This window comes from Platichthys flesus, chromosome 1 (genome assembly GCF_949316205.1).
Source record: "Platichthys flesus chromosome 1, fPlaFle2.1, whole genome shotgun sequence".
NCBI classification, from domain to species: Eukaryota; Metazoa; Chordata; class Actinopteri; order Pleuronectiformes; family Pleuronectidae; genus Platichthys; species Platichthys flesus.
Window position 1 is genome coordinate 4,005,250 of NC_084945.1, and position 72,089 is coordinate 4,077,338.

Below are 72,089 nucleotides of genomic sequence, written 5' to 3' on the forward strand. Positions count from 1 at the left end.
TTTTGTGGAACTGATGAGAAATGAGATTAAGTATTTGATTATATGTGAAACTAAGATGTTCCACATTACTTATTTTATCACAAGCGACAGTGACATCTTCTGTGACATCATTTCTTTCCTCTTGAGTGGCCATAACGTTTCGTGGTAAAAGAAGCCTACGAGACACAGATACTGGTTTGTTCACAGTGGGGCATCAGCCACTGGGTTCGAACCCACGGCCTTCTCACTCAGAGCCCCCCCCCACATATCCACTGCACACTGCAGCCTAAATCCATTAGGCTTCAACCGAGCTGCATAAAGTGTCATTTCAAGAGGAAGTATTACATTTATTAATCAAGTGTTTTGTATGAGCCCTGGGAATCCTCCTCCTCACTCATTTAGCTTCCCCGGGGCCTGTGCGTCATTCACCTCCTCCCCCCCCCCCAATTTGAGTTCAAGGTTCTGTCATGCAAAGCACATTTTGCCAAATCAAATTTGAATGGATTGGAGGGATGACAACCATTCCCAGTGAATGGATTTGCAAGGGACTTAGTTCCTTCTTGGCACGGGGCCGCGCTCAGAGAAACAGCCACGAGACAGGATGCCTGTGCAGCTGCCACCGCACATCTCCGCCGCATCTCACTGGAAATATTTCTGTATTCCTGCCGTGCATTTCATACATAACGTGATTGGCTGCATCCAGTGGAGATCTGGCAGGCGTGCTCCTAATCTGGTTACTTCCACATCTGGATTAAATTAACTGCGGAGCCGAGAAAGATGTTGGATGATAGTTTGCTTTACACATTCTTTTATAATCCATGCAGATGCTTGTTTATCTGACATCTCAGGAGTGGAGGTTGTTTGCTCGGGGAGGGGGGAGGGGGGGGGGGGTCATTACAATAGAGCTCACTCTGAACATCAAAGGTAAAAAAACGGTTTATCACAGAAAAGAGCTGCAGCGAGAGGAGGGGCCTCCACAACCACATCTCCCACAGTCCTACCCAGACCGGCCTGTGTTTGCCTCTGAACCCAGTCGTGTCTGAGACAACCAGTTACTTTCCAGTTGTGCCTGACTGGTGCTTTTCGGGTTTCGGAGCGAGCTGACAGCTTCACTACCGCTCCGCAGCACAACATGGCAGGAATATGTTGGCCCGACTTAACTGTCACATTTAGGTCCCAGAAGCATCTGATGGGCCCGCGGCTCTCGCCTCCTCTTCCTGGTTCCTGCCTCCTCTGGGTTCTTGTTAAATGCGGCTCGTGGAGGTGCCCTACAAACGGCTGCCGGGGAGGACGATGCCTTATTGATGCCCTCTGCTGGCGCCTTGTTGCTGCTAATTGATGATATTAATGATGCTGTGATTTACTGAGATGAATTAAAACGGGTCAATTGAAAACAAGGGAAGCTTCTAATTCACGGATATCCTCAACTTTTGATCACCGTAGATATATTTACATGACTTAAAGGGAATTTTCTTTTCAAAATAGCATATACTGGACATCTAGAGGCTATTTATTAAGAAGTGAAGTTGTTCGTTACATGGATTTTATGGATTATCCTCTGTGGCAATATCACAAACTGGAAGTCTGGACAGAAAGGAAGGAATGTCCCTTTAATAAAGGTTCAACTCGCTCAATCACAAACATACTACTGCAAAAGATCTGCAGCTTTGCAATGTTCTCTGGGAGCCGAGCTACCGAACGTGCCGTGGGACTGCAGAGCGGCTGCTGGATCCATGACACGCTCCAATTTAATTTGCAAATACATGCAAATCTTGTAGTCGCTTTATATTTGTCTAATTTCCGCTCAGAAGTGAAAAATGTCCACTTTGTTGTGTTTTGTTTTTTGCGTTGTTTTGCCCTACTTTCCCTTTCACACCAGCTTGGCATGCAGAAGCACCCACTCAGCACTGCAGCCCACGGTGTCTGGCAGGAGCATGTGTTGAGTTCACATTTCTCCCAGTGTCCCTGCCAGTTACACTTTACTGGGCCCCCGGTCAAACAGGAAGGGGCGGCGGCCTCGCCATTCCCAGCTCGCAGCGAGGGAGTCGGCCCCACGAGGGAGCAGATCACACTCGGCCCGAGTTTTGTTTTAACTCCTGCATTAATGAGCGCGTGTGTGAGGGATTCATCATTAGAGCTCGTTTGTGTCAAGTGTTTGATAAAAGGAGCCGGCTGCTCGAGAGACACGCGAGGAACATGAACACCGAACACGAGCAATGATTGTCGAGTCGAGACGCACGTGTGTTACATGTGTTTCTGTGGCAGCTCGCGTGGGAATAGAAAGAACACACGAGTTTCAGATCTTGGGTTTTCTCTCCGTGGGAAGCATCTGTCTCCACCGACTGACCACCTGCGCCTCCACGTGAAGAGATCAGGAAAAAACACATCACCAGCGATTATCGTGCACTCAAGATGAATTTTCAAATCACAGCCTCCAGAAAGCAGCAGGCGTCTGTTCACTTAAGCAGCACGGGGTACACGGGCGATTATCTTATTATCTGCAGAAGGTGAGTGATAAGAAGAAAACCAGATTCACCGGCTCACATAAGGTCGGAAACACGAGACAGGGCCGAGTGCTACAAACGCCCGCAAAGCCGAGGTAATAATTTAGACGTGCCGCCAGAGGACAGGTCTCACTGAGCTCTTAGGAAACCATGACGGCACCTCATCTGTCATCTGTCATCCTCCCTTCAGAGCATCTCCTGGGCCCGGCTGGAGAGCACCCGGCGTCTCCGTCTCCCCGCACAGAGACGGACGGATGTGTGATGGATGAGGGGAGCGTGCACACCAGCCTCAGTCTCTCTCAGCAGAGCATGACTCCATTTACACCTACAGCATCAGCAGTGAGCAGCGTCTGGCCGCCCCGGCGTCCTCCTCCTCCTCCTCCTCCTCCTCCTCCTCCTCCTCCTCATCCTCAACACTTTTATGAGCCACAGGCAGACAGGCACCAGCCCCCCCCCACCCCCTCTTCTAAAGAGGGAGGTTCATACTTTATAGGATTTGAGTCTACTTCACTTTAACGTCCTCAGCACTGTCACACGCTGACAGACGTCTCTGGAAAAAGTGAGAATACGTAGCATGAATTATTCCTCCACTTTTTATCTTACATTAATTATGAAAGCTCGTGTGTTTTTTCTCGCAGCGTTTTCACTTTTCACGCGTTCGGGGGAAAATGTGCGTTACAAAGCTCTTTGCCAGCGACAACTGTCAAGAGTCTGATTCATATTTTATTTGTTTGCTTTACTCCTCACTTCCTCCTGAAGCTGATCAGACTTCACAGGTGAGATAAAGTGATCACATGGTTCCAGGTTACTCCAACAGCACTGATGTTTAACTCCTGGATATATAACGTGTGTATATTTGGCTGAAGCACTTCTTTTGATAGATATAAGAACATTTGATTTGAGGCAATCTAACTCTCTTTAATCAAAGAAAAAAGAAAATGGAAATGTTACTATAGAAAAAATACTAGAAGAAGTCATAAGCCTGCTGTTGGTATTAAGCTGACACGCAAACATGTCAAACTGCTTCATACAACACAACACAACACAACCTCACACTAACCAAACTAAGTAATGTTGTGTTTATCCAGGGTGTCGTCTGTGGTGACTGGCAGAAGATTCACCGATCCCATAATGGAAGTTGAACCAATCAAAATGTTCATTTCTGCCTAATGTCTATTAAGCTCCTCAACAACAATATGTGGCATGTGCAATATGTCACCTCTCTGGCAATGTTATAAATATTACATTACATGTCATTTAGCTGACGCTTTTGTCCAAAGCGACTTACATTTTTAGAACACTCAACATTTTATGAGGGGCCATTTAGGGGTTCAGTATCTTGCCAAGGACACTTAGGCATGCAGATGGGAAAGAGTGGGATTCGAACCGGCAACCTTCTTGTTGCAGAACACCCGCTCTATCCCCTAGGACACGCTCTCCCCGGTCATGTGTATATGTGTTTGTGAACTCTTGCATGTGTATAGACATATTATTGGCCAATGTGTAAGAGATTTTATTCTATTTCATGTTTAAACATGTTTTGGCCTGACCTGTATAAACCAGGTCAGGCCAAAACCCTGACCTGGGGTTGTGGTCATGTCTGTGGGAATGAGAAGGGAACTTAAACACAGACTCCTCTAACACAATCAACCCTCTTCTTATAGTTGCAACTATGGCTTGATAATTATCACGGAAATAACAATAATCCACGTTTTCCTTAAGAGACTTCACATCTCATCACATCCTGATTCAATGGTTTCTGTAAAACGTGGGTTTATTCGTCCACAAGCAAATAAAACACTGAGGAAAAACAGCACAGAGACAGAACAACCTTCTCTAAGTCTTTTCACCACAGCTCCTAACTGGTGCACATGAGTCTGTTATAACTCACCTACCAAGGCACTTAGCACATCATGTACTGCGCCAATTAAGGACCAATCTTCTTCTTAAATTCAAACTTTCACACAGTTAGGAAAATGCCCCGTAAATATGCCAGATTTGTTTCACCAAGATGAAAATCCGGTAAAAAAAAATGTGCAACGTTAGAGAAAGAGAGAACAAACTGAATATCTGCATCCACAAAAAGGTTTTATGGTTTTTCCCTGATCAAACCACATCCAGTAGTTTTATGTGTGATCCTGCAAACAAGCAGACAAACAGGAAAACAAACATAACATCCACGGCTCCGGAGTGCGCCTCCATCTTTGATTTTACTCTGAGGTCATGTGTGAGTCCCTGGAATCGCCACTCAGACACACTATTTGGGTCGGGTCAGTTGTTTTTGCGTAATCCAGTTTATGAACAAAGACACAAACCAACCAAACAGCAAACTGACACGAGGTGAATGACCTAACCTCCACGATGGAGCTAATTATATGTTTCCTTTTATTTTGAAAGTCAGGATGCTCGAGGGTCAGAATGAGTCGTTCTTAAAACTTTAAAAAGGAATCTGTGTTTCCAGGTGAATCTGTGTCACTTTGTTTTGTTGAAGGCTCGAGAGCCAAAAGGACTCTGAATGAAATAAATACAAATGAACACAAGGAAAAGCTTTTGCTGAATGAATAAATCAGTGGAATAAATCCTTCCAATCTGTATGTAAATAGATGACTGAGAGAGGGAACCCAGGGTATAAGAGGAAGTGTTGTCATGGAAAACCGCGGCAGCCTCACATCTATCCACGTTAAGTGTGTTGTCCCCGACGTTGTGTGTCTTCTGGGGACGTGAGGGGACGTGAGGGGACGTGAAGGGACATGAAATGAGCTGTGACGGTGCTGCAGTTCCACAACCTTCTGCAGGAAGTTGAGCAAAACAAGCGGAATTTAAGAAAAAACAACAACAACTGAATTGTGGAAGGTGCAATAAAAGCTTTGCAAACATAATGTGCATTTAGTCGTGGACGTGCAGATTTTTCTTTTCATATGTAAACACAGAATCTGTCAGGGACAGAATAACCTGACTGCTCCGCTCTCTCCGAGTTCGGCTTCATCTTCCACCTTTAATGTGATATCATAATCCGCCCCGTGCTTTATAATAATCCATTATGCACCTTTCTGTTACCTCCAGAGTGAGTTAAGATAAAACTCCCACTCCGCCTTTATTAGTTTAAGTCTGCAGGGCCACGCTTATTCAATTCCAATATGCTTTCATTGTTAATGTCAGGGCCACGTGGAGGTTCGGCCCTGGAGAGATCCTGGCTTCTAACCTGTTTGTCTCACACAACACAGATTGCAGCGCTTCCATAAACTCATCAAAATCGACCACCGAGTTAAAATGAACAGCACCACACTTTAAGATGCGTTTCCTTTTTCTTGCCGTCATCCCTACAAAAATTACATTTTGCCATTTTCCTGCGCCGCATTCAATTTCTCCGGCAATTATTCTCGGTTATTTACATTTTTCTCCCCCTTTCCTGTTTTTTATTTATTCCTCTTTCTGCTGATCCCGCTGCTATTGATTGGCTGCACTCTGTTGCAGCGCAGAGGGATGAGTGGGTGGTGCGTGGGCGTTTTATGATCCGTCCTCATCCTCTTTCCATCCTGTAAAGTGCTTAACGACAATCAATCTTAACTCCACCTCCTTAGGAGATAACGTTGACCATGAGGTTGGTATTGATTTGTGAAGAGGCCTCCAGGTGGTCTTTAGTCATTCCGCAAACCTCACCTACACCTCGGGGCTGGGGGGGGGGGGATACTGCTCTAGAAGGAACCGGAGCTCCGGTGATGAATCAGGCCTCGTTAGGTTCGGTGGTAGCTAACACAACACCGGCAGTGAGGAGTGCATATCTGATAACCCGGGAGACATAACCTCTATTAATTAAATTAGCTGGCTGGTGAATGGAGCAGTTACATGAGCTGGTTGTGTAATGAATTGCGCTGCCTGACTGATTGTCACGTAGATTTATGCCGCAGTCACTCTTTGTGGTCGAGTCCATCCTTCTCCTGACATCTGCATCGGGCTCCGTGTGCACGGCTGCTCCGACGGAGACGAGACACAAGAGCCTGGAACATCAGAACCTGGGTGTTGATTAATACGACCACCTGCTCACGCCTGTCATCCATCCACCACTCGACAGGATGTCAGGCCAGAGAAGACGGTCGTGTTAAAGTGACAGTTTTATCGCCCAACACAAACTAAAGGGTGGTTGACTAGTCCTGCGTCTTTTATTTATTTATTAATTTCTTTTATTTTGCTCCTCCCTCCCGAGCATTGATTTGGATCATAAATGCGTCTGGCGTCCAGAAACGATTTTAGCTGAAAGATAAGGTTTCAAAATTCCGCACATGAGCATCGGCAGATCAATGTTGCGGAAGACTGGCTCTGCTTGTAAGAGGCAATCCTACAAATGGAAGGTCACTGCTTCGGTCCTTTATGACACCCGCTGTCCATTCTGATTAAGAAGGACATTGAACTGCCACTGCAGGAGCGCCACCAGTATCTTAACCTGCTCCTCGATCCTCACGGTGATGAATGCACATGCTCGTCTGTCCTGTGATTAATGTGCACAGGGATGATTTTCCCTTTCACACTCGGGTGAAATTAGAATTTTCCAAACCCTGAATTCAAAGCGATGGCCCTGCAACCTAGAAACACAAATACATCTTCCAACCCCCCCCCCCCCATCTATCTAAACGTTGTCCTTATATTCCTCTTTCCTCCGTCATAATGTTAAATCACCTCACAGATCACACAGGGGTCCAGGATGTAGGCAGTGCCTGTGACGAGCTGTGATTTCTGCTGCATGTGGCGATCTGCGATCACTCAGCGGCTTCCGAGTGCTTCTGCTTTATTGTGACACGCTACAGCGTTTATGACAAAATAACAGGACACACTAAATTCCCCTTAACGGCCGTCCCTGTCCGCACCTCGGCGCCCGAAGCGTCTGCATTTATCACCGTCCTCGTGCGTTTAGCCCGTCTTCCCCCGAGCCGCGGCGCAGGTTCGCGCCGAGGCGGTAAAACTGTCGGGAAAGTTAAAGATAAAAGATAAAACACTGCAGCCCGTTTTAGCGGCGCCCCATATCTCCCTCTCTCCCTCTCTCCCTCTCTCCCTCTCTCTCTCTCTTCATGCTTATGCTAATAAGCCTCATTATCATGCTTTATAGAAATCTGGGCCCGTACAGGAAGTGGCATGAAGAGGACCTGGTACGCTGCTTTGGAGGTCGTTCAAATCCAACGGGGACCTGCTGTAATTAATCAAAATAATGTATTCTGGAGAAAAGAGGCCTGTTGGACAGCGGAGTGGGACAACAATGGGAAACACGCGGCGTGTTTGACCGAGCGCCAGTTGGAACACAAACCCCCCTCGCTGCTTCCTGCTCAAACAATAATCTGCCCCCGGAACCAATGACAAAGGTTTAAAATATCATTATTTTCATCCTCACATCGTTTCTCTTCATTCGCCTCCTTCTTGAAAATGTTTCACAAAAATCAGTCGCGTTTTTTTTCCCGTAATTGGCTCCTCGCAAAGCAGCGAGCAGAGAGATTCACCGTCTGATGGTTGCTTCACATGAAGCAGCGTTTATTAGACGTGTTAACCCTCAGCGGTCCTCCTACTTGACAACACCATCAATATAAAGAGCATAGGTGCTTTATTAGGAGAAGGACACATGGAGCTGTTAAATCTTGATACAGTTTTCCACTTCAAATGAATTCAGTGCATACAATTAAAAGATCAGCTGTTTCATTCACAAAGGCCCCAAAGAAATGCAGGCGTTCTGTAACCGAGCAAATAGACGACTTTCTTTGACCTACATACACATCATGTTTGGAGCCTTTGTAAACCGGGGGGGGGGGGGATATACACTCGCTAGACTCAGAGCGCTGCAGATAAAAGCTGCTTTCAGAGACGCTCTGAACTCCGGATAATCTCCTGACTTTCTCTGGAGTTTCTCCGAGAACAAGGCACGAGATTCTCCGCGTGATTCACCGTGAGCGAGTGAGCGAGAGGTAAAGACATTTCTAACAAGTGGACAAACTGCAAAAGTGAATAAACTAAAGGAACTTTTACACGTAGACGACACGGCAGAAGAGGTCAGGAGAGGTTTTGGTGGTGACCTCTTTCCTCCGCCTGCTGCTGCTCAGCTCTCACCTGAATCCTGCAGAGATTGACGTGTTGTTGTGAACGTGTCTAAGAGGAGAGTCAAAGCCAAACTCCGGAGAAAGTTCCGACTCATTGTGGGGACATTCCCCGGAGTTAACGTCCAAAAATGGCTTTACTGAATAACTACACACCAAAATTGAAAGTGGGGCAGTGGCCTCAATGCCCCTCCACTCAGCTCAGAGTAGAAACATGTGCAGCCCCTCAGAGTCAGTTCAGCAGTGCAGTTGTTGTTTTTTCTCTTTCCTTTAATCCACAAAGGGGCTTTAGTGTAATATGCATACACACAAACGCCACTTCAATTATCTGGAACCGCTGTAATGAGAGGAAACACGGTCCATTAAGGTCCGTCCTCCCACGCGGCTCACTGTGATCACCGAGTATGCTCACAAAATGAAATGAAATTTAAAAGCAAAAATGAATATGGAAAAAGAAATTTCAAACGCCTCGAGGGGTCTCTGGGGGGGGAAAGAGGGGGGGGGGCTGTATTGAGTAATGTTGGAGGAGGAAGACGGCCTCAGTCTTGTGTCTTCAGAGAAATGAAAGTGACAAATCAAAGGGGAAATATGTTGATTCCACACGTGTCCACAGAGGGAACATGGAAACTTAAAGGAGACGCACACACTGTTCTCTCTTTCCTGCAGAGGATCCTGAAACCAAGTGTTCCAGACAGAGGCTGAAAGAGGAGCTGCAGCAGTGGACCGGATTGGGTTTATGAACTTCAGAGACTGGAAACCTTTTTCAAAGAATAACCCAAATTAATATTATGAGCCTGTACATGAGCAGAATATTTCTCCTCTGTTTGTTTAGATGAAAATAAAAATGATGTGAATCAAAAGGTAATAATAATGGTGGTGGTGGTGGTGGGGGGGGGGGCACGTTCATTTGGCAAACCACTTGTATGTAGTTCCATACATACACAGCTCGAGCACACTTAACCTCCACTAGAAGTAGAACGTTTGAAGTACAATATGAAGTACTTGTTCAAAAATATTGAAATATTCACTCCCACGATTGTTATTAGACAGATACAGCTTCTAGAATTCACCCAATATGAGTTCTTCATAAAATGCGATGTTTGTTCTGGATTTATCTACAACATGAATCCCCAGGATAGTAATTCTAACATATACTTCATACGTGTCTGTTTGTTGGTTTATTTGTCAGTTAGCAGGATTAAAAAGAAAATACTGAAAGGATTTCCACCAAACTTAGTGGGGGGGGGGCTGGGCCCTGGGTAGAACCCATTAAATAAATACATCTCTTTTATTCTAGTCTTTTTATTCTTTATTGAAAATACTTTTAAACATTCATGCTTTCAGATTTAAGGGTTTTCTGTTAAAAATGTTCCTGTGCAGAACCTTGAATCTCCTTCTGTCGGTGAAAGGTGCTGAATGAATAAGATTGATCTGCCTTACCTACATTTGGAAGCAGGTTATTTTTGTTTTTGTTTGTTTAACTGCAAAACAGTACAAAACATCACACAACAAACGGGGGACAAAACAATACTAGTACACAACACGGAGGGTGGTACAAGTACAAACAAAAGAGTATAAACAGAGTATATTTGCCATCAGTTGGCTTGACGCTGGCATGTGAATGTGTATGTGTGTGTGTGTGTGTGTGTGTGTGTGTGTGTGTATGTGTGTGTGTGTGTGTGTCAAAGAAACAAAAGAAAATAAGAAATTAGGAGCTGTGTGAACATTAATATAAGAGTGTGGGGGGGGGGGGGGGGGGCACACTGCTGCATAACACATCGATCTTTACTTTCATATCACCTTCCGCTGTAGTCTCTTTAAGATTTGGACTGTGGGGCTTCAGTCTAGTTTTACTAGAGTTACTTCACTTTGACTAAAACAGAACATGCACTGTATTTTTTACACTTGTCCAGTTTTATCGAGCGCTCAAAGTTACAATAACCCGTTCAACCATAAATTCATACAGCTTCTGTGCGCATTGCATTTTCTATCACACCATTCATACACTGCCGGGCGAAGCTGTCAGAAGCAATTTGGGGTTTTCAGTATCTTGTCCAGGGGACTCTCGGGAACGCAGACTGGAGGAGCCTGAGATCGAACCCCCGACCCTCTGGGTAGTGAACGTCTCTATCTCCTGCTCCACAGCCGTCTAAGAAAAGATCACATCCCCTCGTCTGCGGGCCCGATCACCTGGGTACACTTCTTTTTACCGTGGGACGAGGATCACAACGTCTCATAATCTCAAAAGTTCACCATCACTTCACAGAATCTCATCAGACTGGGCTGGACGGGGTCGAGGCCCCAAAGAGCGGGTCGGGACCTCTGTTATTCCACGGTGCGCTCGTCGTGGAGGAGGTGACATCTCCTGTCCGCTGGGATGAGAGAACCAGCCGCTCTCCCTGATGCCTGATGCTAATAACGCAGTCCGTCAGCCTGTCTTCAACGGAATTTAGGCCAAACGTGACAGGAATACCTCCCTCTCCTCAAAGTCGTGCAGTCGGCTGCGCAGGCAGTCGCTCGCACGTCGACTGCGGCGGGGGGGAAGCGAGGAGTCGAGCTCCCTCAGCCTTTGCTCTCTGCGTGGGATTCGTCTTCTGGATATCTGTCTCTTTGGGGGGGCGGCCATTTTAATATTCAAACCAAGCAGAGAGAACAAGTGCAGAGGGACAGCGGCCATTTGAATAATTGAAGAGGCTCCGTAGTGCTAGAGGAACCCCTCTCTCTCTCTCTCTCTCTTCTCTCTCTCTCTACCATATTTTCCCTTACATCTATTTTTTTTTTCCAGTCTGTTTTTTTCTTCACACCGCTTCTTGAAGTTTGTCCCAGAAAGCAGACTGGGACACGAGCTACCACAGCAGCCGGATCCGACACTCCCAATAGGCTGATGGAAGGAGATGGGAAAAAGAGGAAGGCGGAAAAAGAAGTGTCTCACAGAGAGAAAGAAATAAAAGGGGCCAAATCTCTTTCGACGGAGAAGTGGCTACGGACCAAAATGTGGGATGAAAGGGAATCGACCAAAGCCATCTCGGCCCATAATTTGTTAAACGCTTTAACACAGCTTTTCCCATCTGCGTCCTTCAATTTGTTTGACAGACTCTAAAGCGCGGGTTGTCTAAATAAGTGGGAAGAGCCTCGTCCTCCCGAAAGACGGGATGAAGCATAAAGACGTTTTTTAAACTTACAATATTCGTTCTTATTTTATCAATCTCAAGCAGTTGTACGTACAAATAGTATTTGAAGCTCGGCAGACGTGATAAAGAAATAAAGCGATTCGAGTTTTGCCTGGCGCTGGTCACGTGACAGCTCTCCGTGGAAGTTGAAGTCCATCTGGCCGTGTGTGCGTTCAGCAGCGGAGAGTGAAGGTGTAGGCACAGCTTGACGTACAGTATTTGGATCTGCTCTATATTTGTCTTCCTGCACGAAGACTCAAAGCAGATTTCTGTTTGTCTGACTGACGGAATCCTCCAGGCTCAGGAACAAAAGTGAGATCCAAACTCTCTCCAACTTTTGCATAGAAAAGCGACGTGAGCGGCGGCTGTCGAGCTGTCACACGCTCCTCGAGCTCTTTGTGTGGCCTCGCCGCCCAGGAAGCTGCTGGTGGGCGCTCGTGAGGATCCAGAGAGAACATGGAGGCTTAATAAGAAATACAGTACATTCATATTGTCCCTGCATGAAAAACAATGTAATGAGGGAGGGCATTGTTACAGCAGTGTGTGGTTGACATTGATTTGATTGGGCAGATCTGCTGAGGCTTTCATTAACAGCAGTGCAATGTGTGTGAGTGTGTGTGTGTGTGTGTGTGTGTGTGTGTGTGAGTGTGTGTGTGTGTGTTTGTGTGCAGCCCTCCCCCTTTTCCCTCCCACTTTTTATTTTTATTTTTTTTTTCCTGCTCAGGGGATCTCGAGGAATTAAAATTCATGTTTCATCAAAGCGTGAATAAAATGCTGATAACAGAAAATATATCAAATGTATCTGGAGTGTTTGTACGGAGACCGGGAAAGTCTCGGTTATGTAATGGCTGCCACATTAATATTAGGGCAGCGTGTGGAAGATTACATTGAAGTTAAGAGCAATGTAGGTAATGAGGAGCACAGCAGACGTCCAGTTGCTTGGACTGATGACTGACTTCAGGCAGTGACGAACTCCTGGAGAGTTCCTCTGATTTATTGCTGCTGCACACGAGAGGAATTTCAAATCTTAACTGATTTAAAAAAAACGTGGGAGAGCACAGACATAACGACAGATGTACACCGACCGATTTCTTATCTTTGAATCGTGAGAACATAGACACCAGACAATCCAGTCGAGACCCAGGACCACACACACCCACACACTTTATATTTACATTAGGAGTGGGTTCTCTCTACGGAGGCCGCCATGTTTTTTTAACAGTAGCCCAGACTGGACAAACTAGAGAGATCCTTTGAGTTTCTATGAAAAATGAAGGCTGCCACAGGTGAGGTGAGGGGTATTCAGCTGCAACATGCAACTTCACCACTAGATGTCACTGCATTATACACACTGAACCTTTAAATAAACCTCCGTACTATTGCAATATTCCACAGGTTTTGTCCTTTCCTGAACTGGTTCAGGAAACGAACGTCTTAGCTTCGGTTCACAACATAAGAACGCAACATCCAGTTGGTGGCGCTACCCGGTCTGTTCTCTCTTAGCTTTAGCAAATAGCCTCAAACGTTGGACTTAGGGAACAACGTACAACAACATTTTGCCTGTTGCATGGGTTTCCCGTGGCTGATTGATATCGGTAGGTATCACCACAAAACCAAACATTTGAATAAAACTGTGAATTGCTGCTTCTTTTGGTGTCAGAGACACATTTGGGAAACTGGCTTTTGTTTTGAGAGGCCACACTTTTATTTATTGCACAAAGGAGGAAAATTCCGACAACCACAGAACTTCAATAATTTCACGTGGCAGTAAAGGCAAGGGAGTTAAAAAGATTTGAATTGTCCACCAACTGAAAACCTCATTACTCGTTGGGACCTTGTTGCGAAAATTCCACTTACAAATCGTTTTTGTGTTTGAAGGAAAGTTTCAGCAGCGGAGTTTTAACAATGACGAGCAGGAGCACAAGGGCAGAGTTTAGCCCTACTGCTAAAAATGAGTGTGTGACTTTGATTCCGTCAAAAAAACATTTTTTGAAATCTCATTTCTCGCGATCCACCCCCGAACACTTCTTCATCCCGCCTGTCGATAAAACTGTCAAAGTCCCAGGTCGTCATGATGAACACAGCAGGTTCTAAAAAGCTTCTCTTTCTGTCCACTCCTGTGATGTGTTGTCATCGGCCTCGTGACATATTGTCATAATTGATTGGTGACTAAGTGAAACAACTAATTAAGGGAAACAACAAATTAAGTGTTTGTTTGGAAGTGTTGGTTTGTGTCGGCGTGTTTTAGATTCTCCGTGTTCCTGAAACTCAGCTTCCTCCAGAGTCTAATCGTTAATCAATCATCAGAAATTTAATCTGCAGCTGTTTTGAAAACAGATAAATCATTTAAGTGATTTGCAGCCACACTAACTTTTCAAACACTGATGATGTCATCGTTTTGTGTGATGCCCAGGCCGTCCACATGGAGATATCTACTGGATGGAGGATTGGGATGTAGCCACGTACAGACAGTGGTGGTGATCCCTGACTTCTCATCGAATACAAACACACTTTGAAAGGTGCAAGAACAAATAATTATGGATTGATTGATTTCTTGTTCGATTATTTGTTTTTTCAAAAACCTTTTCAGCCTCAGTGAGACTTTATTGTGAAACGCTTGTTCTCAAGCCAACCTGTTCAACCCCTTGTAGACGAATGTCGCAAATTTGCATCGAACCCCATTCCGATCTTAACCCTGCCGAGGTGACGATTGTGCCTGATGGTGCAAATACTACACATACCAAGGAAGGTATTGGAAGCACTCTTCCGCCATCTAGTGGTTGGAGTGGAAAATACATACTAGCCCTTTGGGACTGTGCAGCAAAGTTATTTTGAGGTATTAAGCTGTATTTGAAATACTGTGATGATGGAACAGCAATGATTGTACAGAAAACATATGTTGTTATTCAATTTCAAGTAAAAGCAGCATCAATATAATAATCTACATACCAAAATTTCTTAAATTTAGGTTATGCCCCATTATGCCTAATGTCGCTAATTTGCCTCATACCTAAATTTATATCTATTGTATATGCTATATTGAAATTAACAATCTCCACTTAATTTAGCATCTGTATGAGAGGCCAAAAACACCAATAATATATTTTTTATATAATTGGAAATTAATTCAGGCAATAAGGGGTTAAATATCTTCATACTTTAGACTCAACAACTTGGGCTTTGGGAAGTTGTGACAAATTTCATCCTTCTTGTTGTGTGTCTCTGTAACAAACAACTCAACAATGAAAGGACAAACTTCTCCTAAACTTTATGGGATGTGTCTTTGGAAAGTATCTCCAGATGATTCACTTTTGGAGTTCGACTTTTCAGAGGTCAAACTCAAGGTCAACCAAATATTTGGTCTGAAATGTTTATTTTTCAAGTTGTATCTGCAAATGATAGAGAGACACTTTAAACCTTATATTGATAAGGAAGTTATTCCTCATCAAGTCCATCATTCATATTTGCATTTTGTGTGCATCCCACGATCATTAGATAAACCTATATGGATAAGAAAACACAAGTGATGATTATATGATGGGATTGGGAACCTTCCATTTCAATATGAGGGCTGAATAATGGCTGATGGGAATGGCGATATTGTGTCATTATGAAAATTATGTCACACAGTAATGCATAAACTTTGCATCCAATGCAATTAGAGACACGATTCGCAGCTTATCCAGATCATCTGTCATCACACTGTATTAATGACATCCTGATAACGTCACTATGGAACGGCATCATTACACTGTAATAAAGTTGTCGCTCACATTTCATAGATAAAACGATTAATCAACCCTGATGTAATGAAACTAATTTCTTCATTTGGTGTTTTGACGATGACGACATGTCCAGCATGTTGCTCCACGACCCCCCCCCCCCCCCCCCCCCCCATCAGTTTGGTGATGTGGTGATCTGGTGATGGTGAAGCGTTGGAGGAACAGTCCACCGGCTCCTCGTAGGGAGGCGTCTCCTCCATGTTGTTTCTCTGGCATTTCATCCTCATTGTTTCCCACCATTGCTCGTGTAGATAAAGTGTAAATACTCACCTCAGGTTCCTCAGAGTCTCTCATTGGATTTTTTCTTTTAGTGTGTATGTGTGATCAAAACAATATGTGATACATTTCCATCATATGAATGATTTATATTCATCCCTGTTCTCTGCCTGTGTCTCACTCAGCAGTTAGACCTCGGCGGCCAAGAGCCACTCTGTCACGTCTCTGAATTGTGGTCCATTATGTCCCCTAATGAGACAGGATGCTCGTCTCAGATGGAATGAACCCTCTTGTCTACCTGCAGGTCGGCAAAGTCACGGAACCTCCTTCTCCTTTCAAATGACCATCGCCTGTAGATCAGTGAGCAGCAGAAGCTCCCATGAATACAAGCTGATTGAAAATAACAGGTGGGGAAGTAATGTAATGTTCCAGTAAGTCCACCGCATTAATCGTTATTACATGGTGGACACGCTGCTGTGTCCCAGCTGTTCATGTGGAGGAGAGCTCTACATGTTGCATGAGGAGGCGGTGGGTGGACGTGGTCCTGTGTTGTCTGACTGGATGGAGACTGACGCCTGTAGGTGGCAACCATACCTCATCAAGAGCTGAATCACACGTGGCCGCGCACCCCCGCCCCCCCTCCACAACACACACACACATACACACACACACGCACACACTCAAAGATCTGGGGCTTTAAGCGTTAATGCTATTGATCCCTGATAATTAACGACCTCTGGCTGATTTAAATGGGCAGATGGACGGGCGCGCAAAGTGGTCAAAGTTAAAGTGGTCCCTGGGCGATGCGCGAACACGCTCACGCCTACACGGGGCGCGCACCTGCACTAACACTCGCCTTTAACACTCACTTACACACACACACACACACGAACACACACATACACACACGTGACTCCGTGCACACGCAGATCTGTGCCCGGGGACCGTGATTTCAGCGCGCTCGTGGGGGCTGCAGCCATTAGGAGCCGGTGGCAGGAGCACGCTTCATTTGCAGCGCACGGACGATGCCGCCGCGTCCACGCCGCGCGGATCGCACACACGCGCAGGAATCGTCCCCAGTATAGCCGCGCTTATGTAATTAATACACCGAGGTTCGGAAGCGGCGTCTCGCGGATTCTCGCCCCTTCGTCTTGATGGAAAACGCCGCGCACCGTACGCTCCGCAGCCGATGACAAGCCATTGGTGCTGATGCGACGCGTGTGATGGCTGCGGTGGGACGGATATCCTAAATTTTGATCCAATAGGCGTCCTCAGGTCTTCTTCTTCTTCTTTCGCAGGACGCTCCCGCACCTCTCCGCGCTGACCTTATCGGCAGGGCTGTGAATTAGGCAGCAGCTGATCTTCATTTCATAGAGAACGATGATGCGCGTAAAGACGCATCCAGGCGCTGCGATCCGGACGAATTAGCGCACTTTGTTTTTTTTTTTCTCCTGTTCTTTGCTCTTTCTGTGTGGGGGATTTTTATTCTTGTTTTTGGAGAGGAAAAGAGGAAACCACCAGTGGGAGTCAATTTTGGACAGTGACTGGCTTTGGACGGAGGGGTGCTGGGAGAGCGAGAGAGAGAGAGAGAGAGGAGAAGGGGCCTTTACAGACTTGATCCCCCCCCATGTGAAACTCTGCAGGATCGCCTCCTCCTCAGTCCAGAGGAATATCTCCAGGTTCCAGGCACCAGGCCACTGCTGCTGCTGCTGCTGGTCATCCGAGGAGGGGGGTGGGTGGGGGGTGTGGAGGTTTTCATCGCGCACATCCGAGGGAATCGTGGCGGCACCGCAGATCCGCGCAACTCTTTCCTGAATGTTTGGCATTTTTTCGCAGGCGAGCGCCTCGACTTGTGGCGGAGGGAGACGCGGACTGCAGCAGCCTCCAGGTCCCTTTGCACATGGAGATTTGTGCCTCGGTCACGGCGCAGCGGATCTTGGACACGGGGACCGGGGCCCTGCTGCTGATTTTTCCCGCACTGCTCTCAACCTCGATTTCATTTATTCGAGAAAATGCGTAAGTGTGTGTTTTCTCTTTTTTTTTGTGTTGTCTCACTGCATCCGGAGGCTGCTCGGTGTGACATGCTGCTGTAACATCCCCATTACTCATCGCCATTTAACCCGTGGTGTGTGGCTGGATCACTCACACTTCCATGAGACGAGACTTTTCTCCAGAAATGTCCTCTTTTCACCTCCTTATGGTCGCTATCGTTCTTGTGCGTGTGCGTGCGTATGTGTGTGTGTGTTTGTGTGTGAATGTGATGCACAGAGAGAAAAAGATTGATAGAGACAGAAGAGAGGTTGAGGAGGTGTGTGTGTGTGTGTGTGAGGAGGAGGTGGAGGAGGAGGAGAGGGGGTGTTAGCTGGTGCAACAAATTGTGTGTTTGAGCCCCTGTGTGGGTCTGTCTGGAACAGTCCCCGTTACCAGGAGGACATTACTGCTACAGAGGAGGAGAATCAGGGGGTGGGAGGGGGGGCTACGTCATGTGGTAATTCAAATTCAGTTCAGGTATTCTCAGCATACACGATTGCAGTGCCGGATTGGCCAGGTGGGCAGACTGGCCCACAGGAAGGGGGGCTTCGAGTTGGCTCGTGGGGCAAAGGAAATAAAAGCTCCTCATATCGGCTGCTGCACGTTGACCCGTGTGTGTCTGCACAGCGGGCAGGAGCAGCCCGTGGGCGACGCGTTCACCTCCAGCAGAAAGGAGGTTGCTGTTTCTCCTCGGCACAGCCTGCATGAGCAGATTATCCAGGAGATTCAAGCTGTCAGGTCCTGCAGTTGTTGCTTTGACAGTACATGCCCCCCCCCCCCCCCATTCACCCCTCTACCCTCCTTTTTTTTTTATTTCTCTCAAATATAATGCACGTGAACAGGAGCTGTCCGGCAGTGGGAGGTGCTGAAAATGCCCTGATGCTGAAAACACTTGTGTGTGTGTGTGTCTGTCTGTGTGTGTGTGTGTGTGTGTGTTGGTTGAAATGGGGAGAGGGAGCTGCCGTCACATCTGAAATTGCTCGGGCTGCTGCAGCCAGAGAAGCATTCCCACTCAAAAGCTGAACCGGTCCTCGAGTGAACACTCACACAGTCACGCCCGGTGCCTTTTACGACCCGTCTGTAAAACGAAGGACACAGTCTGAGGGGTTTAAAAATGAGCCCCCCCCCCCCCCTGTCATCCTGTGGGCTAGCACGGGACGAGCCGAGCCTGCACATCACATTTCACCTATAGCCTGTTTGATTGGGTTTGAGGGGGGTGGGGGGGGGGGGGGGGGTAGGCTGATGATTAAATTGTGAAGTGAATCATTTGCTGCAGTGCCATTTCAGCTGGTAGGAGAATGTGTGCATGGTGTGGTGTGTGCAGGATTCATTTTCAGCCATGCTTTTACAAACAAGATTTACGGCTGTTGTAATTATTCTAACTGCAATGCATTCAATTCCACAGCCTGTGTTACTCCCAGTGCCCTGCGATGCTCTGGTAGCTGCTGAGACACTTACTGGATGCCACACACACCAGTAAGTGTCTCGATAGGGCACTGGGCCACCGCAAACTACCTGAGCTGCCACACTGAACTTTAAGTTTCTGTAAAAACTCCACTCGATTTGGCTATTTTTTTTTTTCCAAACTGCTTGAACTTTAAAGGTGGGTGAGTAACATCGTTCCCAAGAATCACCGTGGGGCCCAGACACGGTGACCAATATAAACTGCCAGGCGGGTAAACATGATTTCCATGCTGTGGCCACAACTCTGTGAGATGTCGCGTCCCGTGGATTTGGATTTGTCGCCTCTCCTCTAACACTCGTCTGTCATCACGACAGAGACACCGAAGCGTGAGAGAAGTGATCGCTCCGACAGGCGTAGCTTCTTTTGGCATTCACCTGCCGGCCGAGGGAGCGAGTGGAGGTAAACAGGGCCAGGACCACTCACCTGAACGGCCCCTGACAGAAGCCGTCACTGTGGGAAAATAAGCCCATTTGGGGGCGAATAGATTACGTTTCATGCGTGACACTCATGCAGTCAAACCTCTGGTTCTGGAACAGGGTGAGCTGTGACTCATTTGTCCACGTCCAAGGTTTTCTTTCTCTCAACGCTTTTGTTCCCTGCACAACCTGCTGCGTCAAAGAGCCGGTTCAAACATTAAGTGCAGCTTTAGCGATGCAGCTCCGTCACCGTGCTGCTCCCTGGATTTGTCTTGACAAGCTGCCTCCTCACACCTCACACACACGTTTGTAGTGAGTTGATTCATAGTGTCGTGTCAGGGTTTTTTTGTTGCTTCTTTTCTTGCATCTGGAGACGTCAGAGTGGAATAATTCAGGATGCACATCTGTTCCTCGCAGGTGGTCACGTCGTCCATATATCTTCCCGGCATCATCACTTCAGCTGCATTTTCTAGCCATAAGTCAAATCATGTAATTCACAGAAGATACGATAATATACTCAGATAATCAGCTCTCTATAAATGTCAGAGATTTCTTATTCGAGCAACAGCAGCCAAAAAAAAACGAACAACTGGGTCTGCCAAGGTTTTTACTTACAACACTAAGCATACTGGGATGTCAATAGCCTTAAGGACCAGTTACACAACCGGTCCTGCTTTTTGAATCATTTTTGTGTCAAATGTCCTGTCTGTCAAACTAGGATTCAGAATTCACTTCCTTCTCCTTGGGTTATGGGTCAACCACAAACAAAGTTGCAACCAAGTCTGGATTTTAGAGAAACTGTTTTAAAAGAAGAAAATCTGTCCTTGGTTGTTTTTCATGGGTCCAAAAATCTTCACCCAAAACCAACCTGGACCTGTCCATCATTTAAAGCTTGGACCCGACCCGCGCAGAATCCAGAATCCTTGAATCAGACATTTAATCCATCCTCCAGGTTTTCTATTATTCCGCTCCCAACTTACTCCACCCTTGATCCACTTATTGTCACGGTGATGGATGACAGTTTTTGCACAAAAGGTAAATCAGACCCAGGATCTGTGGTAATAGAACAGGACCTGACCGGGCCCCGAGTGACTGAATAACACGTGGATCCAAACCTGTACTGGTTCCAGGTCAGCCCTGAGGGCCTAGGGTCCGGACTGACCTCTGAAAACCAATATCAACTATAGCTGGGTTTTGTAGTTTATAATTTAAAGACGTCACCTTGGGCTCTGGGACAATGTGATGAGCATCTTTTGACTTTTTCTAGGATAAGTGGCAAACTTTGCCTGTGTGGGATGGGTCGTTCACTTGTCCTGTAGGGATCCTGGGTGCAGATGTTTCTTTCTTTCCGAACTGGAGAATCAGTCGTTGTTGTTGTTGTTGTTGTGAATGAACCCATTGTTGTGAACGTTATGGACAACGTCACTTACATTGAAGTGTCTCAGCTGCAGCTGCCACAGAGCGCCAGTCACCTGTTCATCAAATGAATTTATCAGTATTGAACGTATCACATGTTCAAATTCAACCAAGCTGCACTTCCATTGGCCAATAACGATATACCTGCCATGTGTGGACCCATTAAGAGGAGGGGTTACAGACAGAGACTTCTGGAAATATTAGATAGACACTTTACTGGTAGATTATTCCAAAAACAAATCAATGGAGATATTAATCCCTCATAAAAACAATAGAATATGTTTGACCCCTGCTGTAGGTTGCACCTTGTATTTAATCAATGACAGTGTAACCTTCTGACAAGCCCAGACACGTCTTCATATAATGATGACATTTGTTAAACTACAGCAGGTCTATCTGTCCTGAAACCATGAAGGGATTCAGATTAATCCCCATTTCTTAAAAAGCGTCGGGTTTCAACCTGTCACCAGCAAATATGCTGATTCATTTCAAACGACTATCTTCTCCTGTGCACTTACGCTTGTGGCGACTGATGGGGGCAGTCTGTGTTTCTGAGGGATATGTTCGACTGTTGTGTTGTTTCATCAATTTCTATCGTGGTCCCGGCCTCCTGCACGCTCCTCCGTGTGATATGAGGATTGGTGTTGGGACTGGTGATAATTTATGGCTGAGGTCCCTCCAGGCTTGTGCTTTTTATCTTAACTAATACAGAGGGATTGTGTGCATTTCTGTGCAGCATGTGTCTGCGTGACATAAATAACCAAGTGGGATGCAGCCCCGAGATTAGACCGACTTCCTGCCGGCTCCATTTTGATAGATAACAGTCTGTATCTTTCCAGTGGCACCTCGGCGAAAACATGTGTTTGTGTCGAGTGAAGAGACAGGCCAGTGTGAGCGGGTCGGAGTGCCGGGGTGTGAACGGGTCCAGCGCATGCCAGGCTGGAGAGACTTAGCATTCACTGTGGCAGCTTAAGTTCTGCCTTTGTGCGCCAGCAAGAGGATTATTCAGCGAAGCCCGCTCGGTGTCATTCACAAGTCGGCAGTTCTACATCAACAAACATCAACGTGGGGAAGGATGCAGAGGCTGGATCTGCATGTGTCTGCGGATCCGTTGCAACAGTGTTTGATTTCCATGCGAAGAAAATCATAACTTATGGCACAAATGTCATAATGACTCAGATGCTGTTTTGAGTTCAGCCCTATTCCACCATCTGTGTCGGGCACCATGTGTCTGCAGCGGCCTGCAGCAGCGACCAGCCTTCCACTCCGATGAGAGCCTCTGAGAGAAAGAGGACGTTCAGGCTGCCGGTGCCGTGTTCCCGGCTCTTCAGCAACCAGCCACATCCACAGACTCCTCTGCACCGAGCACGCGTGTGCAGCTGAGCAACATTCTGCCGTCAACTTTATTGTGTGTGATTAGAGTTATGGTGGAGCTGTGATGTGAGGCGCAGCTGAGCACCGCCCACTGCTCCTGAAGAATGCATAATCAAAGTAAACAATGCCCTAAAGGCAATCACAGCTTTTCTACACTTATATTGCTTTTTTCTTTTAAACCGTTTCAGACGTTTTCTTCAGATTAAAGGAACAAGAATAAAAATCAAGACCTATAATGCAGCTCGCACGGAAGCGCAGGAAGCTGTGCATCATGGGAATTGTCCCCGGGAACACGCAGGGCTGCGTTTTGATGGCAGATTTAATTTTGGATCTGATCCCAAGTTCATAAAACACTGATTAGTTCACAAAGACTTCACTAATCAAATGTTTTATCTCCTCTCCTCTCAATTTTGCAAACAGAAACAGTGAAAAAGTTCAGCCCAGGGAATCATCAAATCGTCAATAAATAGAAAGGATCACAACAAGCGTAGTGCTATTGATTTTCAGGCTAATAGATCCAGATTCTAATCTTTTTCTACAATGTGCTTGGAATCTAATCCGTCACTGGCAGACAAGCAAGTCACTTCTTCAACCTCTTTAACTTTGCTCTGCTTCACTTATCATACGTCTCATAGAACCAGTGGTGGCAGAGATATTCTCTTTTCATGTGGGGCCTGTATTTGTCGAGCAGGAGCTGGAGGAAAGGCCACATTTTAAGGCGTAAGTTCAAATATGGTCTCGAAATTGGTGTGAAACTTGAAAATAACATTCAAGAAAACTCAAATTTGGTCCAGTTTGACCAAAAATATCTCTAAAATCACAAAATCCACACGAACTGGGATGCGTGTAGAGAAACCGGAGCTTTGGATTTTCAGTCTTTGTGGCCTGATTTTAATTTCTCTAAGTGTGCAGTTGAATCACAGCGCCTGCTCCCTCCATGGAGGACGGCAGCTTGCAGTCACAGCTGTGAAAACCCAGAGATAGACTGGATAAAAAAATAAATAAATCAGAATGTCCATATAGAAAGTCCTGAACTCAGGCAGCATTATTCATCTGTGCTCCGTCCATCTGCACACTCAGTATGTTCCAAACGGTCACAGATCTGCCAAAATATGGTGCTGGTGAGATTGTGACAAACTGAGAATATGGACGGTCAGTGGAGGAGAATATTCTGTTTCTCTGGACCATGTGATTTTATGTTTCAGGCACAAACTGGGCCAGCTGTTGGAATCCATGTTGTAAAGGCCACAAATCAAACCTAGCACTCTCTGCCACCTTAAAATAGTTTATATAGTGAATTATGTCTTCACTTGTTCAGGAATAAAACCAAAATGAATAGAAACAGATATATTCTACAGATATATGGAAACAGTATGTCAGGATACTAAATACATCGGTATAAGAAATGTCCAGTAAGTGATACAACGAGCAGAACAGCAGCTAATTGAGCCTGATATGAGAAATTATTTTTAAATATTTACAAACTAAACTGTTTGTATGATACTTCAGAATCAGAATCAGAATCACAATCAGAATCAGAAAGTATTTATTGCCAAGCAGGTTTACACCTCGAAGGAATTTGCTCTGGTTATTGGTGCATGCAATGAACATAGAAACATAAAAACATGAAAACACAAAAACACAAAAACACAAAAACACAAAAACACAGTAAATACTACACACATAAGAAAAGCAATAGAAAGAAACAATATATATTTACTCACTATTTACTTCCTATTTACTCCCTTTTTCTGACATTTATAACAAATCTGATGTACTGGATTATTTCTGCTCATTTCCAGTTGGCTTTTAATAGCTGTACGTTGGACCTTAAGAAACCTGAGCCGTCAAAACATGTGCCCGGTATAAACAGTTGTAACAGTAGGATAAAAATCTATTAATAATTCTAATAGTGTCTTGAAGCATAACGTGCAAACACGACGAGTCACTGCTAGGAACATCTGTTGTGGTTGTGGTTCTAGGTCCGTGCTAACAGCTGCGAGGAAGAACTTTGGCAAAGTGGTTGTGATTTTGATGCTGAATATTAAAGTTAGAAAACCAACATGCTCACGATGACACTGCTGATGTTGTGCAGCTGCAGAGTTTACTGTGTTTAAACATCCTGGTTTTAATGTGTTCACCTGCTAGAACATTATAATCAGCACTAAAAACCATACAGTTCATACTGCTGGTGGGAGAGTCGTGAGATTCGCAGCTTTATCGGACGAATAAATGTTTTGGTGTCAGATGAAAAGTGAACAGATGAACAAAGAGGTTTTAATTCATCCTGAGGGGAAAGTTGTGAAAAGATCATTTCAAGGGAATTTACCCCAAAATCTGTCAACCGATTTCCCTCAGAACTGCAAACTTGCAAAGCTCTCAAACATTTAGGGGATGAAGAGAGATTTTTATAATTCATGTGAAAAGACAATTTCATGGGAATTCATTTGAACAATGGACGTCTTTGATAAAGTTAGCAGGGATCCAGTGGATGTGTTTTACTGAAGTGAAAACACTGATGCTGTGGGGACAGTGGGGGGGGATCGCGTGTCAGGGCTCATCGACACACCTCAGTGGATCTTTACCAAATTAAGCAATCTCCTTGTTGACAAGTCCAAATCAATAATCCCATCGTGACGGCTGCACCAGAGGAATATTTGGGCGACAACCTAAGTCTGTAGGAATCTGATCCCTGGACAGTGGTTGAGATATTTCAGTCTGAGCCAAAGTGGTGGACTGGGAGCCCGACCATAACCATTAGGATCCCTGAAAATCTTTAACTGAATTTCATTATTCTGCTTTATTTCTCTGTGAAATTCTTTTTCTCCTGCAGTTACTACCCACAGCTCTACAATATGAGGAACTTCCTTCTTCTCCTTTTGACCTTTTTGTGATTTCCCTAATTGGAGATTCACAGAAGACCGAGAAGAGAGAAACAAGTCTTTACACTGCAAAGACCTCGGGCAGCTGGAACGTGCATCGTGATGAATCGGTAGCAGGCCACCCACAAAAAAACACGTGAGCGCAGCACAAATGTCGCCTCAACACACAACTGCACAGCACAATCCAGCACGGTGCAGCACAATGAATCTTAACTGCAATCGCGATCTGCCACGTGCAGACGGGAGCGCGGCGGCCGCTCCGGTGATTGTGCTCCGTCTGCTCATTCTGCACCCCCCCCCCCCCCCAATAAAGAGATGACCAATCAGTTTCTGCTGAAGCGACAGAGCGTGCATGGTCACATGACTGTCCAGTGTAGAGACCAGCGAGGAGTGAATTCCATCAGGGAAGACCAGTGACTCTGAGAAAGTGAACATGGCTGCATCGTGAAGCAACACAACACATTTCTAAGGAAACTCATGCTGACTGTGTGAAAGTGAAAACGACTGCACGACCAATAGGGACAGATACTGATTTAAAGGGGTAAAGAATTTGAAAAAATAAGGTTTGTTAAAAATGAATTAGATTCCTTAGATTTTTATCAAACCCTTAAAACAAAGAAATGTAGCTGAGGCTTTGATATAAATAATACAACTATAAATGGAAAGAAATCACAAATACAACTACACATACAGATCTTTTATTAACAAGATAAATAAGATAATTGTCTCAGTGTAAAACATAAATGCTTCTTATTATCTCTGCATTGTTAATTCACTCGGAGAAAAGTGTTTATATTGATGCACATGAGCAAACTGATGAAGATTCCTGTACGTCTGCTCATGTTTGTAGTTTTTATCGGCCGACCAATAAAATGTGGCTTCAGTGGAAACCCACAGGGGTGGCTGTGGTTCGTCCACTGACCAAACGGTCTGCGGTTTGATCCCCGGCCTCCTCCATTCCACTCGGTGGAACGACCTGGGGCGAGACACTGAACCCCAAATTGTGCCCAACAGCTGTGCCTTGATATGTGATGGAGAAAGTGCTGCACATAGAAGAAGTGAGTGTGTGAGTGGCAGACACAACACAACCAGCCGTAGTGGGTGTGAGTGTGACTCAATGTGACACGGAGGAGCGTTAAGAGATGTAGGGAAGTCAGGATTTCAGAGAAAGATACACACCCTGGACCCACTATGAAGTGGTGAAGTTCAAGTGAGAGTGTGCGTTTATCAAATCGCACAATCACGGGAAACAACTCATCCACCGAGTCGCGCCGCACTAATCCCACAAACACCAACGAGTTCAAAAAGCTCCTGTAGGTGAAAACAAGCCGATGGAAGAGCTTCTCCTCGGAGCCGGGGCAGATCTCATTGTCTGCTTATCAGCCTGGAAGTGACTCCGCCTTACTGAGATATTCCCTCCGAGAATTAGGGATAATAGCCGAAGTGATGACTGTCATGATGAGTCTCTATCTCACTCGTGTTGAACGCCCTCCCCCTCCTCCCTCCGTCTCCCTCTCTCCCAACTACCCCCCCCCCTCTATTTATCTCATTCTCCTCATATTAATATACATTTTATCTGGTGCCAGTTCATTTAGCTCGGATGTCTTTGATGAAAGTATCTTAACGACACTCGTGGCTCTCGAGGAACAGGCAGCGATTCATGATTTCGCTGAAGGGGAGTCTCTGAGTCAGAGTAAGAATAAAATGTATATCTGGTTCATTAATACTTTGGCATCTGGTGCAGATTGTCTAGTTTGCTGGAAATTCACGAGATTGGCTTAGTTGGCAAAGATGAAACCTCAGTCAGTGGCGCCAAGTCCAACACGACTAAACCGACGAGGGGAATCGTGTAACGTTGACACGATTGTCTTTTTAGTATGTGGCGGAAATTTGCCTCTGCTACATTTTTACTACCCCCCCCCCCCCCCGCCCTTTTCTTTTTATTTCAACACTGTTCTTCAGCCGCAGTGTTTTCCGGGGATTTGTCTGTTAGAACATCTCGTTCCCCCGTCGCTGTGAACTGATGCATTATTGGTGAACCACGAAAGCATTTTGTCCTTCGCAATTCAAAGGGGAAGAAAGAGAGAGAAAGGCTCCTGTGATGTGTCTCGTGTCCTCAGTAATAACAAAGTGGCGTTGATATGTTGTGAGACGTATTAAACCTCGGCTGAGCGTCGCAGCGCTTTAATGACATTTGTCGTGCATTTGTTTTTCCGTTTGTTTTCCTGAAACCGTTTTTAAGTCACAGGAGATAGTCCCGTCCCAAACGCCTGTTTTTTTTTTTTTTTTTTACAGTATATCTCAATCAGACACCGACGCCACATTCAAAACATATTTCAGCTTTTGCTTCCACAACACAGGAGCACATTGATTTCATAGCTCGCGGCATTGAGATCCACGTTACTATAATATGTGTAGAAAGAGGTCGGTCACTGGGTTGATACTGGGAGGAGAGGAAAGCTGTTTCTTCAGCTCCACTTTGAACAGACTTCTGCTGCTCAGATTAAAAAATGTTCCCAACAACAGCCTTGGCGAGTCAGAGGTGGAGCTCAGCCACAACACGACGGAGATGTAAGACGACAGTTGAAGCGGCTTTGTTCCGCGCCCGCCGGCTGACGCACTCATTTCTGCACCGAGCAATTAACTGGCGGGTCAGTCGCTCACTGTGGATACCAGTGTTCCCAGGGCAGCTCACAGACTTGAGCAACAAATACAGGATCAGGGAATAGAAACCAAACAATTATTTGATTTATGTTGTTTGATTTAATTTTTTTTTTTTGTACATTTTTAACCTTTTAACAGAGTCTCATTATAACGGGGCGCTGTATGATAATCATGCACATTACAGGCTGGAAACGTGCCATAAACGAGCTGGCACTCATTAGAGCACATGCCTCGGCCAATTAAGGTCCAACAGTCCCCTTAAATCCAATCAAGCCCCACCACATTACCCACACTCAGGGATGTCAGTCTCTTATGTGTACGCCATATTTCTTCATTAAGTTACCTGAAGTGTTCCCTGGCTAATCAGTGAGAGGATGAGTGCAGACCTCCCAAGGTGGACAAAACACCGGATATCAGATCTTCTTTTGTGCCAAATTGCACATTGAGGTCAGATTCATTCACATAGATATTCTACAAAGTCTTAACATTAAACACAAAGGAAACGATATCCATTCTCTAGAGTTTGAAGGAATATGTGTTACCCCACAGTAACTGTAGAGAGATCTTTATACGGATCCACACCACGTTTCCCCTGATGGTAGATTTAAGCACTTTACTCAAGCAAGATTCCTTTTCCTTAAAGCTCTCTGCATTAGTTATTGATATAGTCACAAACATGTTAAAAACGACCCTGTCCCACAATGTTGTGCATATTTTTTGGATTCCTCTTTGGCTGATACTGTTTTTCTCCACCATAAACTGCCCAGTGTATTTTGCATACTCTTGCTAACTATCAAAACAGATGATAACATACTCTTCTTGGTGAAAGACTTTTAAAACTTCACACCAATGATAGATCTGTCCAGATTAAATGGAACATTATTCATTAAAAGACAGATATCTGTTGATTTTAATATTTTTGAAACTACAAACAAACATTGACTTGTCTCCATTTTACCTTAAAATCTTCTAACCTCAGAATAAATCCATAACGATGCCTCGATAAATTTTAGGTTAGCAGAAGAAAAAATGCTTTAGGTGAGTTGGTTGTTTAATAATTAATTATATTTTGGATTAACTGATTAATTAGCACAAAGACTCACTGGCTCTTTCTGATCCAATGTGTGCAAATGAGACTAAATGTGTAAATATGTTTGGGTTTCGAAGACATCACCTCATTAATCAGGAAAATCATTCAGCGCATTAATCAATAATGAAGATAATCATTAGCTGCAGCTCGAGTCTGTGAGATCTTCAATCATCAGATGCACCAGTTTCATGTTGCACTTGAAGCTCACTTGTGTGTTTTCCTCTTAACGTCTCTTCGAATTCTGCAAGCTCGTCTAACTAGCACCTGCTGCCCGGACTTTAATTATCCAGGCAGGGAATACAGGCACAAACAAAGAGGGAGCGCCAAGTCTTCATCTCATTCACACCGTGGAAATTGAACTAACAATGTTAGGAGACGGTGGCGCCGCTCGACTCACCCACCGAACGTCTGGGTTTAGCAGGTCCGAGCCGGAGAAGCAGGTCACACCAGGAGCAGCGTCCATATTCCTGCAGCCAAGAATAAAACACGTCACTGTGAAAACTTCCTGAATGTCAACTCCTGCAGGCGCAGAGGAGGAGAGAGAGAGTGAGACTTGTTTTTTAGCTTCACCGTCATGTACGGTTGAATCAATATCATGGGTCTGAAAGAGCTCCTGGGACTTTATTCCAACCTGAAGAGGAGCTTGTTCCCTTTGCTTATGTCGTCTCTGTGCTTGTTTTGACAGAAAAGCATAAATCATTCACATCTCAGAGGCGGAACCATCCCAGATATTGACCAACAAAAAACAAGTAATTGTTCATTATAATCATTCAAAATAATCTGTGACTATCTTTGATAAAAAAAAGATGTCAAATATGCTTTTAACTGCAGAAATGTTAAAATGTTTTGTCTTTTTTTGTCAAATATAATATAAAATCTAATTATTCTGTTTCTATATGATGGAATATAACTGATCAATGATGGACCACCAACATGAACGCTGCTGAAATCTCACAATCTGAAGCTTCAAACATGAACATACATTGAACTTTACAGTTTTCAAAACCAGCAGCTTGAAGACTTCCCTTTACAAACTGGGCGATGACCATAAAATATTCAACCTCAACTGGGACCCTACCAGCGTCAGTAACGCTGTTCCTGAGTCAACCGGTGTCTCCCAGTTGTGTTTCCTCTCGCACTGGTGGTGATGATATGTAGACTATGTATCCTGAATGATTTAACACAGAGTGGAGCAGCGAGGGCTAAGGGGCATATGGCTCAGTTGGAGCCGAGCCATGTGGCTTGAGGCGGGGTAAACGCATGGGCATGGATAGCTCGGTGCATCGGCTGCTCGGCTCTGCGTCGTGTCTCTCTGTTTATCCAACAGCGGTTAATGAAACAACACAATCAGGCTTTTTTTTTGTGTGTTGGTTTTTTCCCCGTGTCAGAGGAAGTTGGTGTTCTCGAGGAATCAGGGCTCTGGCTCTGTCAATACCGTTTGTCTGTGTGTTCACATGATAGAGCGGGAGAGAGAGGGAGAGGAAGAAGAGGGAGAGAGAGAGGCAGACGGAGAGAGGAAGAAGAAAAAAAAAAATCCTTGGCGGTGAAAGACTGCTGTATTCACACTTTATCCTCGGACAGTTTGTACCGACACTAACGTTCTGCTGAGGCTATGATCGGCCCTGATTGGCTAAACGCACTGGAGAGAGAGGACGCTGCCGCTGAGCCGGAGCGCTGACGACGGACTGTGTGTGTCGACTGTTGATTACTGGGAGAGCCTGTGGTTCCATCGCTTCCATATTCATGAGCCAAATGGTGCACGATGTAATATTCATGAACAAATTAGGCGTTCAAAACACCAGTGTGAGTGAGGCCGTGTGGAGGATGCACAGAGACTCGTAAACCCCTCGCTTGAAATGTCTTCCACCTTCTTCTCCTTCTCCAGTCCTGCTGCTGGTTCCCTGCATCGGAGCTGCGGATGCTCAATATAACCCACTGGCTCTTTTTCTTTTTTTCTTGTTCTTCCTTTTTAGTAGCACAGCGCTCTGCACTTCTCTCCGTGCAGCAGCAGCCTCTGCAAGCGTCGGGGGGGAAAAAAAGAAGACAGCCTTTTCCTCTTTTTAAAAATATACATCCTGTTTACTATACAAGAGGCCGAGCGGCTTGTAGGAGAGCGGCTTTGTTCTGCCTCTCTGATCAGCTGGCTCAGGAGCAGTCGGGACGTAGAGAAACAGAAATGTGTCCAATCAAGCGGAGTCCTTTTTTTTTAAAGGCCCTGCAGTCCTCGGGCAGAGGCCGCGTTTATGACCCCAAAAAAAAATCGAGGAAGGAAGTCTGGGCCTCGTCCAACCCCCCCCGGCTCGAAGATATTCAGTTTGAGGAAGGTGCAGTACTGCGAGGAGGCCTCACGAGGCACCTGTACATACTTAACTGACTCTGTGTGTGTGTGTTTGTGTGTGTTTGTATGAACAGTATGTCGGATGAGAGAGGTTCTTGTTAACCTCCAAAACTGCTCTGGTTTGGGGCGGGGGATTTAGCTGAAGAGCACAAAGTGTACAGAAAAACACATAAACATTCAAATGAGGATTTTTCTTTTTCAAAACCGTATTTTCCAAGTGCAAAATAGTTGCTCGGACATATAATTCCCAGGAGATCCGGGTCCTGCCTCCTGTTATGTGCTCCACTTTCCGACTCCATGTGAAACAACTCATTCTAGGTGAATTCTCTGAAGAGCCCGGTGCTTTATCCTGTGGGGGGTGAAGAGAGGTCGTCCTGTCCCCGCCCAAGGGGGTAGAGCGGGCGCTCTCCAACATGAAGGTTGCCGGTTCAATCCCCACTCTTCCCCATCTGCATGCCAAAGTGTCCTTGGCAAGATACTGAACCCCTAATTGCCCCCCCCCCCCCATAAACGTTGAGTGTACTAAAAATGTAAGTCGCTTTGGACAAAGGCATCAGCTGTAATGTTTTAGAGAACACATCGAGATGAGATGCCCGGTGCAACAGAACGTGAGATATTCCAAAAACAACAGGTGCCTCTAATATACGGTCACTCGGGGATAATGTAATCAGATGATGAATGCTCTCTTCTTACCTTTGACTTCAGCTAACCATCAGATTAACAACCACCTCCATTACATCAGCTAAATGGGAAACTACAGTGATTTTTGTGATTGCAGTGCGTTTGGTCAATTACGGTAATGGTGCGGATTTAAATCACATGTTTCGCCCATTAGGTGATCAAGAGGTGTTTCACATCCCAGTGGGTCTCATCCCTTCTGGAGGTCGTCCCCTAAACCGAAGGTCACAATCACACGTCACTGACTTTGTGTGTGTGTGTGTGTGTCTGTGTCAGAAATCCATTCCAACAGACCCATGGGCTGGAATTGATGGCAAATTACATGCAGAAATGACGCCGTTAAGGCAGTTAATGTGATTTCATACCTTAATTATTTCATTTCATACCTAAATTGCTTTGTTTTATACATTAAGCAGAAAACGTGTGATATCTATCTTCTCAGTTCTCTGGGATTCTCCTTTTGATATTGAATGTGAGCCCTGCACAGAGTCCCAATTACCCCAGTATGATTAGTATGATGTTAGCTGGATGCTATTCTGCATTTCTGCATTTCCCCGGATGTTGTCTGGTTTCTGTTTCTACTTTGACCAATCAGGAGCAGGCTTTTGGTTGCGGGCGAAAAAGAGGCGGAACACATTGACCTGAATACGTGGGCTTTTTAATTTATCAGTATTTATCTGCAGACAGCTGTTAATAGTGATGAGCCAGAATGTCGTCTGGACCTAGAACACCTAGAGAGTAACCGTTACTCGTGTGTTATGTGGAGAAACATGTGACTAAAATCAGTGAAGGGATCTTATAAAGTACTTAGTTACAGGGCCTACTCACAGTATCTGTTCTTAGATATTCTCGGGTACTCAACACTTTTACTCCAATACTTATATTAGCAAGTATCTCAACTCTCTTCATGTGTATAAAAATAGTGTTTTATGTTAAAAAGTTCAGGTTGTTGTCATACTTTTTAAAAGAATCAGTGTCTAGAGGGGAATTGATCCACTGATCCAATCAGAGCGGACAGGTCAAATTAGACCCCGCCTCCTTCAACGAGGGCAAACGGCAACATCACTGGTGAAGAATACAAATGTTTTACTTTAACTCTACTTTTTCTTAAATATGTTTTTTCTACATACATTTGTACTTTACTTAATAAAATGTTTGAGAACTTTCTCCATCACTGCATGAAAAGAAATAAGTCAGAACAGTGACAGTTCTATATCCACCTTCTATCAGATGGGTCGAATCCCCAACATGTTGGCCTTTGCCGCCAGAGGATAATTTGTTTCTACGATGGCTGATGGGCTCTGAGATTGGCTGGTTGCAGCTGGTTGTGTGTGTGTGTGTGTGTGTGTGTGTGTGTCTGTCTGTGTGTGTGTACACATGTTGTGGCACTGCAATGGTTTGTTTTCCTCGGAGTGGATTTGTGCCAGCGTGGCCCGTGCTCATGGTGATCAATAGGCATTAGCTCGAGACAAGTGTTTTTCTCAAGTGGGTTGTCCAGTGAGTGATTGGCGTCTCCCTGCTCCGCTCAGACATCAGCGTGAACCCGTCCGGCTCCTCTCGGCCTGAGTGACTGAGCGCTTCACTCACTGGGCTGTCAAATCGTTTCAAAATAAAAAACACTGCAGCGCTTCCCGAGCTCGGAAATTATCCATCAAAATATGTTTCGAGATCAATCTTCAGGTGGGAAAGATGAGTTCCCGGGGATCGAACGCTGGCTCGGCTCCTCAGTGTTTTTTTATTAATTTGTACGTTGTCATCGTTTGATTATTGAAGTTTCCTTCCAAACCAAAAATCATTCATCGTGACCGAGCGATGTTTGAATATAAACGATTCATCAAACGGGGAATTTCCCTTCTGAGAGTCATAAAGTTTATCTTCGTAAAGTCATGGTTCACAAAGTTTGGAACTTTCTGGTGAAGGGTCGGGGTTTGATCAATATTAAACCTGAATTCACTTCCACCTGAAAATGAGCAGCAGAAGATGGAATGTTGAATAATCATCCATCCGTCATCGTATCACTAGAGTTTATACTTCAAGGAGAAGCTGGAGCCGATCCCAGCTAACACTGGTCAGGAGTTGGGGTGGATCCCACTCTGGTATTGTATTAATATGTATTTAACTTGTGGTTGATGTAACAGGCGTAGTTTATAGCTAGATGGATGGATGTGTGCTTTATTGATCCCAACTTTGGGAAATGATTGTGTTAAAGCAGCAATAACGAGCAATAAAACAGATACGAAGAATTAGAAAAAGCTCCAAAAAGAATGTAGAATACTTAAAAACATACGAAGACACTTTAAATACTCCAAAAGTAAATATACACAATAAAGTACCAGAATACACAGTAGAGTACTCAATATGATAGAACAGTAAATACGCCCATAAACAAAATACTAAATACAAGAGATAACCAACTATGAAAAACAAAGTTGCCAATCTGATGATGTAGGTGTGAATATGACAAAAAGTGAAATATGAAGTTGTTTGTTCATCAGCTTCTTGTGTGTTAACTAGCAGGATTAGGGAAAAACTACTTGATCGATATCCTTGAAACTCGGTGGAGGTTTGCTGGCATTTAAGGTAAATGTTTATTTTTTCAACATTAGAGTTGATTTCTCTGAACATAATTCACAGGGATCTTGATGAAAAACGACAAGTCGACGGGACTGATTTTTATGAGTGTGTGACCAAATCAAAGTCTGGATCCAGTGACTTTAACTGGGGTTTTACTGGGGGACTGGTGCTTGGCGGAGGTAGACACTGTGGGTTAGTTACTGCTGTAGATCGTGGTTTCACTTTGACCAGCTCGTTGTGTGAACTGTTGGGTTTCTCTATGGCGTTGTAAGGTCACAACCTCACTATGTAAAAGATATTGTGACGTGACGCTAAACAATTAAAAGTGAATTGACCTAGATGCTTAAAAAAACACATAATAAGATAATATAAGATTAAAACATCAGGTGTTCTGCCTTCTGGAATCTCTCCCAGCTCAGCATGAGAGGAAAGTGAATTTCCTTCTTTAATTTAAGTGCAGAATTTTCTGATGGATCTGACGTGTGTCCTGTTCAATTTGTCAGTTCAGTAAATTGACAATTAATCTGGATTAATTAAACCTTTACTTTCTCATCAACTTTGTACTTTTTGACACCTTAGTAGAAAACTAATGGATTACAAGGGGAGGAACAATGACCGGGAATCATTCAGGCTGCAGACCAGCCGGTTTCTCCTCCTCTGTTCTCCATCGAGTTTGATCTCCGTCCTTCAGACTTAGATTCAGCTGCGAAAACTCTTGTGTCGAGATCCAAAACACTGGTTCTGTTTGCTCTCAATCACATTCCAGTCCACGCATCCATCTCCCAACTGCAGCTCAATTGATTTCCTTTCACACTCTCTCAGTTTCCATCTCTCTCTGCGCCATCTAATGAGTCACAAACCAATTTGCACCTGATTTCACATGTCGACTTACACAGATGAATAATCACAGAGACTCGCATGTTCCCTGTGCGGCTGCTTTCTGCTGCATCGCACACTGGAACAATGGTGAACGCCTCACTGAGCATGTCAGGCGTATTGTATTCCACTCCAGATGCATATTAATGTGGACGCCCTCTGTACATTAACAGCGTCAGGACGGGAACGTTCAGTTCTCTGAATAGGAATTTGCACAACAAAGAGGCGGCCTATCGGTGTCTGGGGAGGCGGCAAACGTGGCCGTGGCCTTGGAGCCGTGCAAACGGCGGGATAATTTAATTATTGAAAAATCTTGTGGGCTCCTTCCTTTTGCTCCCCCGCCCCGACAGTGTTCAAGGTTAATTGTCCTAAGTTCAGGCCAATCTACCACCAAGTGCACAGGGGAGGCGACCAGAGGACAGCCGACCACGCCACAATTCAATTTTATTAAGATGATTGTGCATTCGAGCAGTATTTTCCATTAGGCATTGATTCCTACCTCCAGGCGGCTTCAGAGAGTCGCTCGTTCCTGCTCCTCACGAGCAGCTCTGCAGATAGAAGAAAGAAAAGAACAGAGCGATGCAACACATCGACTTGGAGCCAAACGCAAGTAAAAGGAAATCTGAAATGTCCTCTGAGCCGTGTCCTGGAATAAGGCTCTTGGCAGTGGCGTTAACAAAGGTGTTTGGCATCGCAGAGGCACTGCAGATAGACGCGGGGCCATTCCAGACGCCGGCGTGTTAGGGTGTCTCAGCCGTTTAGAGGATTGCTTGTGTAACACCATCTGTATTCAGGGGATCAACACCCACTTTTACACCAGGGCAGGGAGAGAGGAGCAACAGTGACTTCAGCCAACATCTGTCGCTTCCCCTCCGTCCTCCATTCACTCATCCGCCAGTCGCTTTCATCCACTTAGAGGAGTGACACCAGACCGGATCTGTTAATTGGAGGAACAACTCGCTGCTGGAGCTGAATGTGAAGGAGAAAAGTGCAGAACATGAACTGCGACGGAACAATGAGATTCAAATGCTCAGTGAATGATTCATGGATTCAGCTCCATCACGTTCATTTAGAAATCCAGAGCATAAACTGGGAACTTCCGATGGGTCGTGGGGAGATAAAGGTGAAATAAACCAGTTAGTAAGTCAAAAGCTGGGATTCTGAATTCAGGGTTTCAAGGAGAAAGTGCAAACTGGAGCTGGAGCGATTAGATAACAGATCACTGAGTTCATCAATAGCATCTTTAGAAGAAGTTGTAAAGGAAAATAACAAACATTTGCTCGTAACAGCTCCTGCTCACATGATCGAGGCTTTATTGCTTTCTTGATTTGATGTGATAGTAAACTGAGCATCTTTAAGTGTTTGAGATTTAATTGAACAAAACAGAGAATTCTGAGGATTTTCCAATAGATTCTTATCTTTGTTGAACAAATAATTATAATTTTCTTAAAAGATTTGATCCTGAAATAGAGATTATATTCATAGAATCATTTAAATGTGTCAAATGTAGACCCACAGGTCCAGATCCATAAAACATGTCAATGGTGCAAATCTAATAGAAAGATAAAGACGGAGATTCTCAAAAAGCTTGATCAGGAGCTCTCAAGAGGATTCAGAAATCTGTTCTTACTTCAGCGAATGATCCGTGGGCAACATTAGAGTTTAAAAACAAGAAGTGCTCTCAGAGAGTTTATTCCTCTAAAGCCCAAACTAACCAACTCAAAGAAAGTGAAAAAAAATTATTGCTGGATCTGAATCCACTTAATGGGTTCTCCCCTGGGTCAGGACCAGCCCCAACACAAATAGTAATTAAAGTGGTTCAGTACATTTAGCTCAATCCTGATAGACAAACCAATGGATGAGGGATGAAAACACAACCTGTAGGCGAAGGTAACAAATCCCCAAATGTCACAGGATTAACTGATTTATGGTTTGACTGTCTGTGCCTTCAGGTCAGGAACTTTATACCTACAGTTGTTGGGACGTCAGCAGCACGGGAGACTTGTTACTGGGATGATTATTACAGTGAATTATACAGTTATAATTCACTATAATATAAGTTCCTGTTTGACCATAACTACTTTATCTAAATCTCAGTTTTTGGGGATTTGAATAGACCCTAATGAAAATACTGCATCTCTCATCATAAGATTTGTAATAACTGTACGAACATGGATCCTGTACTTTAGCTTGTCTGGACTTTTTCTATTGATGTGCCATGAGACGCATATACCTTGAACCTAAAGTTAATCAAGCTGTTACAGATTGGGGAGGATATTAAAGACAAGACGGTTGGAAACTGAGGTTGAGGAAGATACAACGTTCGACACCACAGAGATGCAAATCCACACGACGCACAAACTGCTGTAACTTTGTTGTTTCTTTACACAACAACAGTTTTTACAGTGTAATGTGTGAAAGATGAGACGCTGTAAAGCTTTGTGTTGACACAGCTGTTCAGGCGACACTTTGTTTCTCTTACTTTTACGAGATTTCTTTTGCCTCCATTTGCTTTACAGCAGCTTTGATAAATGATCATTGCAATGTCCAAAACAAAAAGGGACCAGTCCATTTAGTTTCTCCTTCATCCCTAAGTGCTTTTTTGTCTTTGGAAGGACGAAGCCTCTCTTCACTTGGCTTTTGGCGTGCAGACACTTATTTCCATGTTTTCTATATCATGTGTGTTCTCTTACATGTGGAGCTCTTGTGATGTGATTCTCTGGCGGTGCCAAGTTTTTCTGAGCTCTTCCTCGCTGAGCTCAGAAGAAGCTGCTGCTGTCGCTGCTCCGTGGAAAAAAACCCCACAGAAGATTCATTTTCTGTGGCGAACAGGAGCAAAAACAACAGAGAACAACAGACTCTGTTTGTGAAGTTACAGATTAATTCTCATACAATCAGTCGCCTTTCATTAACAAGGATCCTTAATAATGTTTGCAAAACACACACACACACACACACACACACACACACAAATACAACCACACACACACACAAACCCAGGGGAAGATTAACTGGCGTAACAGATACAAATAAAATAAGAGGCAGGAGGTTGCAGCCAGAGAGACAATTAGTCTGTTGGTTGTGGAGTAAACGGGTACATCTCACACTCTCACAAACACACACACAAACACACACACACACACACACACACACTGTAGCACTTTGTACCACTGCTGTCAGAACAAGGCAGAAACAAGCAAACTCTGTTGTTCAAATATAGCTCAAAGAGCAACTCGTTCGTTTCATATCCCCACAGACTGAACAGGGGTTGATCAGCATCCCCTAATTTTAGTTTAGCGGTAATTGAAGCGACAATATTTTTGGTCTTGCAGCGTTTTCAGGATCAAATAAACACACTTTTGTATGTCTGTGTGTGTGTGTGTGTGTGTGTGTGTGTGTGTGTATCAGTTTTAATGGGGCATGACACATTGTCTGGGTTTATAGATCAAATGTAGTAGAACATTCAAAACTGAATCTACAAGTTTAAGTTTAAGTGAATAAATATATATCCTCACGTGCACTGTACAATAGAAAGGCACTTGTGTGTTTGTTATTTTTAGGTAAAGTTGCACATTTGCATATTTGCTATTTCGGACTCCTTCTCCTCCCGTGGTTAGGAGAGAAGTGACAGGTTCAGTTTCTTTCAAGACGTGGATTTATCAAACCTTGAAGTATGAGGAAAAACAGCCCTCTTAAATTTTGCACATTGAAAAAGCAGAGCTCTTTCCATTTTGGAGCAGGCTCTGATTTTAATTACTATACATGGTGAATTAGCTAATGAATAATGAATGGATTCCTCACACTAAGTGCTCTGACTGCTAATGCACTTGCAGTTCTCTCACTCTACAACCTCCTCACACTCTGCCAATGTTGCTTTCTGATTCGGTCTCTTTTCAACCCCTCCTCCTCCTCCTCCTCCTCCTCCTCCTCCTCCTCACACACACACACACACACACACATTTTCTCCTGTTTTTGCTTCCTATTTTTTCACTCTCACTCACATTTGATTAGATTTTCCTCTGTAAGGAATTATTTAGTGATGATAGTGGAGGATGAGAAGGAGACGGAGAAAGGCTCGGGGACAGATCGGAGACGGATAGTGGTTCTCGGGGGAGCGAGGGGGCGAAGGGGAAAGGTGCTTTGAGGAAAATGAGAGCTGGGGGGGAGCTGCAGGATTTAGGTGCCGTGAAGCTGAAGACGTGGAGTAAGAAGCAGAAACAGACACTGGTCCATGTGCTTAGCGTGCATAACTTCAAATGACATGAAGTTGTACAAATCTCTGCATATATAAATACACTTAGATATATGTTATACTGAATTATACAAAACACACGTGGGTTGTGTGTTTTATCCTGTGAACCAGCTAGACACCTGAACTCCACACGTTTACACACGTTATCATGGTGTCAGCATCCGTGTCTTCCACGTGCTCCACTTTCCTCCCACAGCAGAAAGACGAGGTCTGTGAAATGGAGCCGACTCTAAATGTCCTGTAGGTGTGAACGAGCTCGTCTGTGCGGAGCCGCTTCCGATCCTGATCTTTCTCCAGACGTTCACCCGGAGGAGCTGCGTGTGAGAATACAAATGTCCAACTGGGTCAGACCCGACATCCCCCGGTGGCTCGTCAGCACCAGCGACGGTGTACTGTCTGATAAAGTGTGAATATAGCTGCTGATTGACTGGAGGACTCACACAGCCAATCAGTGGGCACCGCGATGACGATTCTGTCGCTCTTAGCTGGTGCAACCCCCCCCCCCCCCCCCCCATCCCCTTGTCCAAAGCAAACTGAGGAGGTGAGAATGCATCTCACACGCAGAAGCTCATGTGAGGTGCTACATGGGTGAGAGGGCGACTCCGGTCCCGGTGTCTGGACCCCGAGAGAGAGAAAATGGCTTCTCAGTGCAGGAATGCTGGAAGTCAGTCAAAGTCAGAGTCGGGGGGGGGGGGGGGGGGGGTGAAAACCAAGGTGACGTCATATTTAATACATAGTTTACAACCTACTACATGATGTTTGTAGCTCTTAAGTTATTAATAGAAATGGCCAACAGACAGAAGACTTGGCTTTGGGGCGATCACAGATTCTAAATAAAATACAATTAACAACACAAACATCCAAGGTTTATTACTAACTTCATCCAGATCATTTTATAATGTTTCAGATAGACTACGAAGAAAATACAAAAATACATTACATTGAAAATATAACATTGAAAAACGGTACAACTACTACTTCTATTCTACTTCAGTTCCAGCCCCTTGCCAGTAGCTGTGTGACTGTATGTAATATAAAAATATGTTGCTCAGAGTGTTTTCACTCGACTCTGTTCTCACACGATTCTTCAGCGGGTTGTTTAGGTTTTGTTCTGGGCCTCTTGGGTTTCACTCTCCTCAGGTTCAACTTGTGTTCAGGGAGAAGCAGCACAGCTCCAGTGCCACACACCAGACACACATCGAGCAACCAGCTGGTCAACGGCCAAAGAGTCAGACCTCTTTCTTCGGGGTGATGCTGGAGACCATGAAGTCATCAGCTGTATCATTCCACAGTCTTTGTACTCCACAGCTGTCTGATGATCCTTTACATTAACTTACAGAAATAATGCACCATGATATTCACCATATCACTGATAAGCTTTTCACTATACACATCGGTTGGACTCCACCTGAGAGGAAGTGATATTTCTCCTTGCACCCGATCGTGTCTTCTGTCCCGTGGACAAATCGGATTATTGCCCGTGTGCATTGATTTTGTAGTTAACTGCTCTGTCATGGTGGCAGCTGCTTTCACAGGGAGCTAGCTTCACCTGCAGCTAACGCCACAGGAAGGCTGGGACCCGCCGACCACGTCTGAGGCTCGTCCACTAGATTCATCCACAACACATACACACTCATATGTATCTACGACCTAATTAACATGCTGAGTCATGCATTGAGATGGGGGCTTTGTTATTGGAGTAGAGGAGCTGCACCCCATTGCTGTATATGAAAAACTAGCTTTAGACAGAAACACATGGCTCTGTGTGAAGCGGGCTACATGCATGAATCAAACAATAGTGAAACGGGAGAAAGAACAAGGACGAGCGATAATCAGCAGCAGAGCGGCCGGACAGCTCGGCCTCAGGGCGACGAGGATTAAATATAAACGCTGTGAAATGTGCAAAGATAAACCAGCTTCTGTGGACTCGGGATTAAAGCCTCAGGTTCAGGTGGGAAAAAAAAGCAAATGTACGGAAACACAGTGTTTGGACAGCGGGGGATTGAACTTTAACAATGCTGCTAAAAAAAAGGATCAGAAAGACGGAGTGGTGTTTAAATGTCAAATCCAGTGGAAACCACACTGGTGCAGCATCACTATGGGGACAGAATCCACCTGTGTGGTATGGATTTGGTAGATGGAGACGTTGTTGGACTATTTTGGTTTCGTCGGTTCGCTCCTGTAAAAAACTGCTGGGTAACTATGGGAACTGGAGCACCAGGAGGGTTAGAAGTGGATTATTTCCAGGAGACAGTTGATTCGGTTGTGAAAATGTAAATCAGCGCTCACAGAGGTGCATGTGCAGCAAAGGAGAAACTTCCTCCGTCAAGTTCATCCCAGCGAGTCCTTCACCACCAGCGTAGGCCCGGATTAATGTATGATAACTTTGCAGTATAAGTACATAGTAAATTATAATACTCAAGTATTGTGATGGTATAAAAGTTTAGTTTAAAAAAAAGGACTGTTACAGGATTTGTTTCCTCCAGAAAATGTCTTGACCAAGATGGATTTTCCTCCACGTGCCTCTTTTGAAATCGTCAGAAGCATTTTTTAAAGGAATAGAGGAGGCCGGCCTCTGAGCATCGATCACACTGGTGTGTGATTTATTATGTCGCACAATAAACTTAAGCAGTTGCAGACGATAATTTCCTTGTAAAATAAAACAAAGAAACTTTGAAAAAATCGAAGAGGACAAACAAGGACAAACCGATGGGGGGAAGAAACAATTCTAAGGAGGGGTTTCACATTTGGGCACGGCCGCAGCTCTAAACAGCTTATTAGCATGCCAGCTGAGACTTCACACTATGAAACAAATAATGAAAGAAAAACAAGATGGACTACCTACTGTGTGCTGTCGACACCGGCTACAAACAATCAATCTGCCATCAGCAGTGAGAAACCCCGATCCTCTACCTCCGCAGCCTGCAGCCGGCGTGCTCAGCAGCTGGCTCCGTGCACACCATGAAGCTGAATCACACTTTTGCCACCGCTTTCCCCCAAAAGAAGAGGAAATGATCATCGTGGCACAGAGTTCAGGAAAGATACATGATGTTTGCAACAGGAGGATAAATCCCAGAAGCCTTCCCGATGACCTTGCACGAGCAGAACAATCATATGGCTTGTGGAGATGATTTGTGATCCTCTTAGTGGAGTTTTTTATGAGGGACTGTGAGCACAGTGTTCGTCCGTCTTTCACAAAAATTGTTGACTGCCACTTTAATAATTGCATATCCCCCCCCCCCCCCCCCCCCCACCACACGCTTTGGTTTCTGACTGACTTTAAGACGGTCTCCCGCCGAGCGTCACGCATCGGCTGCGGAAATTATCAAAGCAGATTAACGGCTGGGAAAGAAAGGAGAAGGGAGGAGAGGAGCGGCGAGAGAAAGAAGGAGAGAAAGACATAGACAGAGAGGAGAGGATGTACAAAAAAAAAATCGGAAATCAAAATCACACCACAGAGAAAATGTCTGCTCCACAGCTTTCATTTTATCGAGTCCAAATATATTGGACGGAGGTTATTTTTAAACAGACCTTAATCCTCCGCTCACCCTTCATAGTGAGGTAGATAATTATAGTAATCTGGTCGAGGGGAATTACATTTCCGAGCAGTGGGACGGGACTAGTTGCTCCATGAGAGGGATTTATTGTGTCCTGTAGTTTTGACAGTTTGACATGTGACGTGTAACATTGCTGCAGGGTTACTTAATTAGCAGTTTGGGCACCAGGTACCCTCATGGAGGAGAGGGCGCATGGCAGGGATACACTCGAAGGAGAACAGGACCCATTGTTCCTCGTGTTCTATATGGAGGACTAGATGTAGGACAACCTAATGGTGCTCCCCCTAATGTTCACTTCAAATGAAAGCCTACCCTCCACCTCCAGGAGCTGCACGTCTTCTGCTGGGAATTTCTTTTGTGAAAGATATGAGAGATTTGAAATGGCCCTCCCATTGTTGCCGTACAGGAGAAAAGAGCTTGTAATGTGGGCGCCCGCTCTTGTCCTGCCCTTGAGCAAATCAGCGATTCCCCACTGACTCGCCGGCGGCTCCGGGGGCGCTCGAAGTGAAGATGACCTCAAACTCTGACCTCCCTGGAGGGAGAGAGAGTTCCACTGCGGGGATCAATAGAACTATCACGTCCTTATCGCACCGTACGAGTCGGTCGGGCAATTTGGAAAAAGAAGAAGAGCTTAGGTTGAATTTAATCTCTCGGCCAAGATATGCAGGGACACACTGCTTGTGTGGTTCTTATTTAAACATGTGTGTATCATCTCTAATGATCAGCTCCATCTTTGTTGTAGAAATGATTCTTACTGCAGAAACATTGGTTTTTTTCGTCGTTGCAGAACATTGAATAATAAATCCTCCTTATGCTCTTAGACAAAAACTAAGGACGTTCATTTTTCTTGGAACATTTTAGTTTGTAAGTATTCAATGATTTTTGTTGACGTCTGCGTGAAGGTAATTAGGCGTAAACAGCTTACCTATAGTCTCACAGGTGCTCACTGTGTGGAAGCTGGAATAGAGGATTGGATATTGTAGGCTTTTTTTTGGGGGGGGGGGGTAAATGGTGCAGCCCATTTACTGCATCGAACCCGTTTCATCCCTGTAGATGTTTTTTAAGACCCGGGACAGGATTCTGAGAGCCGGAGCTCGGCCTCTGAGTGGATGCAGATCGGAGCTCGACTGGATGCGTTGGACCAAGTCATCCATCACTGTTGCATCAGTGAGGCTCGGCTCAGCGTTACATATTCATGCTCCCAGTCAGAAGCCCTCTGTCAGGAGCAGCAGCTATTTTTCATTTGCACAGTTTACTGGGACATTTGGCAAAGTTAACTCAAAACACGGTGGAGAAAACAAACAAAACAATTTTGATTGATGGAAATTCAGACATGATATTCTGTTGTTGAGACGTTAGGGTCATGCACAGGGATTCAAACCTGGATCTCATTGCTGCTTGTTTTCATGCATCGATTTTATGTGTTTATACAACTGTTTTATTATTTATATTTTATTTCACTGACCCCAAAACAAGAGCAGGCTTTTAAATTGTGCCGTCTTCTGCAGGAATAACTGCTTGAACATATGAATCTACATTTAAAGCCAAACACATTCCTTTTCAAATCTTTAAAGTACGTAAATAAGACACCGACCATAACCTGGCGTCTCTTACACAACAGCTACAACCTAAATATTATCTGGGTCAACATATGTTATCAGTGTTGCAGAAACCAGATTCATTTTGAGGATTTGTGAGACCGGGTTGCCAATCTACGTACCCAGTGTGCGTCAGCATGGGATTGTGCGTCTGCAGCGTTGTGTACCTTGTCACTGACGTGATGAATGAGTCCTCACTGGCTGATAGACGTGCTGATCAGTCCAGAGAATTGGTTTCCAGTGAGGAACTGGTGGGCAGTAATCTTAGAAGAACAAAGGACCGCGCTGTGTATGGTGCCATCTGTTGTCAGTGTTGTGTCACCACAACATTCACACAAAAGCTCCAGAGAGAGATGCGTCCAACTTCTCCTATTCAGTCAATTTGCAAACTAGAATGACCGGAATTCATTGGCAAATAGCTGCGGTGGAACAGAGGACACTCCAGTGAACTAATCCCTGGGAGCACTCAGCATTTTGCAGGAAGAGGCAACCGGCCAAGACCTGCCATTGAAGCTACATTCCTATTGTGACATGTTTAATTCAACACTGTTGTGTTTTCTCAATGCTGACAATGAATAACAGTGTTTTGGCCTTTTGGAGGTACAAACATAGAATCACCACAACAGCAGTGACACTCCACAGAGAGGTAGAGATCGCAATTGTTTTCCCACAAAATTGCGAAACCCCTTGTCCATGAACATTTGAAATGTGCGTGCTGTGCCATTAAAACACACAACTCCCTGGCCCACCCCTAAGACATCACATTCATTATGCTATCAACACATTTGGAAGGAGCCGAGTTCCACCGATGATGAGGCACCACTGGAATGTGGAACCTTTATAATTGAATATTTAATGATTGATCTTTCCGACAAAGTGAGTGTCCCGAGTTCATTACCGATTCTTTAGCCCGCAGCTGACTGTCGGTCCTCAGCTGCGTGGACCCACTTCAGCAGTCACACAAATCCTGGGCGGAGGCGGTGATCTGTTTAACCACCATGAGGAGGCAGCTTACAGGGTCGGCGCAGCTCATTGTTCTGCCCCTGCTGCCGGCTGTGTGTACTCACCTACCTAAACCCCAGGCGGCCACCTGCATTGTGGAGGGAGTGTGCGTTTCCAGCTTTCTGATCACGAAAACCCCAAAATGTTTTGCAGGGGGGGAGCACGAGTCCATATCTGTAGAACCAATTACCGAGGACTGTAGCTAACATACTTCCCTGTGCCGTGTTTTCATTTAGTCCAGTCAGCCCTGACCCTGCCGCCCGTGCCCTTCCGACTACAGTTGGCTGATCCTGCACGTCTCTTTTTTAGAAAGGCAGTCATGGGAGCAGATTGGCGGGCTGCACAAGTGACACGAATACTAAGAGCGCCCTCGCATTCAGCCGGCGCTCCACCCAGGGCATCCTGTCTTAATCCCTTTTGCAGAGACCAGACACAGCCTTGGCTCGGTGCATTCGAGCACCGAGGTCCCTGCAGATTATTTAGCCCGTGCAATTATCATAATGGAGGCAGCATCAGGCAACACGTGAATAGGAATCGAATATTCACTTGAAAAGGCGTCTCTCTGTACCGACTCTCGCCTGAAATGAAGACACATGCAATAACACCGGGGAACTGCGAGTGCTAGAATGTGATGCTCCCTGACGCCGTAACACAGGAGCTGCTTCAAGTGCAAATCCTCTGAAAACCAGCTGCTCTCAGTGAATCCTGTTAAACATTAGCTGTACTCACTCACCACGGTTTAATATAATCCCCATTTCCAGAATTTACAGATGTGTAGTATTAAAAATGCATGCCTGGCATTTTAACCACATGGAGGTTGGATCATTTCAAACCAGTCAGACTCATAGTACTATAACATTTTAGCTTGTCCACTCAAAACACTGCTGTTCTAACTCTGCTGCAGAGATTAACACCATGTCACAGCGGTCTCAGAGCCATTTGACAAACAAAAGAAAACATAAGACTTTCATTATAGCCCTGACTATATTCAGTCTGTGGGACAAAGAGGCCGGACGGGTGAGAGTAATAAATCAAACCGCTCATCAGCAGCAAGACATTGGATTAAAACTGACTTTCTGTTCGGTTCTCAGACGCAACACTACGAGCATATCGCACTTTGTTCCCTGAATAATTGTCTCTCTGACCGTGATTCCAGATGGCAGTTTGATTGCTCTCAAATCTGCCTTTATTTTGTAATTTAATCACCGACTGGAGAAAAATGAGCTCCGCTCGTCAAAAAAATCCTGATGATTTTTTCCCGATGATACGATGAAGCCATCTGGGAGCGCTCGCGCCCGAAGGGGACGGCAGATGTTACGCCCGGGTCAGAGTGTCAGCTGCACCCCCCCCCCATCACCTCATAACTGACGGAGAGACCGAGGTTATTGTGTCTTCTCTTCAGAGTGAACAGAGATCTTTTCAGTTAACTGGATAATCTCTAACCTCCTGTGAACCTGAGAAGTCAGTGTGGGAAATTGACTTGTTTTTCTATTTATATTCTATTTTTGATCCCTCCATTGGCTGCTTGGTGTTTCCAAGAATAAACCTGGATGTGTTTCTTACACACAACATAGAAACTGGAGGAATCTCTACTTGGATTTTCCTTGAGAACCACTGATCCGATCGAAACGTGGGTGGGTGGATCGCTAACGAACCCGTGAAGTGAAGTTTTGACTGTTAAGTGTTTTTTGGGGGATAGTTGAGGAACTTAATCTGAAGCTGTAAACACTGTGACTGGAGACTTAAATGACACGGTGAGGGTTCAGGCTCATCGGACCGCCTGTCCGGCCTGTAAAGACACGGTTACCATGGTAACAGCAAGTACAGTTTGAACGATGTGGAGGAATTTCTGTGGAGTCGACTCGGCTCCTTCCTTCAGGTCCTCGGGAACACACGCTGCAAGGCTCGCTCCGCTGTGCACCAAGGGAGCGGGCGACAGGTGGAAGCTGGAGCTGAGTCAGTGTGTCGTGCAATCAGCATCGGGGGTTTTGTGACCCTTAACTGGTGCATGTGTGATTTTAAAATGGGCCTCGAAACTTGAGCAGGGAGATGAACTCAGGGATTATCAGGATTACGGCCGCTGGTGAGAGTTGAGTGTTCGTCGGTGACCCAGAGACCGAACAGCAGTGTTCAACGTGGAAGAGGACAAAGCCCTCGAGACCCAAGAAGGTGACTAATGGTCTGGAGTCTGTCCAAAATCATGCAAATCATATTCAGTAAAATCCCCTTAGGGTAGCGCAGTAATGTAACATTCAGATTTTGGGGTTTGAGGAGAGAACCTCAACACAAAGACACTGAACATGACAACATGCTTATTGTTTAGATTTGAAGGATTTGCATATTGATCTGATCGGCTGAATCAATGAATGAGTTTATTGTTTTCATTTCCCCTAGTGTTCAATAATCAGCTTTAAAATGAATGGATTCTAACAGAGTCTTTATGTGAAGGACTCAGACAAAACACATTATTCTCCTGAAACACTACAAAATGATTGATAACTGCTTAAAATGTAGGAAATATCATTTAAACACGTCCAAATGTGAGCGACTGTGTGTTTGGTGGAGCTCTACTAAATGTGGCGTGTCCCTCCAGTCGTTAAAGAGTCACGTTGTCGCTGAGACAAGAACATTATCCCCAAAAAACTGACGAGAAATATCACTTCAGCCTCAGCTCAGTATTATGACCTTCCTTCCTTCTTCCATTTTGTGTCTGCGGGCATATCAGTGACTCTAAAATCCTCTGTCAACAAGATGTTACAGAATGTTTCAGGGATGCATCTCCCTGCAATCAGCATGTCGTTACCTCCATGACATCCAATGAAAATGAGTAATTCTGCCGCGGATGATCAAGTTACTTTCATTACCTTGAAAAATGAAATATTGTGGCTGCTGTCAGCCGAGGTTCTCATGATCAGATTAGAGGTGCAGGAGTGATTTGATTTCAAAGATGAAATTATGATTTGTCCAAATGATATTCCACACTAAGGGGGTGTTGCTATGGAATTAACAACAACACCAAAGCGTGGTTAGCATCATTTTTTTCTTTTATTTTTTTTTTGGGTGGGGGGGCAGCTGTGAGTCAGCAAGTCAAGCTGCTCTTCCACTAATCAGGTTCAGTCTGTGGCTCTGCAGAATACTAATGCATCATTACATGTAACTGTGAAAGAAAAGCTCCTGGTGAATGTGCATGAACGGGTGAATATGGCTAAAGTAAGTGGATAAGAAAAGTGCATTCACAATTTCATGATCGTGTTTTGCTGTAATTCCTCTCAGACTCTGAATTAACACAACTCTCACTGAAGGTTACTTGAGCAAAAACTATTTACTTTCATTGCATCCCTTTTTTACAACAACTGGACAAACCAAATGGGTCATAAACACAAAATACAAATGTAAAAACTATATATCAGGCATTCACAGTCAAAGAAAATTCTGTGCTTACACTTCAACCTTTGTAAATTTGACAATATACCAAGATTTATCTCGCATTTGTGCCATATTCTAAAAAAAGGAGCTGAACTTCGACTCTAACGTTATAGACACAGTTTGAAATCTGCAGCAGCAGCGAAACCAGAACCAATCCTAATTTGGATTGGATGAAAAACCAACCCGAGAGAATGGAAATAAATACTCAGGGAAATAAACTTCATTTCTGCTGATCCAAACCCTGTGCGGTCAACTACAGAGCCATCGTTTCAGGTCCTGCTGAAAGAAAAGAGTTTGGTTGATAAGTCGGCAGCGCCCAACAGCCTCCAGGATTTATTCAGCCAATAGCAGCACTGGGTGGGGGAGGGAGGGGAGCTGCCCTCACATCTGTCAGGTGGAGCAGAAGTGAGGAATCAAACGCTCTTGTCCGGTCGGGTCCAGGCGGCAGCAGCAGTGTGACCCGCTGGTGATGATGATGATGACCCCCCCCCCCCCCCCCACAGAGCAACTTTTTAAAGATCCCAGAGACTAACATTTACAAACATGCACGCACAGTAAAGAGGTGTTTTACACAAATGATTTCAGTCGTGAAATCGACTCAATTGTGTGTTAAAAAGCGAATTAAAACCTTAAATAGATTTGCGGTAAATGTTGTATAATGAAGCCAAAAGCAAATCCCCTGCTGTGCTACATTATTACAGTATTTTTCAAAGTGTTAATAATAATTATGTATAAATCAGTCATGGCCAGAAAAATGCTTACTATAAACGATATTGAAATATTTTCCATGACTGCTCTTCACTGAAATGCCAGATTATATAGTTTGCATGCAAGTTTAATCTGCTTTACGCCGTTTCAGTTTCATTATAGAGCTGCAATTTATTGTTTTAATTACTAGTTAATCTTCCGACTATTTCTCTTATCAATAAAACTGTTAAATAAATCTCACTCTGATGCAAAGTGGGTAAAAGTAGTTTCCCAGATGTTCAATCAGACAACTGTAAAATCTAAAGAAATTCATCAAAAAAATTTGGCAAAATAACAGCTGATTAAATTGTTGGACATTTTACAGGAAATTGTCTAATTATTTCACTTATTTACATTTAGTTTCTTTCCAATAGATTTTTACAGAAGGAGGATGTTAATCAGAAATATATATCTGTTTTAAAAAAACGAGACCAAACCACTGCTGCAGTAGAAGAAGACGATTGATTTGTGGTCATGAATAATTACATCTTCATTAGGAATAAACAGTCTTTGCAGAAGTGAGAGATCAACCATGACACCTGGTTCTTCCCTCTTACCCTGGTATCGGTTGAAAACAAGAAGACAGTCATCGTTTAACACGCTTTCCTCGGAACATATGCTCGCTAACAATGTATTCATGTCATCACTTCCAACCCCCCGACACAACAAACCTGCCGTCCATCTGTGTCTCCTTTCCGCCTGGTGCACCGGGTCTCGGAGGCTGCAGATGGTCAGCGAGGTTTACGGCGTCAAACCAGATTAAAGCGAGACGTTCGGTCGGGAGAGAAGCCGGCGAACGCTGAGAATCAGTGATGTGTTGAATGAATTAGCGAGATGACATTTAGTTCATCAGACAGCCGTCTCGGTGGCCACGGGCTTCTGTCTCTTGTCGTGATGTGAGACTGCCAGATTTCATATCACTTCATCTTTTTTCACCCACTCTATCAATTTCACACTCGCTGGATCGACTGCGAACGGCTGTGATCGGTAATCGTCTGGTGAAAGAAGAAAAAAAAATGACTCAGCGTTAAAGGGCTTTTTAAAAAAAACACCAAATTATTCATTTCAATTATAAGACCTTAAGGTTATTCCCTGTGATTTACGTAATCAGAAGGCAGACCTCAGTCACTCAGTCAGTGAAAACGTGATTCATGAGGCTACATTGCACAGCGGAGTGTTAATGGTTTCAGCATCAACTGTGATAATATCAGACTTTAAACTGTCTGCCACACATGAGATTTGCAAATTAGCTGCGGAGTATGTTTATTTCTAGTCGCTCAGTTGGAATAATCCTTTTCATACATGAGGCAGAAATTCCCCTCAGAGCCGTGAGAGGGGAAGATGCTAAATGTGCCAACCAGCCAAAGACAAATATCAAAAATCAAAATGTGACTGCCAAGCGAGTTTGTTCAATAATGCAACACAATTCGTGCCCGAATTTCACATTCATAGATGTGTTGGATTTCTCAGTTTGCGCGGGAGCAGCTTTAACACTCTGGTAGTTCGAAGCCGAATCTTTCCTGCCGGAGATGAAGGTGTTACCTCGGCTGATTGCGAGGCAGCTACTCCATTGTTATCGGCCAGGTTTGCTTCCCTGGCGTGTGGGGAAGTCCGAGCCAGTTGTCCAAGGTGCTGTCGCTGTAATTATCTGACATTGTAATTTAACGACATTCAGGAAAATACTCTCTGCTAAATAAACTACATGCTGCTTCGCTCTGTGCTACCAGATTGAGACACGTCCCCCCCCCCGCACTTTTTCCCAACAAACTCATTATAACAAATGAATTTGGCAACTGGCGCCGGTGTCAGACATAATTCCGATGGCTGCCGGTTGCAGAAGCAGGAAAAGTAATTGTGGGTGTGTTTTTATGTTGCTGGCAGGATTTGAGATGTAAGCAGCTCGTGCTCACAGTGGCTCTGAATGCACGTTGAGCCTGGATGAAATTATCCACGCAGTGTTGCACCGACAAAAGGAAGGAGGGTGTTTGAAGTGATGTATACATACCGTCTCTTTATGTAATGATGCATTAGCTGCTTGTGTTCAGACACATGGTTTTCCTGAAGCAGTGGAGGTGTAGATGGACACACTCGCACCTGAGTTCACAGCTGAGAGTCTCGATGAGCGAGTCCGTCAAGGTTCCATCTCTCGGTGGGTCGTTGTGATTCCAGCCAGACGAAATGAGCTCCCGCCAGTGGGAGGCCTCATTCCATCAGACTCCTCAGCAGTGGCTCCGCTCTCCGTGCTGCCTCTCTCCATCAGAACCAAGGCCCAGGCAGACCGGTTCCTCCTGATGAAGACGGCGCTCATCTTCGGCGGAGAACATCTCCACCTCAGTTAACGATTTTCACCATCAGACAAAAACACCTGTCACCACGCGCTCGTTTTTTCTTGTTGCTCGTGGGTTGATGGAAAAGGGGGATGATTGACAGAAAGCTCGAGTGTGAGGAGCTGAAAAGAGAGCGTCTGAGGACCCAGTGGGGGGGGGGATGTCTCAGAGAGTGCTTCGCTCCCGGCGAAGGGCATAAACGGCACTGAAGAACTTAATTGTGCAGCTTGACACAATGCTGTCACATTTCATAACTCCACGGCACATGTGATCTGTTCGGTATATAATCTGTATTGATTTAAGTGTAGGTTCCTTTCTCTGCAAGCAGGAGATAATACACAAGAGCAACACGGCAACACGGCTGTGTGGAAGGGGGGGTGCAGGCTTCACTGTATGTGCATAACGTCTTGGAGAACGTTATCTCTGGCACACTCGGGCGTATTCGTAGACACTCTGGCTGAATGGACTAATCTAATCTGGTTTAATCTAATCTAAAATAACAGAGTAATGAGTTTCTTGTTAGTCACTTTATTTGAGAGATAATAAATTCAGGCCACAGTTATGCAAGGACAATATCTGGACCTCTCCACTCTATTTGTCAGGGATCTTTGTGAGTCTAAATTGGACGGTAATGAAAAGTAAACAGGGCTGAAAAACTGCTTTTGGATAATTGTGCTTAAAATTTGAAAAGCATGGATCATGAATCAGTGAATGAAGGGAAACCCAGGAAATAAATCACAGATGAAAGACTTTAAGAGGCTATGAATAAGATAAAGATTATTTTAGTATGATGTTCAAATAGTAAAAGGTAACCCTTATTGATTTTTTTGGTTTCCTCTTTGATTGCCATCGTATGCATTTCGCAATTTGCATCATTTTTAGCGTTGACAGATGTTATGTCCATGTTCCTCAGACGGTGTTTTTCTGGTGCCGGTGTAGAGCCGTGTTCAAGTGTCAGTGACTCGTCTAGTCCTAAAACAACCGGGTCCCGGCGAACTCAAAAGATGCTTCTACTATTTCTTCTGAAAATTTCATGACTAAGGCTTTGTGTATTAAATAATTCCAGGCTTAGGGTTTTCAATGAGTAAAGGGCTTACAAGAAATTCACGGTTCCCCCTCGAATGGAAGACAGATGCTAAGTTCTCTTCGTTTTTCATTCTCGGTCTCCAGTGTAGATGTATCAGCTTCTGTGAAGTCTGGAAATCTGGGGCAATCCAGGGTTAGGGAGCGGACAAAAAAGCTTGTTATATCCCACAGATGAGCAATGCTGACAATTAATGAAGCTCTTAATTCATCTTGGTTCCTTTTTCATGCGCTTTGTACGATAGAAATAGCTCCGGGCTGCTTGTTATGATTATTTTCACTATCAATTATCTGTTGATTGAGCTCAACGTTACATCTTTCAAGAGTTTGTTTCATCTGACCAACGCTCCCTTATCTCCATTTCACCATCATGGAACATAACAAAACAGCGATTGTTCACATTTGATTATCTGAAAAAAAAAAGCCAATGTTTTTGTTGCCAGTTAATTTTCTGCCCACTAAACAATTCGGCCTCAAAAAGATCTGTTCATGAATCAAATTGAACTGTGACTCAGAGCAACGTCCGGTCTTCTTATTAATAGGTTGTTCTTTTGTCTGTCTTCTTGTTGCAGAGAACACAAACAGCCGATGAACTATGAATGCTGAACACGATGATCTCCTCCCTCCAGCGCCAGACAATGAGAGGTCGTAGGCTGAAGGGGGCGCTGTCCAACCCCCTCTTTGTGCTGCTGCTGGCCCTTCAGATCCTGGTGGTGGCCGGGCTGGTTCGTGCTCAGACCTGCCCGTCCGTCTGCTCATGCAGTAACCAGTTCAGCAAAGTCATATGCACCCGCCGGGGTCTGCGGGACGTCCCCGATGGCATTTCCACCAACACTCGCTACCTGAACCTCCAGGACAACCTCATCCAGGTCATCAAGGTGGACAGTTTTAAACATCTGCGCCATCTGGAGATCCTGCAGCTGAGCAAGAACCACATTCGCAACATTGAAATTGGTGCCTTCAATGGGTTGGCCAGTCTCAACACTTTGGAGCTCTTTGACAATCGGCTCACGACAATCCCCAATGGAGCATTCGAGTACTTGTCCAAGCTGAAGGAGCTGTGGCTCCGGAACAACCCCATTGAAAGTATACCGTCATATGCCTTCAATCGAGTCCCCTCGCTTCGAAGGCTAGATCTAGGTGAGCTCAAGCGTCTCTCCTACATTTCCGACGGAGCTTTCAAGGACTTAAGCAACCTGCGCTACCTGAACCTGGGAATGTGCAACCTCAAGGAGATTCCCAACATTATACCGTTGGTCAGGCTCGAAGAACTCGAAATGTCAGGAAACCAGCTCGCTGTCGTCAAGCCCAGCGCGTTCACGGGATTGGTGAACCTCCAGAAGCTGTGGATGATGCACGCCCAGATCCAAACCATCGAGAGGAACTCATTCGATGACCTGCAGTCGATGGTGGAGCTCAACCTGGCTCACAACAACCTCACCTTTCTACCACATGACCTCTTCACGCCTTTGCATCGCCTGGAGCGGGTCCACCTCCATCACAACCCCTGGAACTGCAACTGTGATATCTTGTGGCTCAGCTGGTGGCTGAAGGAAACCGTACCTGCCAACACCAGCTGCTGTGCACGTTGCCATGCTCCTTCAGCGTTTAAGGGTCGCTACATCGGGGAACTGGACCACAGCTACTTCCAGTGCGATGTCCCCGTCATCGTGGAGCCGCCCAGTGACTTGAATGTGACCGAGGGAATGGCTGCGGAGCTTAAATGTCGTACGAGCTCGTTGACGTCCATCAGCTGGCTCACACCGAACGGCTCGTTGGTGACACACGGGGCTTACAAGGTGCGTCTGTCTGTGCTCAATGACGGGACGCTGAACTTCACTAGCGTCTCCATGCAGGACACTGGGACCTACACCTGCATGGTCAGTAACACAGCAGGCAACATTTCCGCCTCTGCTGTCCTCAATGTTACGTCTGTGGAAAACAGTGGTGTGACCTATTTCACCACAGTCACTGTGGAGACCATTGAGACAGCTGGGGACGATAGCCAAACGCCGCTCCCCCCGTTCGGCTGGACGTCGTCCTCCACCACAAAAGGGACTCCCGTGTCCACGAGGAACACAGAGCGGACTTACACCATTCCAGTTCTGGATCTGGATGGAGAGGGAGCCCTCAACGGCCTGGACGAGGTGATGAAGACCACCAAGATCATCATCGGCTGCTTCGTGGCCATCACGCTCATGGCCGCCGTCCTCCTGGTCATTTTCTACAAGATGAGGAAGCAGCATAACCAGCAGGATCCCGATGGCCCGGCCTCCTCCATGGAGGTCATCACTGTTGAAGAAGAGCTTGCAGGTGTTGCAGCCATGGAGAGACACCTATCGCTGCCCCCTCTGGAGCACTACAACCACTACAACACCTACAAGAGCACTTACCACCACCCGTCCATGCTCAGCACCATACACAGCTCTGCCACACAGGAACCTTTACTGATTCAAGCCTGCTCGAAAGACAATGTACAGGAGACCCAAATCTGATTGTGTGTTTGAACAGATATCCAGTGTCGGCAGTTTCATACAAGTACAATGGACCAAAACACGACGACAAAAGAAAATCAAAGTGACGTTGACTTGACAGGGTCGATGTCGATAACAAGGATAAATCAGCGTTTGGCAAAGGGACAACACGCGATACTTTAACAAGTGTCTTTACAAGAACAAAGATTATTTATTAAAAATATGTCTAGTGACTAAATGAAGAAAAAACAATTTGTGATAGCTTTTTAGCTCATTTTATTTCTCTCTCTCTCTCTCTCTCTCTCTCTCTCTCTCTCTTTCTATGTGTGTAATACTGCACAAGGGAAAGAATGGTTCACTGAAGGCGAATATGGAATTCATCGTCCACATCTCGTGTGATACCCAATGCAGAAATTGGTCTTATTCTACAATTAACACAATGCTATAAATGTAATAGTTTGATTTGAGTAATAATTATTTTGTAGAAATGCATTGTTCTAGTCGAGAGAAGCTGTTGGACGAATCTTGTCCAGTTTAGCAGAGGTTTATGAGACAAAACATAAAATGGGTTTTATTTCCGTAGCCATTATTCTCTAGCTGTCATTCAACACAAAATGGGATCTTTTAATGACACAGCTCCGGATGATATCACAGTGAAGCCAGCATGCCTGAGGAGCGGCGCAGCCAAATGAGTAAATGTGCATTTCCCCCGTGGCTCCTAAACAACAGCCATAGATCCTTCACTCTAATTAAGATTAAGTTTTCTGCTCCCACTCCTCCTCCTACATTTTCTGCATGCTTCTACAGTCACTCTGTCTTTCTCTCCACTCCTCTATTCCAACTCCGAAATCCTCCATCTTCCCCGTCTGCCCTCGTTCTGCTTCCTCCTCACTCTCTCTTCCTCCGTGTCCCCATTCTTCTTTGATTGTCTCTCTGTCACTTCGCTCCGGCAGGTTCCTCACCCCTTCGCCATGTCTCATTTGTCTCGCTTTATCCGTCGGCGTGTGCCGCACGACGGCAGAATATTGCTTGGGGAAAATGAAGGGGAGCATAAGGCTGCAGTCGGCGGCCTCCCTGTTAACCCAGCAATGATCTACGTCCACTCAGCGTCGTGTTACCTTGCCATCACCCCAGGGTCACACAAGCTTGGGCGCTGATAGTCCATCTGTTAGTACAGATAAAGAGGCAAATGAGGCTGCTTTGTAATGTAGTGTGACCCTGTCAGACTAACACAGACGGGGCTAGCATCGGCAGTGGAGCAGCTAGAACCCCTGCTCGAAATAAGGGGAGCCGGGTTATAGCTCATTAATCTGTATCAGCAGTTCATTTGCAGACTAACAGACGAAAGCTGATAACAAAACAGCATGAGACTTTTCCACTCTCCCTGTGCCTCACATCTGACGGGGGGGGGGGGGGGGGCTTTGATATTGAAGCGACCCCTGTTCTGTCTCATTTTTGACCCGAGAAAAACACACATGCTTTGATGCTGCATCATTTATAGACCATCAAAACACCGTCTCTCCTGTCGTCTGCCTTTTTCTTTTTCTCATTTAGTCTTTCAAAGAGGGGAGGCTCAGGGAAGGGGGGGGGGGGGGGGGGCAGGGATGAGAAGTGAAGAGCAGTGGGTGGGGAGGGGGGGTGGACGGTGGACCCACAACGGTCATGAGGGGCGTTCAAACGGAGATCTATATCACAGATATGAAGAGAGAGGAGTGAAAAATAGAAAAGAAGGAGTAAGGAGGCAAAACTAGCCATCAGACGGTTGCCAAGGAAACAGTGACCTTGTGCAGAAAGTAAAAAGAGGTAGATCTTCTCTTTCTCTGTGGTCGCCGTGCAACAGGACCATTTTAGGGGTATTTCTTTTTGAGCGAGTTTCCCAAAAGCGATTCCACAGATGCCAAATCAACAAAATTGCTGTAATGAAAAGGTGTATTGACAGATGGTTCTGACCTGCACCCGTCCTAAATAAAAATAAAAACGAAAATAAAATAAATCACTGCCACAATCGAATCGTGCGGCTGTTCCACTTCCCCCCCTCCCCCCCCCCCCCCCCCCGTGAAGACAGTGAGCGTAGCATGAGCGTCATGAAGCACTGTCACAGAATCATGTGCTTCTGATCCGTCATCCTCCCGAATCCATTCCTACATTTTCTACAATAACGGAGCTGCAGCAAACAAAAAATGTGGTGGAGGAGATGGGGGGTGGGGGGTGGGGGACATTTACATCTTAAGACCGGTCCTGTCTGTTGAGGTGGAGACGGATGAAACTGCAAATGGAGTCGAACTCAACTCGTCCAACAACTTTGAGTGACAGGAGTAGGACAGTCGATGAGTGAGCCGTTCTTTCCCTTTCCACTGTTTTTCTTTTTCAATGCTCAATTTCTTTTCTTCAATGCTTTTGGTGGCTTAATGATTAAATGTTGACGCTGGCTACAGTGAAAAAAATAACAAAACAAAGGTTGAGATTTTTTTTTTTTATATATATACATATATATATATATATATTTGGGGATGAGGACTGTGAGTTATTTGGGAATGAATGGAATATCTCTGTTTTGGTGTTTGCTTGAGCGGGACGGCTCGATGTGAAGAGGTCTCTGAACGACAGAATGAAATTAACACTGACAGGATGTTGGGACTCGAACTACCAGCAGAGTGAGCTTGATTTTTTTGTGCAAAAACCCGAAGCCAAGGTGGTCAAATTCTTGTGTGTTATTCTGCCAACTGTCTACGTATTGGGGGGGGGGGGTTACTGTACGAGGGAGGGAAGCTCTCTCTCATTTTTTTGGAGAGAATGATTCATCGAAATGGTGAAAAATTTCTACAAAAAAAAAATATTTTCAAAAACATAATGCAAAAAAAAAAAATCTTCAGATCATAATTTTACATGTGCTTCAATTGTTAAAAAATACGAAAAAAAGCAAAAACAAAAGACGAGAACTAAAAAAAAAAGACAAACAAGAGACTTGTGCTTGTGAGGAGTCCAACCAATTTCTCTGAGGATGATGTTCAACTATTGATACCTGAGATTGTAGTTCATACTGTACATGAATACAAATAAAAATTGCAATTCTTTTTTTTTTTTTTTTCTTTCAATAGATTTCATGGGGAAATGCATTATTCACGGGCCGTGTCGCCGTTTTGCCATCTCTGCCCCATTTGCACATGAACACATTTCTAGAGATATGCAAACAGAAAGGATTACTAAGCAGCTCCCAGAATGCTGAAGTGAGAAGAAAGCGCCGCGAAGGGAAACGTACTGCCGAGCAGTTTATTACGAGGTCAGAGGAGGGAAGTGGATCTCGGGGAGGAGGAAAAAAGGAAGAGTGATCCTTCTGTATTAAACATGGGGAAGTCGGATTCCTTTATCTAGTTTGAATCACTCCATCTGTCTGACAGAATCATTTGCTGCATGCGGGCAAATCCGAGAATTTCATAACCAAGGGCACAATGGAGCTCTTCCTGTGCTCTCTCTCCGCCGACTCGATACCACGAACAAAGGACCTCACAGGCCCCCGGAGAACATTGTCACGGGCATAGAAAGACAACTCTAATAGCTCCACCCTCACTGTCACTTCCACATCTATTCAATATCAAATCTAATAACCCGAACCTCAGCTGGAGATGACCATGATTTGTATTTAAAAAAGTACTAACCAGTGAGGAGACCGCTTTTTCATTATGACATCCCCACTAAGCCAAATAGCACAGAACGGCTCCGTGACAGTGCCTCTAGGATCCGCTCCATTTCATTCACAAAGTACTTGACGGTGGCCTCGTTTAGACGATTCACTCGTTTGTATGCTCCACAGACGGTTTATAAAAAATGGACGTGGATTCTCTCACCCACACCGAGCAACTCCGGGGGTTGCAAGTCAGTTTCTATACAGGTTTTAATGAAGAGAATGATCCTTCTCACTGGATCGATAACATCAGTTAGCATTTTCCTCGAGGATTCATTCTCTCAAAAAGATCCGTTAGCACCGGATGCATTGGGGGCTTTGGATACCGTGTGATTGACAGCGAGTACCGTCTCAATGTGTGCAGGTCACAGTCCCAGTCAGGCTCAAACCCCCACTCCTCCCAATATGGTTCCTTCTGGTTTCTAAAATCCAAGATGGTGCCGTTCCAACATAGCGATCATTCACTTATTACCTAACGGATCAATTCATCCAGGAGGTGACACATCCTCTGTGAAATTATGCCAATGAGTCCGACACGTGAGCCACATGTGGGTGATTGACAATGTCCTTGCTCTACCGCAGTGAATCAGATGTTGGTCTATTTTCCGTGGGAGCAGTGTGGGTTTGTGTCTTTGTCTTTTTCAGAGCACTTGACGTCGACTGACAAGAATGAAATCGTAAAAAAAAAGAGGCTGCCGTTCTGTGTCAATGACTCTGTGTGTGTGCGGGTGTGCGGTATGTGTGTGTGTGTGTGTGTGTGTGTGTGTGTGGAGCACTGATAATTTAAAACGTGAAATTCAGCTTCATTCACAGAACACACCAGAGAATCACTGTGGGTGTTTGCCTCCACCAACCAGCGTAGATTCAGTCCTCATACATTTTTCTTTCCCAGACACCGATGAGGACACCAGGACACGATTTGATCCTGAAAGAACTTAAATCTGAAGTAAAGAAAATCACTTGATATATTATGTTCAAGAAGCCAACTATATGTTGTGTTAAGGCCATTCGCACTTTGACATTTGACCTCCCAAATCAAATCAGTTTACCCGTGAGTCTAAGTGAACGTTTATGCCAAATTTGAAAGAATTTTTGTGAGGGATTGTGAAGATGAGACGTTCACAAGGTTCACAAGTGTTTTGTGGTGTAAAATCCACCCTGACCTTTGACCTAAGACAATCAACATCATACCAGTTTATCCTTTTGTCTGACTGAGCACCAAACGAATTCCAAATCTGAAGAAACACCCTTGAGGCGCTCTCAAGATATCGTGTTCACAAGAATGAGTAAGATGGACGGGCGACCTGAAAACATAAAGGCCTGGGGCATTAAGACTCTCACCTCTCACTACAGTTTGAAACCTTAACACATATATTCCTACAATGTCATCTCTCCTATTTCTAAGAAAACATGAACCCATCGTCAGCCCTCTGTCTTTTCTGAGAACCTGCTGAGGCTCTGGAAAATAACTTGACTTGTTGGATGGGTTAGAACATTTGTTTGTATTTTCAAATGAGATCCTTCACATATTGCATTTTACAGGCTGTTAAATTGTAGATGAGCCATCAGCAACTTCCCTGACATTGAAACTGTTAACAAATAAACAGAATAAGACCGAAAGACATTCACATATTGAAAGGAGGAAACAACATGTCAATGGAAAATATCAGTTTTAAAAGAAAAGTTCAAAAGCCCCTTTCAAGGTACCAAGGTGGCTTTATGGAGTAAAACAAAGCAGCCAGTTAAGACTTCAAATGAAAGGAAGAAGCGATAACTATTTGCAGCAGGTGCTTTACTTCAGGTTAGTAGCCTACTGAGTTTGAAAAAGGCCACTTTAAACCTGATAATTTGCAGCACTTTCAGCAAAGGAGCCTCACTGAGCTCTTCAGAGGATGCGTGGGAGTGATGGTGGTGCATAATCTGGATAAAGATCATTATATACAAACTATAAGTTCTGTTTGGAGCTTTATCAGACTTGTCGGAGGTGAATCAGGGACACAGTTAGCTGAACATTACTTTAAAGAGTTTACACAAGCTTAAATATATCATATTTAACTACGCCGAGAAGGTCCTGTTTTCAACGGTGTCCATGCGATTGTTGATATGCAAGATTACGCCAAAAAATAGGGATGGATCAGCAAAAAAACTTGGTCAAAGGATGCAGTGTAGGTCAGGGAGGAAGCCAATACGTTTTAGCACAGATCCATTTAAGGGATAGGCTGGAAACCAGTATCAGTAGCAGGTGATGAAAGATGCAGGCGAGGAAAACGCATCATTTTGGCTAAAATCTAACTTTAAGGCTTCTTTTCACAGTAATTTCAAATTATACAATAAAACAGAAATTCCCAATAAAATGTATTGAAATAAATACTATGAAATTGGCAGACACCCCTTTAAAACTCATCATTTACCAATGGTATCTGATTTCATGGGAGAAAATGCTATAAAATTAAAAAGTAGTGGAAACTTTGAAAGAGTTCTATCCTTTTCTTTTAGCAAGAGACATGCAGTGTGTTTTAATGCGGTGCAGCTGCAGCTATGCGAGTTTGTATCACTGCATTCACACAATTTATCTACTGTTTACTTAAGTAACTTCAGCTCTATCAGGAAGAGTCAATGTGAAACAGATGTAGGCCAAGGTTGTGTTTCAAGGCGCCGACTGCGCCTCTCAATACAGTTTGGCATCTCTCATGATTTTGGCAGCTTTTATGCCTAAAGTAGCTTCAGACGTTTGTCTGCACAGGCTGGATAAGAGAAGGAGCCAAGTAGACTTAAGATTTCATGCAGAGGAGAAGAGGAAAACATTCCTGTGACCTCAATGCTCATCCTCAATCTGCGTGTGCACTTGTGTTGATATATATGTGAGGCACAGACTTGTTAAGACTTGAGGTTAGGGTTTGGGTTCGGCATCAAGCTGTGATTGTTAAGGAAAGGGAAAGATGCTTCATGAGTGTCCTAAGAAAGAAGGATAAGATTATGTATTAGTCTACATTTGTGCTTATATCTGTGTTAGGACCAGTTTGATGATTAGACCTGATGGCGTGAGGACGTTTTTGGAAAATGAGGACATTGGCTGGTCCTCATTTTCCGACACCTTCAAAGGGTTGTTGAAGGGTTAAGGTTTGGTTTTAGGGTTCATGTAGTTGTTGCATGTTCACAAAAAGATAGAAGTACAACTGTATACTTGTTATTCTACAGTTGTCAGGATCAGTTTGAGGATTAGACCTTACAGAGTGAGAACATTTTGGGAAAGGGACAAGATGTTGACCGTGAATGTCTGTCAGGGTTTCTTCCGTCCACAGCCCAACAACATGTGGATAAGCTTTATTTGAGAATATGAGTTATCCATGGTTCCTTGTCCCTGTATGTCAGAAAGGCAATGGGCTGGCAGCTTGTTGCCCACCTCTCGCCCAATGTCAACTGGGATTGGCTCCAGCTTCCTGGCAAAACTCAAGAAGTTAGCGGTAAGGATTGATAGATGGACATATTGGCCTGTCCTCACTTTCTGGCTGGTTAAGAGTTAAGACTTGTTTATTTATGGTTAGAATTAGCTTTAGCTTGTCATGAAGAGAGGGACTAAGGTTAGGCAAGATGTTATAATGGTTAAACTGAGATTAAAGGCCAAGAAATTCATGAGGTCAACAGGAAGGGAGCTCCCTCAGGGTCATCAGTTTCACCAGAAAGAGAAAAAGAGTTCTTGCTCCAACATGTAATGGTCTCTTCCTTCTGTCATGGACCCTGCCCTCTGAAACACTTCCTGCTAATTTGTTGAGTAGTTTTTGAGTAATCCTTCAGAGAAAAAAATACATACAGCCATGAAAAGCTTGTTGATGGTTACAGATAGAAGTGCGAGTGTGTGTGTGTGTGTGTGTGTAAGGTAGCAGATGCTTTTTTATTTGTTTTGATTCATGTGCTGCTTAATGGATAATTTATTACAATATCAGAAAGAAGAAAACAGCAAAAAACATGTTGCTGCAAACAACGATTTAAAAGGGAACTTAAAAGGCCTTAGGTCCCGGCAGATGTTCTGACATGTGCAGTGTTTTTATCCTGCACTTAAAAGTCTTGTTGAATTACACTTATACACTCTGGTGTTTTTATGTGATCAGAGCGGCTGGCGAAGGATGGAATCAACCCAGAGACCTCAGTGCTGCCCACGGTGGCAGACATGATGCCTGCTATGACAGCTGCAGCAAATTATGATGCAAAAGAAATGGCTGCCTGTTGCGATGCCAGCGAGCGCCGTCAATCACATGCTTAAGTCCCGCCCACTCCAAGGCGGACCAGCTCTGCGACAAACGAGCCAAAAGTGGGTTTGAGCAAACTGGCAGCAGGAGGCACGTGGCCGCTGCCTGGAAGTGATCCTCGCTCAGCGTGGCCCCTCGACTCCTGTGGGCTGGAAATCTAAAATATGTGAGGAAGCTCCAGAAATGAGCTCGTCTTCGGAGAGAGAGGGGGAGAGGGAGGGAGAGCGAGAGCTTCAAAATGGTGTGTCAGCCAATGTTACCCTTTGGGCTGGAAGAAGACATCTGATTTGCTTAATCTGTCGTAGTCTGTGTGGTTGTTTTTTCTACCAGAACCACTCAGAGGCAGAATCTGACAAGCCCAGGATCATCTGATTCAGCCCATGGGACTCTGGTGCTCTTTAATCATTGCTGACTGCTTTTTATATGAAATATCTAATATATATAAGAAGAAAAATGTCTGCAATGCCAAGTTTGGGGATTTTTTCCTTTAAGCACAACATTACTTATACGATCTGGCGATAACTTTTTCACTTTGAGATTAAATATATTATCGTTTTAGACCCAAAACCCATCAAATCGGATGAAAACCAATATATAATATATATGCACCTGCAGAAACAACAAGCAGGTGATGTATTCATAGCCATATTTTTCCTTTCAGCTATTTCTTTCTTCCAGATACTCCATGAGTGATGGTAGTGAGCTTCTTCTGCCCTGAACTCAGAAGTAACCACAGAAACAACTTCCTCCTGTGACTCCACAGTTTGTTCTTACTTAAACAAATCTAGAAGTGGCATGTGTTCTGAGTTCTGTGGCGTTTGTCCGCTGCTTCAGAGAATGATTGGACCTGCTGGCTGTTACAGAAGTTCTCAAACTGTGCTAACATGACTTAGAAAAGGTCAAATGTAGAAAACAAATCAATCATTCAGCTTTCATATATTTTGTATAATCACAGGATTAGCATTCCCATGGTGTGAGGTCTCTTTTCTTTGCCTGTCAAATTTAACTATTTCCATTTTTACTCTCAACACTGAACAAAAACTAGCGTCAAAATTCAAAACCAGCACTTACGGCTAAACTTTTTTTTTTTTTTTTTAGATAATATATGTTTATTCATTAATAACTTTTTATGTTAAGAGCTCAAAGAGAATCTAACAGCATTTACAGGCTTCTATTTCATAATATCATCTACCTAAGTTCTGTGCCTGTTTTCTCCATATCCATTTTCATTCCTTCTTGTTTTTTTTCCTAATATTACTTTTGTTTGGTTCTACATTTAACTTCCAGATCTGACACTGATCCGTCACTCTCTCTTTTCCGGAGCGCAGGGAAGCGAGTTACACAAAACCAGAGTGACAGTTCCAGCGGAGGACGAACCGTGACAGGACCTCACACGTTGTGCAGACGAGTCAGACTGTCGAGCGGCAGATCAAACAGAACACATCAAGTGGCCTTTATGTTCCTCCACTGTAGTAGCCCAAGTCTCATCGGCTGGTGCTGCAGCTCTGGCACCGTTTCAAGCAGCAGTGACACAGCCATAAAAGTGCTACTTTGACGTATTGAAAAAGCTGCAGAGGAAGAGGCAGAACTGTGAGCGGATGGAACAGCTGTGTACGTAGGTGTAGCTCTGGTGCAATTGACCATGAGCCAGAAAGAACCTGTGCAAAACATCCTCTGGCGCTGAGCTTCATCCCTGTGAATCTGCAGCTTTTCTCTGTTTGGTACAAATGTTAACTAGATATCAGGGACTCTGCAGCTTTCAATGAGTCAAGACTATTTAAGACCATAATGGGAGGAATGGAAGGGCGTGTTTCCAGTACAACAGATATGAGGGGATGTCAGAGTCCAAACAATTACTTTCACTGAAGTAGCAGAATAGAGAATTATACTGTAAATCTCAGAGACAGTAGGTTTCAAAGTCTTTCACAGTGATGGGAGACCTATTAGGACCAGGGTGTTTGAACACAGTTATCGGTACCATGTCGGTCTCATAGTTTTATGGCAGCGAACTACTAATTGTGCTATTTAAGACTTTTAAGGTAAAAAATTCTGATCATTAGCTTTCAGACTTTTAAGGACGCAGCAGAAACCCTGTCTGATGGAGCTGTTGACGGCTGATCGAGCTAAACGAGCTAAACGAGGCTCTCACTTCGAAGTTTTGGCGATTTACGTTAAGTTAACGATACACATGATCATTGTTTGCAGTGTTAATAGCTTGGACTTTACGGCTGTGGTTTCAGGACTGTCACACAGTTGGTGCAGGAGCACGCCGCCGCCGCCGCCGCCGCCGCTGTTGCTGCCAGTGCTGCTGCTGGGAGCTCGGTCGCACCAGAAGTGTCTTATGCTAAACAGGTGGTTACCTGCACTGGCACAGGCGGTTGGCAGTGCCAGCTTAGGTTGGCTCTGCCCTTTTCTCTTTGACGAGCTGGCAGCCGACCACCCGACTGCTCAGCCGCTCAGATGACAGACTGCTGCTTCACGCCGGTGCTAAGCCGGCAGCTACAACCATCACCTCCTGACGGTGTGTGTCATCAGGTACAAATGATCATAAACAGGATATGAACATACATGCTTCATAAATACCAGACTATTGGTTTAGTGAACTGCATATCAAACTCTGGGTGTTTTTAAAATGTGATTTAAAAATAAACTTAACTTTATGAACCGTAAATGTCATGACGGCAGGGAAACGTGTGAGGTAGCAGGACTTAGGGGAAGAAATGGAATATTACTTTTTTTCCTGAACTTTCCAAAACAGTATCACACCTCAGAAAAAAGGAAAATCGAACAATTTATGATTGTAAAGAAAACTAAATAGTGTTCGTAACAAAAACCAAACATTACATCATATGGAGCAGAGAAAGTTAAGTGATTAAATAGAAATAAGGAATTAATCAAGGACCCAGAGTGAATTTAAAGACAGTACAGACATAGGTTCATATAGTTTTGTAGTATATAGGTGCTGTTGACTAATACCAGGGTATTTAATGAAACATGTTTACGTTTATATATATGCATAGTGTATTGGAAAGAGAATAAATCTATATTAATGAGTTCGGAGCTCATCAAGTATTTTTTCATCGTGTCACATATAAGACAGATGCTCTGTTGTTTTTACATTCACAAGGACCTGCCTTCTTTAAACGACTCTGGAGCATTGTTATTATTAAATGTTGCAGCCCCAAGCACTTGTGGGACATTTGTATCCAACACCAAAGGTGATGAGGGGAGAAGAAGAGAAGAACCTTTTCTTTACATTTAGTGAATTTGACCTGCGCTCATCATGGCTGCCACTCCGACACCATCAGGTTGTTTCACTCTGTGGGGAATCAAACTGTGATCAAAAGACTATCTGACCACAACCGAGCTCAAAGTAAGTTTGTTGAAGTTACTTCTCAGTGTTATTCATACTGACTGTGGCCAAAATATGATTTAAGCGGACTACATTAGGATTTAAAGGAAACAACATCCCACGGTGGAAGATAAAACTAATTTGCACTTTAAAAGCAGTAAGATTAAAAGACAAAAAAAGAAAAGACACAAAGGAAACAGGAATGGCTTCAGTGGAGCGCACACCTCTGCCAAGTCCCCTTAAATTCAATCAGGCTGCACCAACATTGCACACACTCGTAGAAATCAGTTCCCTTAATGTACCTTTTCTTCATCGGGAGCCACGAATCATTCCCAGGGTGATTGGTGCAAGGTTAAAGAAAGTGAAAAAAGTCTAAGTGAAGTTTCTGAATCTGCCTCCCTGAGTATATCCCATCCTTCCACTAAGTTATGTGAAAAATTGATTCAGTCGTCTTTGCACAATCCTGCCGGCAAACTCACCAACCAAGCATCTACCTTTCAAGGACAGGGGCAGGAAAATAACTGGAAAGAACATGAAGGCTGATTATTAAGATGTTTTCAGGAAGCAGCCCAATCACCCACTCTGTAAATGGACCTGTGCCAGGAATTCAAAATGTCCAGAAGGGCCCAATGGGAGAGTGTCACAGCACATTTCATCTTTTAAAGGAATTAAAACCATTTGAGAAATGTCCCGGCCTTGTCGAGAGTTTAAAGGACTCTGTGAAATATCCCCCCCACAAAAAGAAATCAATTGAAGCCCCTGACAGGCGGCTGCGGCTCGGTGCAGGATATATCGGTAATATGTTACTGCGACGCGCACACAGCACAATCTGCTGCTATTTCACAGCGGGGGGGGGGGGTGGGGGGGGGGACAGGGGATTACAGAGAGGATATGAAAGCCGCACATGATAAAACTGATCTTAGCAGTGTTCCTGGGTTAAGAAACATGGATCAATCAGCTTCTCAGGACGTTAATCTGCTGTCATATATTAAATCAGAGCTGTTAGTGCTGCATTAAAGAGACTGGAGGCAAATTAATCAATAAATATATATAAACACATGCTTAGAGAATGCTAATAAATATAAGTAGTAGTAATAGTAATATGTATAAATAGGAAGTATGTTAGTAATTCTACAATATAGAAAGGAAACAAAAAAGAGCATGTGAAATGAATACAGTACATAAAAAGTATAAATAGGTATGTTAACATAAAAACAATAAAGTATAATGTACAGTATAAATGTGGTATTGGTGGTACTGCGCAGTTTATTGCACAAAGTGGTGTATTACTGCTCATTTGTTATCATTTCATATCATGCTGTATCGTTTGTTATTTTCTTCCGAACCGATTGTTGAGCAATAGCAACAAAGATAAATTTCCCCTAGCAGATCATTAAAGTTTTTCTGATTTAAATTCTGATAAATATAAATATTCTAAAGCAGCCGTGAGCTGTTGCCTAGGAACAGCTGCTATAAGTGGAAGAAGGCAGACAAGTGGTGTGATGACAGACGGAAGTTTTAAAAAGTAGTTGAGGAATAAATGGAAAAGTAATTATGTTGTCGGCTACAGTTTTCATCAAGTTTGTTTTAAAAGGAAAAATAGTTCCACGACTGACAATATCGACAAATATGAGCCAGTGTCGGTGTTTACCAGAATTAAATTTGAATTTGACAGTTATGTGGATTTAAGTTTATATTTTACGAAATAATTATTTACTCAAGTTCTATATATTTGGTTGTCTTTGTGCTTTCTTTTATTTAAGGGTTCGATTACTTACCAAATTTTGTTTCAATATATATATTTATTGGTCGGTATTTTGCTATGGGAATCCTTTTACTCCTCAATACCTGTGTGTATACAAGAGACTCAATTCAAATACACAGATTCAGTGTAAAACTCGTAGTTTCCGGTGATTATACACGAATGAAAACATCTTGATATTTCGTTTCTGCCAATAGAGCCCCTTACTCACAACACACTGATCCTGGAAGGAGCGTGTAAAGTCAATATATTATAAATTAGAGCAAATAATTACTAATTGATTGGTTGTCAGAATAAATGCCACACATGCTGTTATTGTTTAACTGGGCTGGTATGTACCCTGAGGTCTCTCTCTCTCTCTCTCTCTCTCTCTCTCTCTCTCTCTCTCTCTCTCTCTCTCTCTCTCTCTCTCTCTCTCTCTCTCTCTCTCTCTCTCTCTCTCTCTCTCTCTCTCTCTCTCTCTCTCTCTCTCTCTCTCTCTCTCTCTTTCTGACAGCTCTATGCCTCTAAAATGTTTCAACACCGTCTGGGAGGAAAATCATCATCGGGGAAACGGAGAGAGGATTTGAAGTGATTTGAATGTTTTTTTTTTCACTCCTTGTACATCTTAGGAAAACATGCTTTAAAAGGACGCTGCAGGCGCTGGTGCAACAATGGAACATGGCGCTCAGGATACATGTACACTACGGTGGTAAATCCATATGCACTGATACCAAAATAATCCCCTGGAAGCCGGAGAGAGGGAGGTAGAGAGAGGGGAAGGAAACATACAGGAGAGAGATAGATACAGAGGAGAATAAAACGCAAAGGAGACAGGAAGAGGGAGAGAGAGGAGAAGGAAACTCAGAGGAGAGAGGGCGAGAGAGAGAGGAGAAGGAAACTCAGAGGAGAGAGGGCGAGAAAGAAAGGAGAAGGAAACAGAGGAGAGAGCGAGAGCGAGAGAGAGGAGAAGGAATCGTACAGGAGAGAGGCAGATAGAGAGAGGACAAGGAAACATACAGGAGAGAGGGAGAGAGAGAGAGGAAAAGGAAACTGAGAGGAGAGAGGGTGAGAGAGAGAGAGAGGAGAAGGAAATGACAGGAGAGAGAGAGAGAGAGAGAGAGAGAGAGAGAGAGAGCAGGGAGGTAAATGGGATCAGAACTCTGTGTTCACCTCCAGGACTTGGAGTAAGCACTTTTCCTGTGTAGGAGTCTGGCGTCGTGCCAAACTCTAACCAATGACCTCATCACCTCGTGAAAGGATTACATGCCTTGACCTTTTGACATTTGTATACATACAAATTAAATCTCCCTTTCTTTCTTAGTGCTTTTGCTTCCTGCCAAGAGGATCGGTGTGATCACCTTGAGAAAAACGGTGCCACTGGCTTTTCAAAACTTGATTTTACTATTTTGACTGATATTTTTTAATTTGTCCAATTTAAGCGGAATATACAGCTGCAGGGAAATAGAGGAGCACAACTGTCTTATCTGAAAGGAAGCCATTTCATAGAAGCGTTTTCAGAACAGGTATAGGTCATGAACCCCACCTCCTCTGTGTTAATGAATGGGACATGAACGTGTTGGTTTCTTGGTGGAGGAGGTGACCACGATACCAGAGGACGTCACCAGCATCCTTAACATTTGTACTGGGAGAAGAAGTTGAGATGCGCACACACGTACACCCACACCCACACACCGTTAATTGAGCTACATATGTCTCTAATATTCTATTACTTAAGCAGATGATCACTGTGGGGGGGGGGGTGCAGTGGGCAGCTATATCAAATTAGTGCAGGTGTAATGAAAGACGGAGACTTTAACGGCACGACGCGGTCATGATGCGGCTCAGAGGGAAGGTAAGAAGGTAAGTGGCCTGCAGAGACCATCTCCTGAGGAGAACTCTGAGACCCGCCGTTCATCTGCTGCTCTTCTTGTCGAGTCATGAGAAGTAAGTGTGTGTGTGTGTGTGTGTGTGTGTGAGTATAATTGAAAGGCGTGCCTGGTTCAACTCCACTGGTCTTCACACACACACACACAGAGACATACATTTGTAATTAATGAGACCTTTGCACTGTGTGTGTGTGTGTGTGTGTGTGTTTGTTTCTCATTACCTGTTTGATATATGGAGCCGCAGCCATAATGGATGTTTGGTCGTTCGCCGGTTAATTATTTTGGGGCCGATGTGGAACCATAAAATAAACCTGAGAGACTCCATGTGCTCCTCGTTCCTGTGACGGCAGAGTGAGCGACACCCGTTAGGATCCAGGATTTATAACGAGACGAGATCAGATCATTTCAGATTGAAGCAGTTGACACAAACAGGAGACAGGATGATACCTTCATTGTGATTTCTATTGATAATGAAAAGACGATGAGTGTTAATGAAGCTGAACAGATGTGGATTGGGGGGGGGGGGGCCTTTACAGTTCACCAAATTCAACAAGCCATTCAACATCAATTTGAATGAATATGAATTTATACATCTATGCACATCTTTTCTGCATTGTTCATTTATTCCGTTGTATAAAAGTTTAATATCGGCAAACATTATTAGGTCGGTGAAATGCTCATGTGGGCCAATTATTGGTCGGTCGGGTTTTATAATGTCTTATTAATTACTTGAGGATAGTTAATCAGCAGAAAGGAGGAAATGTAGAGCAACCATTTTAAAGAATGAGGGAAAAAAAAATGCTGAATCACTTTCTGACAATGCTACATTGGTTTTTAAAGTTCCACTCGGCTGCTGCTGCTGATCTTTGTGAACATTTTCATTTTCTCTCTATGACGCACACCCCTGAGAAGCCATTGTGGGTAGCATACAGAACTTTAAAGACAGAATTTAATCCATATATAATCCCTCTGTGGTTGGGAAGGTTGTTTCTAGTCGAAGCTCAAATCCACATCTGTATCAGCACAGACACAGACCAGACAGAGTTTTTATTATTTTCCCATCTTTATCCAGTTTTCCTCATTTTAAGATGGTGGAAATCATTGTTGGATGAGATAATTATCTTTCACCAGTGGCTGAGTGTTTGTCATCGGGTGGTTTTCACTTCAGGGGGCACAAATAGAA

General features: G+C 44.4%; 1 protein-coding gene across 1 annotated transcript; it reads left to right on the forward strand.

Annotated features, from left to right (window-relative positions):
- Positions 1 to 17,145: 17,145 nt before the first annotated feature.
- lrrc4cb (leucine rich repeat containing 4C, genome duplicate b) lies at positions 17,146 to 57,555 on the forward strand. Its single transcript, XM_062393811.1, has 2 exons — positions 17,146 to 17,741; positions 54,094 to 57,555. Exon 2 carries the CDS (start codon positions 54,121 to 54,123, stop codon positions 56,014 to 56,016), a length of 1,896 nt encoding a protein of 631 aa, XP_062249795.1. The 5' UTR covers positions 17,146 to 17,741; positions 54,094 to 54,120; the 3' UTR covers positions 56,017 to 57,555.
- Positions 57,556 to 72,089: the final 14,534 nt, after the last annotated feature.

Coding starts and splice junctions, on each gene's coding strand:
- lrrc4cb (XM_062393811.1), top strand. CDS start 54,121: ATGCTGAACACGATGATCTCCTCCCTCCAGCGCCAGACAATGAGAGGT.